The 70,521-nt window shown below is 39.4% G+C and overlaps 1 protein-coding gene across 2 annotated transcripts; it reads right to left on the bottom strand.

Annotated features, from left to right (window-relative positions):
• Positions 1-41,931: 41,931 nt before the first annotated feature.
• HACD1 (3-hydroxyacyl-CoA dehydratase 1) lies at positions 41,932-64,069 on the bottom strand. 2 transcript variants are annotated; one of them, XM_072825661.1, is made up of 7 exons: positions 63,758-64,069; positions 54,622-54,739; positions 54,420-54,438; positions 54,255-54,343; positions 50,989-51,110; positions 46,846-47,024; positions 41,932-43,753 (listed from the first exon to the last, which is right to left on the bottom strand). In XM_072825661.1, the coding sequence occupies exons 1-7, from the start codon at positions 64,018-64,020 to the stop codon at positions 43,671-43,673; spliced, it is 873 nt and encodes a 290-aa protein (XP_072681762.1). In that variant the 5' UTR covers positions 64,021-64,069; the 3' UTR covers positions 41,932-43,670. The 2 variants fall into 2 exon arrangements, with proteins under 2 accessions (XP_072681762.1, XP_072681763.1); XM_072825662.1 differs by lacking the exons at positions 54,255-54,343; positions 54,420-54,438.
• Between the last annotated feature and the right edge of the window lie 6,452 nt (positions 64,070-70,521).

Genomic DNA, 70,521 nt, shown 5'->3' with positions numbered 1-70,521 from the left:
GAAAGAGATGTGGGGAGGGAGGAAGGAAGATTTTACTAACACAAATAAGCACTATGGATGGCTTTATCTTTGCACTAAAAGACTGATGACATTTGGTTAAATTAGTGCTGATGTTCTGTGAATGCCCCCAAATATTTTACATATTGTAATGAAAATATTTTTTTTCGAGAGTTCATCAGACAAGAAGTGCAAGGAAACAAGGAAGATGAATAAGGTACAATGTCTGTTGTTCTTTGGTTAAGAAATCCTGATTCAATTCATTTCATTCATATCATTTTCTGTAATCTCCCAACCAAGTGAATTAGACACTACTTATGAATTCTATTGAAAGCTACATCAAATATCCTTGAGAAGCAGGAAACAAATAGTGTCTAAATAATAATTTAAAAAATCCTTACCTAAGGATTGAGTTCTCTTGTTGCTCTCTAAATACCAAGACTTACTTTTAAAATATAATGCCACGGTACCTGGGTGGCTCAGTCAGTTAAGTGTCCAACTCTTGATTTTGGCTCAGGTCACAAACTCGAGGTCCTGCGATCAAGCCCCGTGTTGTGCTCCACACTCAGCAAGGAGTCTACCTGAGGATTCTCTTTCTTCCTCTCCCTCCCACCTCCCCCTATACTCTTGCTTTCGAATAAATAAATATTTTGAAAAATAAAAATAAAATATACCAAATTCCCTGATATATATATATAGTCTAGACTATTTATGTATAATAGCCTAATATATTACTACTATATTATTATTACTACTAGTACATTTTATTATATATTATTATACTATTATTATTTAATTATTATAGTATTATTACATTGCTATCATACTATTACATTACTATTATAATATCATTATTAACTCATCCAGTGGGATAAAAGAGAATATCCCATTCATGCTAAATATTGATCTCTGAAAATACAAATTTTTAAAATTAAATAGCTTATTGAGTTCTTATTATTACCTTTAATTTTCCATCTTTAAAATTTGGGAGGAGTTATTTAAAATGTAGTATCTTTTTTCATATGTTTCTGGTTAGATTTAAAAGAAATGCTCTAAACACGATAGTAATGAAACAGTATGCAAAATTAACCTAAATCCACAAAAATCTTTTTTTTTTCCTGTTTCCCCACCTCCTTTCTTTCCTCTCATTTGGATATTCTGCTACATGTGTATTAGCTACTTAAAGTTTTTCTGCAGCTCATTAATAATCTTTTCATGTTTACAGTTTCTTCTTCTGTGTCATTTTGGATAGTTCTATTGCCGTGTCTTCAGTTCATGACTCTTTTCTCCTACAATGTCTAATCTGCCAGTCATCCCATTCAGTTTTGTTTTTCATTTTTTAATCTCAGACATTATATTTTTCACTTCTAGAAACTTTATTTATGTCTTTTTTTGTATCTCCTGTGTCTCTATTTAACCTTTGACCATAGGGACTATATTAATAATCAAAGCTTTAATGTTCTTGTACACTGATTTTAACTCTGTATTGATTCTGTGTCAGTTTTTGATGAGTTGATTTTTCTCTTTAGTGGTTGTATTTTCCTTCTTTATCTATCTGGTAAATTTTTTGAAGATTTATTTATTTATTTATTTGAGAGAGAAAAAGAGAGAGACACAGCAGCAGTGGGGGGGGCAAGGGAGAGAAAAAAATCTCAAGAACTCTCCTCCCTGAGCATGGAGCCCCACCCAACCCAGGGCTCGATCTCATGACCCTGAGATCATGACCTCAGCCAAACCAAGGGTCAGATGCTCGACTAACTGAGCCACCCAGGTGCCCCCTGTCTGGTAATTTTTTATCGACTTTGACTTTGTGGGTGCTGAATATTTTTGTATTCCTATACACAACCTTGAGCTTGTTTCTGGGACATAGTTAAGGTTACTTGTAAATACTTTAATCTTCTCAAGTCTTGCTCTTAATATTTGTTATTCAGGACCAATGTGGTGCATAGTCTAGAGCCCTCTATTCCTCATTATTGAGACAAGACTTTTCTGAGCATTCTACTCTGTGCTTTTTGGGTTATATTTACATTATTCCTGTCCCCAAGTAAGTGCCAGGTGCTTTTAATTCTTCCCCCTGATTTTGGCAGCTCTCTTACCTGTATCGGCTATTGGGTCCACTGATGGAACTCAAGGGGGACACTCGGCAGGTCTGTAAAGTCCATCCCCTGTGCAGCACTCTTTCCTCCAGTATCAGTCCTGCAAACTCTTCCTGGACTTTGGTTTCTGTCTTTTCAAATCAAGGAATCTGATTTGCCTGTGTTTTCCCTCCCTCTGCTGGAAACTCTCTCAAAATAGCAAGCAGAAGGGCAAGCTGGGTGGCTCAGGCAGTTCAGCATCCAACTCTTGGTCTCAGCTTAGGTCTCAATGTCCTGGTTTTGAGTTCAAGCCTCACTCTGGGCATGGAGTGTCTTTTTTAAGAAAAGATTTATTTATTTAGGAGAATGAGAGAGAGAGAGAGAGAGAGAGAGAGAGAGAGCGCACAGGGGAAGGGAGGGCAGAGGGAGAGAGAATCTCAAGCAGAATCCCCACTGAGTGTGGAGCCTGACACAGGGCTCGATCTCACAACCCTAAGATCATGACTTGAGCTGAAATCAAGAGTTTGATGCTTAACCAAGGGAGCCACCCAGGTGCCCCATGATCTCCAGTCTCTATTAAAAATTCAATTAATTATCATATAGAATATTATTAGTTTCAGAGGTGGAGTTCAGTGATACATCGGCTGCATATAACATCCAGTGCTCATCACATCACATGTCCTTACATATCACTCAGTTACCCCATCCCTCTACCTATCCCCCTCCAGCAACCCTCAGTTTGTTCCCTAGAGTTAAGAGTTTCCTCTTGTTTGCAGTGTCTTTTAAACTATGATGACACAGCTATGCAGAATCAAATAAACCCAAAAAAATATATGTTAAAATCAGAAAGCAAGAAATTTGACTAGTGGTTTAAAATGGTGTCTGTCTGGTAGTTTCTGATTCAGCTTTCTGAATTCCCCTTAAAATATACTGCACAACAATAAAAGAGATTAAAAACCAACACCACCACAGAATCCTCATATTGGAGATAATTGCCACTTAATATACATCCAATGGAATTGCAAACAAAATGAGAATAGCCTTACTGAATAGAATAAAGAAAGACTATTTCTGCCTTAAGATCATTTCCCAGGCCCAGTATACAAGACCTAAGCCACTGGAGAAGTTGGCAGCTGTTGTTACACTTCTGTGTGAGTATAATTTTGAGACACTCAGAATTCTTTTGATCTTTCCTCACCTTTAACGTATCCCTGATCCAGTGTCATCAGTTCCTGTCTCCCAAAATCCACTGGGAGATTGAGATCACCATGAACTCAACTGGGCAGAAAAGAAGGTGGAGGTCTGGAAGCATTACTTTTCATTCTAGAAAATTCTACTCTTCCCAGATTGGGTCAAAACCAAAGTATCTATATGCCAATATGCTGGATCTCTCCCTTCCTTATAAACTGTCTACTTGATATTACTACACTTGGAAGTCCCACAGACATTCTGAGTCCAAAGGAGTTCAAAATCATCCCCCTCAAGGTTGATATCCTCCCAATATAACTTCTCCCTATAAGAGGCAACACCATTCACCCCATTAGTTATCCTAGAAAATTGGTGGCTTTGGATACCTCTCTCTCCCTCTTTTGCATCCAAGTCTATAAGTCTGTCTCTTCAAAATTTCTTGGAGATACGTTCTGTTCCTCATCACCACCGCCACGCTGTGTCTAGCCGTCATGGCTTCCCCCTTCCGCAGTAACCTCCAAACCATCTCCTCGCTGCCCCTCCCCCAGCCCTCACTATTCCAGCTCCTCTTGGGGTGATCTTCTCCAACTCCAGTCACAGCACCAAAAACGTTTAGAGGCCTCTTATTAATCTTAGGAAAACATCCCAAGACCTCAGCAGGGGTTGCATAGTCTGCACTGGCTCTTGCACTTGGCTTCAGCCACCCCAGACTTCTTTTAGTCCAAATGCTCTGAGCTCCCTTCTGCCTCGGAAGCTTTGCACATTCCATTTCCTCTGCCTGAAATAGTTTTATTTCCACCTGATGCGAAGCTAGCTTTAAATCACCCTTTATTGCTTCAGCTTAGAGAAATTTCCACAACTTCATAACCCCTCAATTCTAGGAAGGAGGATTCATTATGCGTCACATCCTGCATTTAATTCTTTTTTATTTTATTTAAATTCAATTAATTAATGTATGGTGTGTTATTAGCTTCAGAGGTAGAGTTCAGTGATTCATCAGTTGCATGGAATACCCAGTGCACATGCCATCATGTGTCCTCTTTCGTGCCTGTCACCCAGTTACCCCATCTCCCCACCCACTTACATCCTGTGTTTTCCTTTGACACCCCAAGTAATCCTAGAAGTTACTTATGTGATAATTTGCTTATTCATCTCTGACTCTGCTGTTCCATGCCTCTCATAAAGAGCATCTCCACTGCTTATAGTGACTGCACAGCAGAAGCCCTCAGTAAATATTTGATAACAAAATTAATGAATATGCTTTTTCTTTGAGAAACCCATATAAAAATAATACAGGTAAGTAATAAAAGAATTGGCAAAGACAGAATTTTTTGTCAAGATAAAGGAAAGTCCTTTACATGCCAGAACATGAGGCCAACTACAGTACTTCTCCATTAGTATTAGACTTAGTTATTGTACTTAAATTTAGCTTGTGAAAGCATAATGCTTTGTTTTAAAAATCTGAATTAGCATTTTAATAGATAATGATATATGATCTCTAATAAGTAGGTGTAATATAAAAGTATTTAATTTATTTATATAATACCATGTGTACCATCTGGATTGAATAAAGGAGAAACAATGTGCGGTGCCTGCGTGGCTTAGCGGTTGAGCGCCTGCCTTCAGCCCAGGTGTGATCCTGGAATCCTGGGATCGAGTCCCACATCAGGCTCCTCACAGGGAGCCTGCTTCTCCCTCTGCCTGTGTCTCTGCCTCTGCCTTTCTGGGTCTCTTATGAATAAAGAAATAAAATCTTTTTTAAAAAAAGGAAAAACAATGTGATGATTAATTTTATACATCAGTGTGACTGGGCCATGGGGTGCCTAGATATTTGGTTAAACATTACTCTGGTTGTTTCTCTGAGGGTATTTTTGGATGAGACAGACATTTAAATTGATAGACTGAGTAAAGCAGGTTGCTCTCCCCAATGTGAGTGGGCCCCGTCCAATCAGTTGAAGACCTGAATAGAACAAAAAAGCTGACTTTCCCCCAAGTAAGGGAGACTTCCTTCTGCCCTATGGAGCAGTCTCCAAACTAAAACATTAGCTTCCTTCCTGCCTTTGGATTCAAACTGAAACTCTTCCTGGGTCTAAGTCTGCCAGCCTTCAGACCAGAGACATACCTTTGCTTCTCCTGGTTCTCGGGCCTTTGGACTCAGCCTGGAACTTCACCTGGACTTTGAGTGTGCTGACTCACCCGGCAGGTCTTGGGACTTGCCAGCCTTCATAATCACATAAACCAATTCCTTATAATAAATCCCTTTTTATATATACACACATCTTTTTGTCCTCTTTCTCTGGAGAATCTTCATCCATAGAGGTACCAGTGAAACTAGTAAGGCTGGAGATACAGCAAATATGGGTGATAATAGTGCACCTAGTTGCTTCTAGGCAACACAGAGGCGTCACGAACACAGGGGAGGGTTTGGAGAGGGACCAGACTGCTTTATGCAATTTAAAAGCACAAACCAATGGGGGGGAAAAATCTCTAATGTAACTTAATTCATTAAGTGTCCTAGGGAAGTTTGGGTTCCCTCCGTAAAATACATCCTAGCTTAATAAATTTTAGTTATCTCACTTTTGACTATAACCTCAGTGACTCAATTATTTTAATTGGAAAAGGTTAACAGACCAGAGATTTGTGACTAAATTCCTGCTTATATTGTCTCCCCTCAAGGTCACATTTTCAAACTTGACTGTAAGAAATAGCTGAGGAGCTATAAATGCTGACTCCTGGATTCATCCCCTGGTGATCCTAATTCAATAGGCCTGAGGTGGGGCCAGGAGTTTCGGGTGCTGATGCCCACGGAGCCCAGCCTGGAAAACACTGAAGCAGGCTGGTGGTAACTATTCTTTAAAACTGCCACACATAGGATATTGGGATACTTGATGGTAAATAAAATAGCCTTCTGGAAAATACATAAAGCTGAGTGATGGAGTTCGTAGCATTCTTAATTTACTTTTATACTTTTCTGGACTTCCTGACATTTGTGTAGAGGTGCAGGATATTAAAGTCAGGAAGCCGCATTTGAAAAACCATCGGTATGTGCTGTCTTGTTTTTAGCATCTGGGTTTCATTGTGGGTCCACTCACACAAAAAACGAAACACTGCAACTTTTTTGAAGGCAAAGGCACTAAAATGTCAGAAGTGGCTCTAGCCCTTGGGGGACAATAACATTTTTTGGTTCTTCCTTCACCTTTTGGCACTCCATTCACTTTTTGGTGGCAGAGCATTAACTTTATTATTTTTTAAAGATTTTACTTATTTATTCATAAGAGATACACACAGAGAAAGGCAGAGATGCAGGCAGAGGAAGAAGCAGGCTCCTCGAGGGGAGCCTGACGCAGGACTCGATCCCAGGACCCCGGGATCACACCCTGAGCCAAAGGCAGACGCTCAACCACTGAGCCACCCAAGTGTCCCTAACTTTATTTTTAAGATACAATAAAGCTGTTTTCTATTCCAAGAGTTCTCTTCTCTTCTCAAACCACTTCACAAAGCAGTTGACAGTTTGGACAAAAATAAAAGCATGTCTCCATCATAGTTCCCGCTCATTGGAAATAAAGTGAGGAAAACCATGAAGTGAGGAAAACCATGAAGGCTGCAAAATCGTTTATTTTTGTGCATCTCCAATCTTTCCCTCTGTTATTTTCTCTCTCTTACTCTGGTATTAGTTCCACCACTAGATCCCAGATATTCAAGCCCATGGTGTCTCCCCACTTTTAAATCTCCTACTCCTATCCAAGCAGAGTAATGATGAGCATGCTCTCCTTGTCACCTTGAACTTATTCACACTCTCAGGAGCCCCTTGGGCCCAGAGAAAACTTACCTGTCCTGCCCCCTTACCTCCTCACGGCCTTGCTTCCTTAGGTAGAAATAATGAGGGGCCCCGAATGTCACCCCTCTGATCCCCAGCACTCAGAGCCTGGCCACAATGTTAGCCCTGAGACCACAGTGTTAATCCCATTTTACCTTTGTCTCTAGTTTAAACTGAGAGTAATTCCAGGCTCCCCGGTCACACTTTACTTTTTTTTTTTTTTTAAACGATTTTATTCATTTATTCATGAGAAAGGCAGAGACAGGCAGAGACAGGCAGAGGGAGAAGCAGGCTCCCCAAGGGAGCCAGATGCAGGACTCGATCCCAGGATCCCAGGAACGACCTGAGCCAAAGGCAGACAGACGTTCAACCACTGAGCCACCCATGTGCCCCTACTCTGTATTTTAATAATCCTACAGTTCTGCATAGCCCTCCGCTGACCTCCTCTCCTGCTCCATGTTCTCTCCTAAAACCCCTGCCACTGTGCTCTTCAGAACTTATGGTCCATTCATGGTGATCTGCAGTTAGTTTCTTTGATGTTACTATCATAACTGTTTTGGGGAGCCCCAAACTATGCCCATAGAAGACGGTGAATTTAATTGACAAATGTGTATGTTGTGACTGCTCTACCAACTGGCTGTTCCCCCATCAAAATATGAGCAGACTATGCAATTAACTCAGTGGATGAAGGAAAGGGTCAACACAGGGTCATATGTAAACACTACCAGCAAACCAGTAATACAAGGGAATTTTCTGAATTTGATAAAATGTCTATAAAAAAACCTTGCAGCTACTATCACCTTCAGTGATGGACTATTGAATGCTCTCCTCCTATGCTGGAAACACAATAATGGTGTCCCCTCTTATCACTTCTACTCAGTCTTGTACTAGTGGTACTAGCCGGTGCAATAAGGCACAAAAAAACGAAATAAAAGCCATTAACAATTGGAAAGGAAGAATTAAACTGTTATTCACAGATAAAATGGTTTTGTACATGGAAACTATCCAAAGGAACAAACAAATTGCTAGAATTAATTGAGTTAACGTGATTGTGGGATACAAGGTCAACACACGAAAATCAATTGTATCAATAAACAATTGGAAAATTAAATATTTTTAAGTTACCGTTTACAATAGCATCAAATGACATTAACTACTTTTGAATAAATTTAATAAGAGATGTGTAAGACCTCAAAACTGGAAACTACAGAACATTACCAAAATAAATTACAAAAGATAAATGAAGAGATATACAATTTTCATGGAATGGAAGCCTCGCTATCATTAAGACGTCAATTCTCCCTAAATCAATCTATAGATTCAATGTGATGCCAGGAGACTGGGAAGTGGGAGAAGGAGGAATTATATTGCTGAGAGTTTAAAAAAGCACAGTCTCTTTGAAAAATCCGGTAATTTCTAATAAAGTTAAACATAGGACTACCCCATGACCTAGGAATTCTCCTCTTTGGTAAATACCCCAAAGAAACAACTAAATAGATCCACTAAAAGTCTTGTCCAGAAATTTTCCTTAAAGCTTTATTCACAGAAGTTCAAAACTGGAAGCAACTCAGTTGCTCATTAACAAGAGAATGCATAAGCCAAGTATGGTAAATTCACACAATGGGATACTACACAACAATAAAAAGAATAATCAATTGAAATACGTTAGAAAATCAATGAATTTCAAAAACATTATCTATTGTGACATTAAAAAAGTACATGCTGTAAGATTTCATTTAGATGGAGTTCAAGAAGAAGCAATTCTATCTGTGCTGTTAGAAACCAGACCAGTAGTTGCATCTGAATAAGTGAGCTCTGACTAGAAAGAGGCATGAGAGAATTTTCTGGAATAATGGAACTGATGTATATGTGATGTTTTATATATAATGGTCTTATATATAAATATGGTATATTATAATGTATATACACATATATATATTATGTATATAAAATTTTAAGCTGTTCACTGAAGATTTGTCCATTTATTGTATATAAATTACTAAAGTATAAAATATATATGTTGCCCACACTCATCTCCCTCCCTGCTTTATTTTTCTTTATGACATCTATCCCATTTTAACTTACTACATAATCTTTTATTTAGCTTTAGTTTTCACATTGTTTATCTCCCCTAGTAGTATGTAAGTTCTAGAAGGGCAGAGCTTTATTTGGTTCATTGCTGGATCTCAACAATGAGAACATTAGTGTATAACAAGCAGTCAAAAATGTTTGTATCAGATACCTTATATCTCTCCTACTTTTATTTTTCCTGTAATATGGTTTTTCCTCTCTTCTTTTTAGCACTAGACTCTCAGACACTGGGACTCCTCACAGTGCTATACCTATGTGATACCAAGAGCATACGATTTTTTTAACACAGCCCCCATGACAAAATTATCTTTAAGAATATCCTGTAATGAAACAAATAATAATAATGGCCAGAAAAAAATACAGTGAAAATCTTCTTTGGAAAATCATTGTTAATAAAAGTTGAAGCAAATATTATAATTCCAACAAGGAAAAATGTAATGGATCGATCCTTTTTTTTTTTCTTTTTTTTTTAAAGAGGGAGAGAGAGGTGATGGAAGAGGGGCAGAAGGGGAGGGAAAGTGAGAATCTTAGGCAGGTTCCACGCTCAGTGCCAAACCAGAAGCAGAGCTTGATCTCACAACCCTGAGATCCTGTTCTGAGCTGAAATCAGGGGTCGGACACTTAGGTCTGACGCTTAACTGACTCAGGCGCCCGGATTGATACTTTTAAATTAGATCTTCATCTTGAAAAATAGAGGAAAACATATTCACATATTGTTCAATCTTAGTAATGAATAATAAATAACATTATAGTTTCTGTCTTAGAGTCTAACTGACTCCACCCAGACAGATCTTTTCTGCATTTTCATGCAGTAAACAGTATAGCTACATTTGCCAACCTATTTGTGCCTATAGGTGATCAAAGCACACTTTATTAGTTTCAATTTCAAGAGCTTATTTCACAACAAACAAGCTTATTTCACAACAAACAGAAGTAGAAAAAGTCTGAAAGGCAAGCATAATTTTGACAGAAAATTTTAAAAATCCTTTTAAAATCTAGAAATTGCAATGCTGTCTGCCTATTGACTTCTTTGGGATAGATTCGGGCAGCTTCCAAATGTGCCTGCAGTCCAGAAATTTAAAACAAAATTAAATCTCCAAATGGTTACATGGAATGATAGATCGAAGCAATTTGATTTCTACGTCTTTGTCTTTACAATCGCGGCACTACAGTTTTTTAATTTTCAACCCACTGTGTAAACACAAAAATTTATAGTTTTATAGGGTTTGGACACACAGACCACCGCTGAGATGGGCTGATCTGATGTATGACATGGTTACTCTCAACACAAACAGAGAGCTAAGTCCATGTGTGCCTGGGGTGATTATATAACCAGGCCTTCTCTGAATTAGTATTTGTCCAGAATCCGATATATTTTACAAAATAAGAAGTTAAACTTTTCTTCTTTGAAGATTGCATATATATACCTTTAAAATTCCACAGTAAACCACAGCAGTGGTTTAGGACTTAGACCAACAAACGATTTTGTCCCACCCACCAGTGCAAGTGGAAAGCAGTCCAAACCTCTCATCACAAAGGTTCACTGCCCAGAACATGCAGTGCAGGAAATGGAGCAGTCCTGGGAAGGAGAATAGAATCCTAAAAGGAAGCGTCAGGAGCCTCAAGTCTGCTCAGGATGATAGTGCAGGGCAAATCCTGGTGAGACTCTGGACCTTTGCTTTGTGGAGTGCTCTGTGCGATGATTTGGCTAGAGAACATAGCATGGAATTGGAGGGAATAGTGCTTCTGATCGAGTCCAGATACTGGAGAACTCCGAAAATAAAAAAGAAGAAAACAAGTGTTGAAAATGCCTCTGTGTGCAAATAATACTAATTACCGTCATTCATGCGAGCTAATTGCCATTTTCCCTAATCCTCATACAGCATATTAACCTTGGTCCCTATCCCCACATATGTGTCAGATTAAGTTTAATTGGACAATGTGTACTTGGTCATCACAGTTTATAGCTCCCGTAGCCTAACCTAGCCTATCTGCCCATAGTTTGTTTTTGTTTTTTTTTTAAAGATTATATTTATTTATTCATGAGAGACACAGAGGCAGAGACACAGGCAGAGGGAGAAGCAGGCTCCATGCAGGGAGCCCGCCGTGGGACTCGATTCTGGGTCTCCAGGATCATGACCTGAGCTGAAGGCAGGTGCTAAACCGCTGAGCCACCCAGGGATGCCCTGCCCATAGGTTTAAAGAAGTCAATGGAACATTTGTCGCCTGATTTTGTTTTCCCCCATAAAAGCTGAATTCTAGGACGCTTTGGGCTGTCCACGGTCGGGAGTCCACCGGGGCTCTCCGGGTGGCCATCCTCGCCCCTGCTGCTGAGCCTCCACCTGCTGACCCCGGCTGGCCACTTCAGGGATTCGGGAGACACCGGGTGCCGTCGTTGCGTGGCAGTCACTGAGAAGGCAAAGCCAAGGAGCTCCGCCCTCTGCATGCCTGCATTGCTGTGCACCAACTGAGATGACCGCTTCTCCCTCGCTGGGCCCTGTGTATGATACCCGGAGGTTCCAGCTTGCCCCAAAGTCCCGATTGCAATTATTCTGTCCCCCAATTTTTGGTTCAGAAAATGTGGTTTTTCAGCCCAGGCCCATGTGACTGTGCAGCTCACATCACTCGAGTGGTGTGACCTGGGACACAGGGAAGGGGGCCTGGGGTGCTGGTGCCAAGCGCCCTGCGGTGCTGTTCGGTGTCCAACCTGCCCTGGAGGGACAAGCGGGATGGCAGGGACAGAGGCCACGCTGCCAGGCTGTCCTGGAAGCTGGCCGCCCTCCACAGCCACGGCCCAAACCTCCGCAGGCGGACGGGGCTGCGTTCAGTCAAGTGCTGCTTCCAAACAAGGACACGGGCTGGGAAACGGGCCCCCTGGGACCACAAGCGGTGCTTCTGGTGATGCCTGTGTTAGGCCCCGTGGCCGCTGTGACCAGTGGCCGCAGGCTGGGCATCCGAAAACATGCTATATTTATCATATTCAATTCCGAAGGTCAGACGTCCACAGTGGATCAGCAAGAGGCAGGAGAGAACCTGTTTCCTCGCCTTTTCCCGCTTTTAGGGGCTGCTCCATTCCTCGTCCTTGACATCAATGAAACAAACTTTGTAGGCCTCGCTTCCAATGGCGATTATATAGCTTGTGGAAGTGAGAACAACTCTCTCTACTTATACAATAAAGGACTTTCTAAGACTTTGCTAGCTTTTAAGTTTGATACGGTCAATAGTGTTCTGGATAAAGACCGAAAAGAAGATGATACAAATGAATTTGTTAGTGCTGTGTGCTGGAGGGCATTGCCAGATGGGGAGTCCAATGTGCTGATCGCTAACAGGGTACAATTAAGGTGCTGGAGTTGGTAGGAAGGGTTTACTCAAGTTAAATTGTTTTTGATCCTGCTGAAATACATCTGCAGCTGACAATGAGAGAAGATAGAAACTCATGTGATGTCTCTCCCCAAAGTCATCATGGGTTTTGGATTTGAGTATTTTTTCTTTTTTTTCTTTTCTTTTTCTTTTCTCCTTCACGACTTTTGGGACATTGGGAATACCCAGTGAACTCTCCACCATCAATGTAACTCTATGGACTTTGCTGCTGTTGATGTGTGGTTATCTAATTATTGTGATAGGGAAACAAATTCTTTTGAATAAAAATAAATAACAAAAAATAAAAGTTTATTGAGCCACAGTTGAAACAAAACAAAACAAAACAAAACAGACCTGACCTCTGTTTCCACCTTCACATCTTCTCAGGTCCTCCCCCCTACTTTCCTTTGGGAGGACAGTTGTAATTATAGCAGGTTCACTTGGACAACCCAGGATATTGCAGGGCAATCTCTGCATACCAAGATGCCTAAGGTAACCACACCTGCGAAGCCCCTTTTGGCCCATGGTAGGCAGGCACAGATTCCAGCATTGGGATGTGGACATCCTGAAGGACATGGGGGGGATTGCCCTGCCCTCCACAATGATCAGAAAATATCAAAGCAAGGAAAAGCATGCTTTAAAAAAAAAATTATTTATTTATTTGAGAGAGAGCATGAATGGGGGCTGGGGGTTGGGGGAGAGAGGCAGAGAGAGAAGCAGACTCCCTGCTGAGCAGGGAGCCTGATGGGAGACTCATCTCAGGACCCCAGGATCATGACGTGGGCCGAAGGGAGACACTTAGCTGACTGAGCCACCCAGGTGCCCCTAGGTAAAGCATTCTTGACACAGTGTTAATTGAAGCAAACTATCCAATAAAATAAAAATTTATGCAATAAAAATGCACATATGGAGTAGGAAATCAGGTTTAAATGTGAAGAAAGTTCCGTAAAAAGAGCAGGATTGTGTGTGTGCGCTTATCACTTGCCATCACTCCACCTCTAGTCAATCATTTCCTTTAGTGGTATACTCTGGGGTGGGGGGAAAGTTGACATTTGTCCGAACACACAAAGAGAGAGATTAAAATTTTAAAAAGCAGTCAGTCTTTCCTTTATATCAACAAATAATTAAATTAGGAGTTCCATTTTCATTCCTGATTTGTAATAAAATGGAAATAAATAAATGAAGGAAAGCAAAACCCACAAATAGCCTGGTCAGATGGAAGAGTAATTGTCACTTCAATTTCATGATTCAGTCAAGTAAACAAAGGCAGTCTAGCCATTCATAATATTGAAAGAAAGGGTATATGGGAATCTAGACACCAAACCCTGTATTGATTCTTTTATTTTATTTTATTTTTTTTAAAATTTATTTTTTATTTTTATTTATTTATGATAGTCACAGAGAGAGAAAGGGAGAGAGGCAGAGACACAGGCAGAGGGAGAAGCAGGCTCCATGCACCGGGAGCCTGATGTGGGACTCGATCTCGGGTCTCCAGGATCGCGCCCTGGGCCAAAGGCAGGCGCCAAACCGCTGCGCCACCCAGGGATCCCCTGATTCTTTTATTTTTTAAAGATTTTATTTATCCATTTGACAGAGAGAGAGAGAGAGAGAGCACAAGCAGGGGGAGCTGCAGAGGGAGAGGGAGAAGCAGACTCCCCGCTGAGCAGGGAGCCTAGTGTGGGGGCTCCATCTCAGGCCCTGGGGATCTTAACCTGAGCCAAAGGCAGATGCCCAACAACTAAGGCACCCAGGCACCCCTCACCATATTGATTTTTTAGAAATTCCGTTTATAGTCTAAATTTGTTATCAACTTTTATAACAGCTTTCTTGAGCTATATTTCACATACCATAAAAAATCATATTTTTGAAGTATACAATTTGGGTTTTTGAGTCCACAAGAATAAAAGTGCAAAAATAACTACTAATTTTAGAACATTTTAATCACCCTCAAAGAAACCCCATTCTCATTAGCAGTCACTCCTCATTCCTCCCAGCCCCTGGCAATCAATCACTAGTCCACTTTCTGTCTCTATTAATTATCTATTCTGGACATTTCGCATAAGTGGAATATGTGTCTTTTGTGACTGACTTCTCTTAGTATATTTTCAAGGTTCATCCATGTAACATGGATCAGTATTTCATTAATTTTCATGTCTTAATAATAGCCCATTGTATGGATATCCCTCATTTTATTATCCATTCACCAATTGAAGAACATTTGGAGCATTTCCATTTTTGGGGTATTATGCATAATGCTGTTATGAACATTCATGTACAAGATTTTGTATAGACATAGTTTTCATTCTCTTCAGTATACACCTAGGAGTGAAACTGCTGGGTCATATGATAATGTCACGTTTAACATTCTGAGAAACTGCCAAGCTGTTTTCCAAAGTGGCTGCACCATTATACAACCTTACCAGCAGTGTTCAATTTCTAGACATCCTCGTCAATACTTGTTATGATTAGACTTGTTTTTAAAATTCTATCAACCTTAGTGGGTCTGAACTGGCATCTCATTGTGGTTTTGATTTTCATTTTCCCTAATCATAATGCTACTGAAACATCTCTGCATGTACTTATTGGCCATTTGGACGGCCTCTTGGGAGAAATGTCTAATCAAATCCTCTCCATTATTGTGAGTTCTTTGTCCTTTTATTGTTGAGTTGTAAGAATTCTTTATATATTCTGGACACAAGTGCTTCATCAGATGTATTGCAAATATTTTTCCCATTCTGTGAGCATGTTAATTTTTCAAAACTAAACACACTTTAGGCACACTTATTGAAGACTATAACAATGCCAGAAAACTTACTCTGGATGTTATTCTTTTTACATTGATATTTTTCTCTCTATTCCTTTCTTTCCTGTCTAAAGTTCAATGTTAGCATTCTGAAGTTATTTAACATGTAATTGTCAAAGACAAATATTACCTTGACATGGAATCGTGGAGCTCCTTTCTGAGACACTTGTTCTTTTTATCTTGCACTGCAGTTTTTATTTCTTTGTATCTGTAACCATCCAAAGAGAGAGAGAGAGAGAGAGAAAGAGAGAGAGAGAATGAGGGAGAGAAAGATCTTTATTTAATAAATGCTCTCATCTTGTCTGTTACTCATAAAATCGAAGATTATGCCCCATCTTGGAGCTCTAGGTAGTCTCCAAGGGTTGCTCTGTCAAAATTCCGAACACTAAGGATGAACTTCTTGCTCTATTAGGGCTGCTTTTTCTTCTTCTGCCGCTGTCAGTATCTGCTGCTGTGCTTTGTAAACATGAAAGTCTTTTTAGGAGCCGTAATCCTTCACCGAGCAAGTGATAATCTCTGTCTAGGCCATCTCAAAATTTTAATAACCCAAAAGTTTGTATTACAAGGAACATTAACCAAAATACTTGTCCTGGAATAGAATTATCCCAGTTACTACTTTCTTTTTTTTCTTTTCTTTCTTTCTTTTTTTTTTTTTTTTGGCTTCGCCCATTATATGTCTGTCTATCTTCAGACATGGTATCAAATCAGGTCACTTGTTTTTTTCATGGGCTTTTCCTATGACAAGATAACTATAATATGACCTGAGATCTTTATTCTACTGTTAGTGCTTTTTCAGTCTCTGGGTCTTTGTTCAAACCTAAACTGTTAGCATTTAAGGTCCTCTCTCAATACTCTTAAAAGACATTTCGATAAAATGGTTTCCATAGCAAGATATATCCTCCCTGCCAGGTGGGAGTTATGTTCATCCTTTGGTGATCATGCAGCATGAAGTGTAGTATTTGATAAGGCCAAGGAAGAGTCTTCTCTGTTGCAAAATTACTGCAAAAGCCTTAAGTTAAATTTCTCATTTGTTATTAGGAATTGTAAGGGCATATATTTGTTTTTAGGAAAAAAATACCCTGACAGCCTACATAGTTGATTCCATTGTCATTTCTTTATACTCAACTCTAATTCACATAAAATTATCAGGAAGTTCTATTCTGGCTTGTGAATTTGGTTAGCTAAATTATTATTATTATTTTTAAAGATTTTATTTATTTATTCATGAAGACACAGAGAGAGAGAGAGAGAGGGGGGAGGGGGGCAGAGACACAGGCAGAAGGAGAAGCAAGCTCCATGCAGGGAGCCCAACGTGGCACTCGATCCTGGGACTCCAGGATCACGCCCTGGGCCAAAAGGCAGGCACCAAACTACTGAGCCACCCAGGGATCCCAGTTAGCTAAATTATTAATGAGATAACTAAGTGGATTATTGGACATCTACATAGTGAATACTATATACCTAGTATATGTCAGAACCATTACTAACATGAAATTATGCTCATTAAGAAAGCAGGATTTAGTAGGTTCGTTTTGATAGCCATTATATAAATGAAGAAGCTTTTCAGGCATTGAAAGGATATACATGAAACTAATATAACATTGTAGGTTAACTATTCTGGAATTAGAATGTGATAAAACAAAAAAACATTGAAAGGAAATACACCAAAGTATTAATGTCCTTGAGAGTATCTGTGAGTGTTTTCTTTGTTTGTCAGTAATTTCCAAGTGTTCAGCAAAAGCAGTTTTCATTGATTCAAAGATGCCTCCTTTCACACGTTAACAGCTCCAGGATTGGGATGCACTTTACAATCACTCTCCACCAGGCAGCACTTGTGACATAATTGTCATGGTCTGTGCATAAATATCCAAACTATAGACTACTCAGTGCCTGCAGTTTGGAAGACCATCCCAGAGTCAAGAACACTCATTTAAGCAATGTGGCATTGATAACACTCTTGTTCTCACAGAGGACGATATCACGTGGAAAACACAAACTTTGATGATCTTGTGTCAAAAATCATTTAGAGGAATTGCACTATAAGTGAAGAAGTTTTAGTATTATCTTAACCAATTTATTTTGCTTATATTTCTTTGTTCATTCTTAGGTATGCACAAGAGGGATATATGATTTTTTAAAAAATCTGCAAAAAGTAGCCTAGAAGAATCTATTATAAAAGTCTTTTTGTTTTATTTTTTTAATATTTTATTTTATTTGAGAGAGTGAGCAAGAGAGTGACAGCATGAGTGGGGGGGAGGGGCAGAGGGAAAGGGAGAAGCAGACTCCCCACTGAGCAGGAAGCCCCATGGGGGGGCTCCATCTCAGGATCCCTGGGACCATGACCTGAGCGGAAGGCAGACATTTAACCAATTGACCCACCCAGGCATCCCCCCAAAATGCCATTCATTCATTCATTCATTTATGAGAGACACAGAGAGAGAGAGAGGGAGGCAGAGACACAGGCAGAGGGAGAAGCAGGCTCCACGCAGGGAGCCTGATGTGGGACTCAATCCTGGGTCTCCAGGATCACAGCCTGGGCTGAAGGCGGCGCTAAACCGCTGAGCCACCCGGGCTGCCCTAAACAGTGGTTTAATGAAATGGAAATATATTTCTCTGTAGGTAACTATCTGTAGGTAAGTGATCTGGGGCTGCTACAGTCACTGTGTGATAAGGTCACCTACAGATTTTGGCTATTTTAATCTTGTTACCTCTCCGCCCCTAGGGTGTTCCTCTCTACATGGCTCACTATCACCTTCATGTGCCAGGAAGCAGGAGAAAGGAAGGTGAGCAAAGAAGTATGCCCTCCAACGAGCAAAGATAGAGTCCAGGTACATAGGCCTGAATTAGGCACACAGACCCACACAGGAGCTGCAAGGGAGGCTGAGAAATGTCTATTTTCTATATTAAGGATTAGCAAACATTTTTCTGTAAAGGGCCAGGTAGTAAATATTTTAGCCACATAACATCTCCATTGCATTTTCTTCCTCCTTCTCCTCTCTCTCCACCCTCCTTCCCTCCTTCTCCTCCTCCTCCTCTTCTTCTCAACAATTCCTTTGTGATGGTTAATTTTACTTGTCAACAGGATTGAGGGTGTAAGTGATGCCCAGACAGTTGGTGAAACATGACTCCTGGGCGTGTCTGTGAGGGTGTTTGTAAAAGAGATTAGCATTTGATTCAGTAGACTGGTAAAGAAGGCTTGGGGAGCATCATCCAAACTTAGTGGCCCAAATGGAACAAAAAGGCAAAGGAAGGGCAAACTCTTCCTCTCCCTTTTTGAGCTGCAACTCCATATTTTCCTGTCCTCAAGCAACAGAGTTCCTGGTTCTTAGGTCTCTAACTCAGACTGAATTATGCTATCAGCTCTGCTGGTTCTCCAGGTTGCACGTGGCAGATGGTGGGGCTTCTCAGTCGCCATATTCATGTGAGCCAACTCATATCTGTATACTTCTCCAGAGAACCCCAACCAAAACACAACTGTGAAAACATTCTTAGCTTGTAGGACATACGAAGACAGACAACAGGCTGAATTTGGCCTATGCGGAACCCTGTTCCAGACAGTCACGTGTATAGCTGCAAACTTGAGTTCCATTACTGTGGAGTGGGGCGGGGGGGGGGGGGGGGGGGGTTGGGCGTGAAAATGTATTGCAGAATAACTAGCTATTTCTGTCATAGCATATTTTAATGTTACAATGTTTGTAAAAATTTAAGACTACCACTGATTTGAAATAATAAGGGAGCTGCTCAGAACATCAGTTTAAAAGGCAAATACAAAGTTTATTGAATATTTTAAAGCTCTACAGACAAAAATTAAACATGGAAAGAAACCTGGGAGTAAATTAACTAAAAACATTAATATTAACTCTCTTTGGTTGATTTGCTTCTGTTATTTCATATAATTTATCTTTCTATTTGTCTGAATTGTGACAATTTTATTATAATGTGTACATATGACCATTTAAGTGCAATTTTTATTTATTTATTTTTTTAATAATAAATTTATTTTTTATTGGTGTTCAATTTTAAGTGCAATTTTTTAAAGAATAAAAAGTCAATCACTTAAAACTATCCCTTCATTCATATATAAGAATAAATCCATAGTTTTCTTCTAACGTGATTCATGTCATAGCGATGTATTTAAAATGCAATATCTGGTAAAATTTCAGAGCTGGAAGCCACCATATATAATATATATTATGTATACTTATATATATTATATAAAATTTTTAAGTTTTCAACAGTTTAGTACTAGAAAAAGGTGACTTTTATTCTTTAGTTACTATGTGCAGAAATCAGATGTAATTTCTCATCACTGGTTTGAAGGCAAAATGCTCAATAATGAAGGAAAGAATATTTTAGTCAGTGGTTCTCAACAAAAATCCACTCCAAGCTTTCTGGGGGACACAGAGGGAGAACAGCTTAAATTGGCATGGAATTGGGGATCACTGCTGACACGTTATTGGTAGGAATCCGGGAGGCTGGAACTCCTCCAGTTCAGGGAGAGTCCTCTCTCATCAGGTGGGATCCTATGTTTCATGTGACTTTCATGTAGATTAAAACCCACTGATAACTACCTGAGCTTAGAACTTAACTCAGATGTATATGAAAACCAAATAATGTCTTTGCACACTTTTATACACTGAATTTCCTAGAAAAGTAATTACCATATTTGAGGGAAACTTAGAATTTGTTTGTTTTGGAACTTTGTCAAGAGTTGGTCACCATTTTAGAAAATCCTATCACTGATAGAAGCACTGCACATATAAGTTGAGTCACAAATGCAAAACTCCCGAATCCTCTACCTTTGTAGCTATCACACTCATGGTGAATTTGCCTAGCAGGGCAAGCATCTGATCTCCATGAACTTTTCTGGCATAGTCATGCCCATGCATTTATGTATGAGATGCATATTATTTAAATTATCTTTTTATTTGTTTTGATCTTCTGATCTAACATAGAAAACTTATAAACTGAGATTGGTTTTAGATAAGCTTATGGGTCCCTGATTGAAACCCTCAAAAAATTTGAAGATTATTGGCAAGGATAGCCCAAAGCTAATCATATTTATTTCTGTGGAATTTATGCCTACCAGTTTCACCTGGGCTGTTATGTTACTGCTTTCAACTGGAGGATTGTCCGAGTTGGAAGATCCAAGGTGGTTTCATTCCCCTGACTGGCAGGTGGTGCTTCCTGTGGGCTGGAGGACATTGATTCTCTACCACATAGTTTCTCACCCTCCTCCACATTCAAGCGACTTCATCACATGTCTTAGGGTACTGTTCCCAAAGAATGAAGGCAGAAACTGTAGGGCCTCTTGCGACCTATGACCCAGAACTCAGACAACATCACTTCTGCTACATTTTTCTGGTGAAAGCTAACAGGTTAGCCCAGATGCAAAGCCAGGAGGTAGAGGTAGGAAGATGGTGGATAAAAAGACTCTACTTCTGTAAAGGAGGAATGGGAACATCACAACACACAGGCAGATGCATACTAGGATGGCTCAACTGTGTAGACAATCTTTAGACAATCTTTTCAGCAGACTGCCTCTCCTCTACTGTTCTGCCCACCACCGTGTGGTGTATTCTACACCCACTGCCTCATGGCAGATGGCCTCTCCTCTGCTCCCTTGTGGCGTATTCAATACATTTCTTAATTATTCTTAATTTCTAAAAATTAATAATAAAAATTTCTTATTTAATTGCCTTAATTTTTAAAAAGATAAAAACAAAACAAACCCCCTCCCCCAATATATTCAAATATTTTTTCTTGCATCCAACTCTTCCTATTGGTTCTTGGTCTTCAATCAAACTAAATAAAATAAGAGGTTCCTGGGTGGCTCAGTTAGCTGAGTGACTAACTCTTAGTTTCAGCTCAGTTCATGATCTCAGGGTTGTGAGGTTGAGCCCATGATGGCTCTGTTCTGGGTGTAGAGTCTGCTTAAGATTCTCTCTCTCCCTTTCTGTCTGCTCTTTCCTTTCCCTCTCTTAAAAAAAAAAAAAACATACAAAATAAGGCAAATCTCTTTTTCAAATAACAGCTGTTCAACTGTTTGAAGAGAGCTATAATATGACTTCTAAGTCTTCTCTTCCTTTGTTCTTTTTGCCATTTCTCAACTTAACTTGTTCCCTTTATTCTAGAATTATAGAATAAACCAGAGCAAATATTTCTACTTTTCATTGATATCTGAATACATTCAGTAAAGAATCTTAAGTATACAACTCAGTGAAGGGTTACATCTATTTATATTTATTCAACCTTCACCCAGATCAAGATATAAAACACTTCCAGCACACTAGAGGCTCTCGCATGCTCTCCCAAGCCAATCTTCTGTTCCTAACAGTGCCAACCACAATTCTGATATCTTTCATCATGAGTGGCTTTGTCTGTTCTTGAACTTCACATAAATAAGATCATACTGTATTTATTCTTTTGTATCTGACATTGAACTCAACATAATGTCTACAAGCATCATCCATGTTGTGGGTAGCAGTAGTTCATTCTGTGATATTACCTCATTGAATTGTATATTCTATGAATACCTCACACTTTATTCATCCATTCCTGTTAATGGATACCAGGTTGTTTCCAATCTAAGACTCCTGTAAACAAAGTTGCTGGAAATATAGCTGTATGTGTTTTTTGGTAGACATATACATTCATTTCTCTTGAGTACATAGTCAAGAACCTTTAGAAAATACTGCCTGCCACTTTTACAAAGAGGTTACCAATCTAAACTCCTGCCATCAGTGGACAAAATAGAGAGCCCAGAAATAAACCCACGCCTAAGCGGTCAATTAATTTTTGACAAAGGAACCACAAAAATACAATGGAGAAAGGATAATCTCCTCAATAATGGGGCTGGGAAAACTGAACATCTACATGTAAAAGAATTAAACTAGGCCACTGTCTTATACCATATACAAACGGATTAAAGACTTGATTGTTAACACTTGAAAACATAAAACACCTAAAAGAAGACCTAGGTGGTAAGCTCATTGAAATCAGTCTTGCTATTGAATTTTTGGATCTGATTCCAAAAGCTAGGCCAACAAAAGCAAATGTAAACTAAAAAGATCCTGCACTGCAAGGAAAACCATCAAGAAAAGGAGAAGGCAACCTACTGAATGGGAGAAAATATCTGCAAACCATATACCCAATAAAGGTTTAATATCTAAAAATATATAAAGAAGCAAACAACTAAGTAGGAAAAAAACCCAAACAATCCGATTAAAAAATGGGCAGTGGGGATCCCTGGGTGGCGCAGCGGTTTGGCGCCTGCCTTTGGCCCAGGGCGTGATCCTGGAGACCCGGGATCGAGTCCCACGTCGGGCTCCCGGTGCATGGAGCCTGCTTCTCCCTCTGCCTATGTCTCTGCCTCTCTCTCTCTCTCTCTGTGTGTGACTATCATAAATAAAAAAAAATTTTTAAAAAAGGGCAGATGATCTAAATAGACATTTTTCAAAGAAAACGTACAGATGGCCCACAAGCACATGAAAAGATGCTCAACATCACTGATCCCCCAGGAGTCAATGCAAGTCAAAATCACAATGAGCTATCACCTCATACTGTCAGAATGGCTAAAATAAGAAAGACAAGAAATAATAAGTGTTGGCAAGGATGTGGAGGAAGAACAACCCTCATGCACTGTTGGTGGGAAAGTAAATAGGTGCAGTCACTGTGGAAAACAGTATGAAAGGTCCTCAAAATATCAACAATAGGACTGCCATATGATGCAACCATTCCACCTCTGGATATTTATTCAAATAAAGTGGAGACACTAATTTGAAAAGTTATATGTCCCCCATGTGCATTGCAGCATTACGTGCAAATAGCCAAGACATGGAAATAACCTAAGTGTTCATTCACAGATGATTGGATAAAGAAGATGGTGTGTGTGTGTGTGTGTGTGTGTGTGCACGCGCGCGCAGAGAGAGAGAGAGAGAGAGAATATTACTCCACTACAAAGAAGAAGGAAATCTTGCTATCATGACAACATGAATGGACCTAGAGGATATTATGCTAAGTGAACGAAGTCAGGAAGAAAAAGACAAATACTGTACGATTTCACTTATATGTCAAATTTAAGAAAAGAACTAATGAACAAACCAAAACAATCAGAAAACCAAAACTCACAGAGAACAGATTGGTAATTACCAGAAGAGAAGGGGTTGTGCGTGGGTGAAATGGGTGATTGAGGTAATTTGTATGGTGATGGATGGTAAGTAGATTTGTTGTGGTAATCACTACTTAGTGTATACGAATAATGAATTATTATGTATATACCTGAAACTAATATAGTGTTATGTTCCAGTTTTACCTCAGTTTAAAAAAAAGTGTTTTCAAATGGCCTAGAAAATGTTTGTGATTCATATAGAAGCAGTATAAGTTATGTCACATGTTAAATTAACCATTAGGGAGTATAATTCCAATTTTTTCTGTTGGTCCATATGACTTAACCTTTATCTCTATTTGTATCCTTAGATGTTCAGTAGGAATATTTGCGACCTATTAGATTTGGCCAAGAAGAAGAAAAAAAACTAAGACTATGTACTCTAAATCACAAGATGAATATAAATTATTATCTGATTAAAAATGAATGACTTGCAGCCAGGTTGCTTTCCCTGTGCTGACATTTGACATTTCTAAAACTACCTTGGAGGAGCCTTTTGGTACCTTAAAAAAAAACAGCAATCTAACTCAAAAGTGTGAAGTTGCAAACCCCATTATTTTAAGAGCATGATCCTAATATAGTAGCACAAAACCTTACCTTTCCTTTTCAGTGACACAGCTGTCATCTTAGCTTTGACCATGGCTGTTAATTTAGTCTATGACTACTTCAATTCCAGCTGAGCAAAAGAAACTGTAGTTCATTAAAATCCATTTCTCAATTCAAACCACTGCCAACCATACAAGCTGTCCCAGCAATTAAGGAAATGTAAAGTGATCCCCCACAGAGAGGAATGAAGTCAAGTCAGAAGCTAGGCCAACAAATCATTTTCTCCTTACAGCTTCCCAGAAAAGCTTTGGCAGGGGATATGACCAGACCATGAACTAGAAAAAATAGATGAAGGTTTGTTTGTATCATGCCTCTATATATTCACCACACGAAAGGATTTTTTTCCAGACTCTACTAGATTCTGGATTCTGTCCAGATTCCATATACTTCCAATAACTCTGCTGCAATCAGGTTTTATATTATCAAGAAATCTGGAGAGTCTTAAGAATGATCACAACATTGGATAGATCAAGTCCCCAGTGCTTTATTTCTGAATTCCCTTCATTATAAATGCAAATAACTCTCAAGCAGCTATAATTCTCCTTTATAATGCATTCTCATAACTGAACTATAAATTTCTTCGCACTTGAAGTAATTTTTTTGTCTTTCAGCATAAGAAAATATGAATTCTGCAAACAATTTTTGCAGTGTTTATTTTAAAAGTCATTTATTCTGTTTTCTTGAAAAAAATTCTTTTATTAAACACTACAATGCTATCATCCTGATAGCTTTTTTTTTTTTGCATTTAATTTTAATACCTCTCTAGGTTGTTTGATTGATTTGTTTTAGAAACCTTGTTTAAATCACAAGTTAATAATCAAAAACAAAGTTGTGCTCTATCAAGTCTGACCATTCAGAAACTGCTTGGAATCCATGAAGTCAATACAGAAATGTAGAATCGTGATTACATGAAACCCAAACAGTTTACCAGCTACTACATCTGTCCCAAACCCCACAGTTTCTCAATACTTCTTCCCTTTGTCCTTCCTTACCTCTCATTTTTCCTGCCACAGACACACATACATCCCTACACACTCCTCTGTTCTTTGAAAGATTTAAATCAGCCCAATAAGATTGTATGCAGAAGATTAAGTGGTTGATGTCTTCTTTCATCCTACACAACCCTATCTCTGATTATCTTTCAACTACCGACTGTGCTGAATTGCCACAAAAATAAACATGCAGACCAATGGAATAAAACACAAAGCCCAAAATAGATCCTACTCTATATGGATTTCTATGGTTCCAAATAATAGAAACATCACAAAGGAAAACGTTAAGGTTTGTGTCCACTGAAGTACTTGTGTCCCCTGGGGAGGCGGTGTAGGAAACCTATAACCACAAGACACAATGGAGAGGAAAGGAAATTGCGGTAAAACCAATTGAATGAAGATAAATATCTGTACCAGATAAACAGCTCTTTCAGATATATCAAAAAAAAAATCTCAAATTCCATAGACACAAAAATGTGCATCTCAGGAATCAATATTAAGACAGCTCTGGAGTACCATTGTATATCTATTAAATTAGTGTCAGAAAACATTTTATAAATGCTAGTGAGGCCAGAATAAAATAGTAAAGTCACTAGCACTGAATATTAGTATAAACTTCTGGAAAGGTAACATGATGAAAAAAATGCATCCAGAATTATTAAAACATTCATACCATTGAACTCAGTAATGCAATTTATCAATATTTGTTCTAAGAAAATAATTCAATAGAAGCAAAAACTATCTGCTGAAATGTGTTCACTTCAGAATTATTCTTACAATAATGCAACTGTAGAATTATTAGAAAACAGTGTAACTGATGAAAATACTATCTGCTATGAGGTAATCACTGCAGGCTTACTTACAGTGGTAGAAAAGGAAAAGCCTAGAGCCAGATTAATAGCCCAAAAGGGCAAATGATGTAAATAATCAGTTCCATGAAGTATGATACCACTATCTCAAATGATAATTATAACTGTTATGCATAGATCTAAAAATGCTATCAGTAAAAGATTATGTGATTATAAACGTATGAAATTATAGAGTGGACTTAGGGGCTTGTTCCTGCAATTTTTCTTTGGTTTTTAAAAATATCTTTTAAAAATAAAAATGGGGACCCTTTGTAAACTAGGTCCTAAGAGACTTACAGGGAAAGCAAATTTTCCTTTGAGAAGTAGGAAAGTTCTTGACCGACTTGTTTTGTCTTCTTGGGCCCCAGTGTCTTTCACAATTCGTTCTGACAATGTAACTAATGGAAACCGGTGAATAATACCACTGTCACATCTGGCCCATGAAAAGTTCCCACATGTGAATCTCTGTTCTCTGGGGCTCTAGCTTGGTACAGACAGGCACACTGACTCAGGAAAGCCACATGTGACACGTGGCACAGCCGTGAGCTAGAAGGAGCCTAGGTCCTCGAGTCACTGTTGGCAGCAAATTGCATACCGATCCATTTTTGGCTTGACAGCAAACTGCTGAGACTTTGACTATATTGGTCAGGGTAGCCAGCTTTACCACCTCCTGAGTTTCAGTGTGAGGATTTCTAATTAGTTTTAGCAAGGAATTAGTAGGAAAGTTGGAGCTCAGGCAGGCAGAAATTCCGAGTCAGAACTTTTTAGCTCCCGTGCAGATAATCCTAGTTCTATTCTCCCTCCTTCATTGAAAACTGTTTCATTTTGTCATGTGTCATCACTCTTCCTTCTGTTTAGATTTTTTTCCCCCACCTAATCAAACACTCAAAATTTTGGTGTTAACATGTCAACAAGCATTTGAAAATATCCTACCCCGTATCCTCAGGAAGAAGGAACATTAGCGCTTGGCCACTCTGAGGCCAGGGGGAGCAGGTGGGTGCTCAGCAGACAGAGGTGAGTTATCTGGCCCCGAAGCTCAAGCAGAAGAAGGGGACGTCTGAGAACATAGGGCCATGGGATGCCTCCACAGGCCAAAGTTTAGTCACTGTGTCTCTTGTGGTTCAAAGAGTTTAAATGTCAGTGTGATTATGATCAGTCAGTTGGCAGGTCAGATGAGAAACTGCCATCCTGCTCCAAAGGTTGGGAATTTCTCTAGGGATCTTGTAATTGTAGTTCAAGGCTGCTTGCCCTCAGACAGGGGGAGGGGAGGGCCTTATGCAGCTGGCAAGATGATTCAAGTGCCTTTATGGGGCGCCTGGGTGGCTCCGTCCGTTAAGCAGCCGACTCTTGACTTCCACTCAGGTCATGATCTCAGGGTCTGGGAGGGGAGTGTGCTTGAGATTCTCTCTCTCTGCCCCTCCCTCCCTCCGCTTGCTCTCACACTCTCTAAAATAATTAAAAAAAATTTTCAAAGATGATTTAAGTGCCTTTAAAAAGGAATCAACAATGAAAAATACGAACTCTTAAGCAGGAAAAAAATGTTTTTTTTAATTTTAAAAGTCAAAGGTGTACCACGAACTTTACCTGATACAAATAAAACAGAAGCATATAACTTCCAGTTCATAATTAACTTTTCAATTCAATTAATCTAATCACAGCTGATGAGTGATTAGAGCCCAAACTTGTTTATTTTTAAACTTAACCTACAATACCTGAGAGCTTTTTTGAAAAAAAAAATTATTAAACAGCACCTGAATTAAAAGTGAACTTTAATATGACAACATAGCAGCACTGTGTGGCTCTCTCCTCCCTACAAGTCCCCATTCCATCATGATGGGCCCCTCCCTATTGGAGTGACCAGCAAGCATTTGTACTCTGTCTCCTTCATAAACCCGGCTCACCTCTATCTCCATCCTCATCTTTTTTTTCATAATTTATTTATTATTTATTTATTTTTTATTTTTTTTAAAGTTTTATTTATTTATTTATTATGATAGACACAGAGGGAGAGAGAGAGAGGCAGAGACACAGGAGGAGGGAGAAGCAGGCTCCATGCCAAGAGCCCGACACGGGACTCGATCCCGGGACTCCAGGATTGTGCCCTGGGCCAAAGGCAGGCGCCAAACTGCTGAGCCACCCAGGGATCCCCAATACTCATCTTTCCTCATCTCTCAGAAGATACCTTGTGTCTGAGCCCTACAGAACTCCTCGAAGTTTCCTACCCTAAGCTCCTCCAGAACTGCGTGCCTCTGCCACTTGAATGAAATCTACATCATCCTTCAGGACTCAGCTCCAGCCTGGCCTTCTCTCGAGGCTCTCGCCTGGATTATTTGCCCCTCTTCTGTGCTCCCATGGTCTGCTCACAAAGCACTTGGCACACGCATTTTTTAAAAAGGATTTTTAAATAATCTCAACAACCAATATGGGTCTTGAACCCACAACCCCAAGGTCAAGAGTTGCTCATGCCATAAACCGAGCCAGCTGGGAGCTCCTTGGCACACCCATTTGTAATTGCAGTTTCAGTTGTTCATTCTTTCTTTCTTTCCTTTTTTTTTTTTTCAAACTGTAAGCCCCTTAAGGGAAGAAACAACTTTTCATTTTTGTGTACCCTGAGACACAGTATTGGCATATATAGATAGTTGTTTAATAAATTTGTCATATGACTGATTGAATGAATTCTGTATCTTAGAACTGTTTTAAAAAATAATGCCAAGGGGAGCCTGCATGGTTTTAGCCAGTTAAGTGCCTGCCTTCAGCTCAGATCATGATCTTGGGGTCCTGGGATCCTTGGGGTCATGATCTTGGGGTCCTAGCCCAGCGTCAGGCTCCCTGCTCAGCGTGGAGTTTGCTTTTCTTTCTCCCTCTAGCCCTCCCCTCGGCTCATGCTCCCCCCCTGCCTGTAGTCTCTGTCTCAAATAAATAAGATCTTTTAAAAAAATGATGCCACGATCACTTGTTAATCTAACCCCCTACCACAAAGTTTTTTAGTTTGCTAGCATGCAGTCAACTGGCGCAAGGTGTTGGAGTGACGAGGCTTTGTTTACCAGTTACAACTTAGCAATAGTTTACCAGGTCTTCCTAACAAGCTGCCTGTCTGCACATCAGATGCTATGTTGGTAGGTAAGTGTTGATAAAAGGAGCACCTAGTACACATTTATGGAATCCAGTCTTATGCTGACTGAACTCATTCATTCATTCATTCAAAAAGTATTTCAGTGCCTACTGTGCCATGCTATTCTAGGTGTTGGAGATGCAGCAATGAAAGAAAGTAAAAAGACTAATGTCTTCTCTCCTTAGAGTAGATACAAACTAACTAGATATGTACTTTGCTGAGTGTTATGAAAAATTAAGTTGGAGTTTAGTGGATATAGAGTGCAGTGGAGGGAAGACAGTTGCTGTTTCATAGGGAAGTTGGGGAAAATTTCTCTGATACAATGACATTATGAGCAAAAACCTGGAGGGAATGGAAGGGGTGACAGATGGCAAGTGCAAAGGCCCTGAGGCAGAAGTATGAATGGCAATTCTCCACAAATAGCAAGGTGCCAGTGTGGCTGGGGCCAAGTAGCAAAAAAATAATAATAATAATAAAAATGAGGTGGAAGGTGATTGTGGCTGTGGGAGAGAGGCAACAGATTATGCAAGGCTTCTAGGCTGGAGTTAGAACTTTGGTCTTTACTCTGAGGAAACTGGGGAATTACTAGAAGGTTTTGAGGAGAGGAATCCCAGGATTTTACTTTTTTTTCTCCCAATTTTTAATTTAAATTCTAGTTACTTAACATATATGCTTAATATTGGCTTCGAGTATAGAATTTGATTTTACTTTTGTTTTAGAGATAGCTCTAACTGCTATGTTAAGAGCAGACTACAAGTAGTAAAGGTTGCCTTGGGGGAAATAGGTTTGACACAGCGATGCAAGCAAAAGAACATGGTGACCAGACCCAGAATGGTATCGGCAGGGGAGATATGAAATGTTCATATTCTGGTTAGATTTTGAAGGTCAAGCCAACAAATGGTTAAGTTACGAGAGGAAGCAAGATCCATCAGCGATGACAGCAAGGTGAGAGGATCAGTAGAAGAGACTGGCCATCGAATGATACGTAGGGTTCTATTCATGTCTATCTTTGGGGGAAAATCTAGACGGTGTCTTCTGTATTTCCTTTTTCTTTTAGATGATAAGGTCACATTTACAACTTATCTGCTTCCAAATCCTGAGGATTATTTGAGATGTACCCTTTCCTCCACTGCTCCCCTGTCACCAACTCTGAAGCTTCTTTTTCAACAACATCTCGGATGTCTCCTCCGCCTTTACTTTTTCTCTCCCATTCTTTCAGTTTTGGCTCTCAGGACTCATTGCTAGCTAGAAGGCAGCGACTTCCCAGTTCATTTCCAGCCTTCAATACTCAACTCTTCCAGTTTCTCCCAGGATGAAGAAAGCATGGATGGAATCAAACCTACCATGTTAAAAAAAAAAAAAAAAATCTCTGACGACCTTTTTCTGCTTGCTGAATAAAGGCCATGTCTGTCCTCTGAGCACAAATCTACGCAACATGCTCTTCCAGCCTTGCATTTTCTTACATGGACCAGCACATGCCCCTTGCTTCTGTTGTATATGCTCCTGGTCTCAGCTTTATTGGTTTGCGCCAGCCCATCTTCCACACCTGCCCCTGCCCCAAACTCACTTCTAACTGTGCATGTTGGAATGTTTCCAACCCTTTTAATATCCATTATTCCAATAGCTTCGAGCTTCAGCCAGTAAGAACTAATCTTTTCCTCTTCTACATATTCACACCCCTTTGGGCCTCTGCTTAGCGCTCTGTATTGGTGATTTATGTGTGTTTCTCTGCCTTCTTTTGGATAGTGGCCAACTATATGAGAATGCAGAGCTCATTTTGTGAATCCCATTGCTACAGTTCTCCACAAAGTACTGCTCAGAATAGATCCGCAATAAATATTCGTAGTAGGCTCAAATAGCAAATTGTGACAGCAATGAGAACAGCCTTAATATTAAGAAAAGATTAGCAGAATTTTCAGCTGGTCCCTACCCACACATAAGCAGTATACACAATTATTCTGTAAGTGCATTTTCTTTTATAGGATATTATTTATTATCAGAGTCTGTTTAGAACAAAACCATCAACACAATGTAAGTATTTTAAAGGTCATATTCAGAGAATCTCAATAAATATAAGCCTCTCCGGAGTAATATTTAGAAAACATTGTAGAATAAATGAGATGTTTTGTTCCTCTGAGGACAAGTATGTTTTCATTTTTGTGCGCCAATAAAAAAATATTGATTTTTCTCTTTCTTTGCTGAAAAAAAAAAAGGTCTTTAAAACACACTGGGCAAACTGCGTATGTGTTGCAGAAAGCCAGATGTCTAAAGGACACTGAAATAGAGATCTTAAGGGAAAAGTGATGAATGTTGTGATTTGGCAACTTGAGGCTAGCTGGTTCCACTCTGTGCCGCATCAGGAGTGCCTCTGGTGTCCGCCTCACTGCTGCATGTTAACATTATTGGTATAAATGCCTCTTCTACGAGTTTGCTGCCCCACAGCTGCACTTCACTCCTGTGTATTAACGTTATTAGTATAAATATATTTTTCTTCACTAGATTATAAACTCCTTGAAGGCTATATTATCTAAAGTTATTGCTGTTTATGAATGTGTTTCTCCACTAGACCTTAAGTTCCTGGAGGGCAGGAACTGTCCTTTATTTAGTTTCCACCAACTCTCACTCTAAAACTTTGCACCTAGCATTCACTCAACCAGTGTTAAATTCACCTCGTCCCTTGGCTACCATTCTGCTTGATTTCCTTTCTTTGCTAAAGGACACTACAACTTATCCCTGATTTAGAAGCTTGTATTACTTGTTATAAAGGTTCAGAGGCTGTAACAGAAAGCCAGAAGAGTTGAAACAGTCCAGGGGGAAGCTTCCCAAGATTTACTCCTCCCGTCTGGCCTACCCACACAGGTGGCTCTGGGCTACTGGCTACTGTGTGTGGTTGTGCAGGATGTACACTGCAGCACTCTGGGGGCTTATTCACACTGTCAGCCTTGGGAATGGTGCCCACTGGGCTACTGCAAGGTATGACTGCATGGCTGTAGTTGGCAGCCCTATGGCTGCTCCAATGGTGGTAGAGATCAATGTCCCTTTTTCCCATTGCTCCACTATTCCGAGGGTGTTCCAAGATCCATCATGTTCCAAGATCCATCACTTCATCCACATTCCAGTAAGCACATGCTTACTGGAAGATGCACTCCTCACTTTTTCTACTCAACATTCCATGCTAGAACTCAGTCATACAGCCATGCTTAGCTGTAAGGGAGCCTGGGATCCATTTTCATGCTCAGTGCCAAGTTGTAACTCAAGGGTTCAATTACTATAAAAGCAGGGAGCAGATACAATGCTGCAAGGTGCAGGGGACACGTTGCAAGGGACAACTAGAAGTCTATGACACACCGGAATACTACCTTTCATTTTGTCCTTTGCATTTCTATTTCTGCAAACTTTGTTACAGCTATCACTTCTTCTTTGTTCCCAACAACCAGGAATAATTTCTGTGTTGCCTAAATTTCTGTAATATGGTTTGTGACTAATGGCAGTTTTGTTTCTTCCTTCCTTGCTCTTAGACTTTCCTCACCTCCCCCCTTGTTCCGCTAGCCGGGATTTCCAGAACAAGGCTGAACTGAAAATGTAACAATAAACACACCTGTCTTGTTATAAGAAGGCAAAAAATTCACTGGGTCATCCTTTAGTATGATGTCTGGTGTAAGCTCTTTGTAGATACTAGTCATTGGATTAAGGAAATCCTTTTTTTTCCTCTGTTGGAAGAGAGGGCATCTGTAAACAAGAATTTTTGAGAGAGGATCTTTGGCACCAACAGCAAACCCTTCCTATCTCCCTGAGACTTTGTCAGACGCTTAGGGATTCAGTATTCCCCTACTTTGGCCCCTCTATTCAGCAAACTCTTACTTTCACTCGCTGCGGTGCAAAGATGTTCTATCTTCACATAGATAACAATGCTCGCGTTATTTCATTCATTCATGCAGCCTGTTTTATATTACAAAAAATTTTAGAAGATATCTAAGCACCACACACTAAACCAGCAAAGTAGAAATAGACCGCAATGAACTTCATGGAAAATACAGCAAGTGTAAAAAATCCTCATTAAGGCATAGTTAACATGTAAATTTATGCAACTCATATCCTACAGTATTTCTAAATTCGACCTGCTAATTTTTTGATATTCTTTATAATAAGTTTTGCATTGACTATACGAAACAATCATATCAATTCCTCCCAGGAACTAAAGATTTCCTAACACTAGGATTTGAAAAAAAAATTTTTTTTAATGCTCTTCGCATATGCAGAGGATATTAAACACAAACTCTGAAAGAAATGCAGAAGCAGACTGCCTGTGACTGTTGTAATTTCCTTCAAGGTGAGCAGAGGGCATAATTCCAAAGCAAAATTCACTAAACACAATCTTTCAAGCTGTCCAAACATTTTGAATGAAGTAACCCGTTACTGCTGCTCGTTCTAGATCCTCTAGAAGTGGGGCATTCGCATTTGTTTGGAGTTACAATCTTCGTCAGATAAGCTGGTAATTTTCCCACCTAGGATTTTTTTTTTTTTAATATGAGTTGTTCAGTGGTGACTTTAGTTATAATTAATTCTGGGCAAAAGCTTATTCCCATGACTGGTTAAAGATGAACATAAATTATTTGTCACTCTTCCCATCAAGAGGTGACTTTATTTCCCCAACCTGTGAGTCTAGGCTGGCCCTGGACAACAGAATGTGTTGTAAGTGGTGCTGGGCTCAGTTCCTGGTCTCACCTTTATGGGGACCGCCTCCCTCCCCTTCCTTCCTCTGGGGACACTGCCTCCCAGAACCCACCTACCTGGAGAAGCCAAGCCATGTAGGAAGTCTGTGCAAAGGAAAGCCAGTGGAGAGCCCCAGCTCGGCTCCCTGGAGGCAGAGACAAATAAATCCCTGCCACATGTGTGCATCCTTGTGGATATTCTCTAGCTCAGCTGGGTCCCTGGCTGATTGTAGCCTTAACTGACATCACATGGAGAAAAAAAAACTCTCAGCTGAGCTCAGAGGATGTGAGAGTCACAGGACTGTTGTATAAGCCATTACACTTTGGTGTGGTTTCTTAACTCAGGAATATATATAATAAAAATACTTCTCACATTTCACTTCACTGCACACAGCCCAGCGTCTGCTGCTGCCACTCCAAAGAATGTGTTCTGTAAAGTTCCTAATTTAACAAATCACTGGGAAACGTTACAGGCAGCCTCCCATTCTCGCCTCTCTGAAATTGCTGCTGCTTTTGAGTAAAGACGTATCCTTAAAAGACTATGCGGATAATACTTTCACCTGGTTTCAAGATGAGAAAGTTTAAAACTGTCACCAGGGGGAAGTCTCCCTTCTATTCTTTCCCACCCCTGGCCACTGACACTGCCACCTCTGCCCTCAAGAGGTAAGAACGATCCTTATTTTCTTAGTGTTTCTGTATATACACACATATATGCTTCTCCTTTTCCCAATTTTTATTTATTTATAAGTAGGTGCCACCACCAGCATGGAGCCCAAGGTGGGGCTTGAACTCATGACCCTGCGATCAAGACTGAGTCCAAATCACGAGTCAGATGCTCAACCCACTGAGCCACCCAGGCACCCCCCTCTTCCGACTTTCTTAAAATTTTTTTGACTTAAATTCAATTAATTAACATATAGTGTATTATTAGTTTCAGAGGTAGACTTCAGTGATTTACCAGTTGCAAATAATACCTACCCAGTGCTCATTCCATCACATGCTTTTAATACCCATCATCCACTTTTTAAACATGCACTTATACATGCCATTCCATGTCCTTGTTTTTTTCCCCCATTAACAATTTATCTTGGAGATTTTTATATGTAGAGAATTCTACTCTGTAATTTTTTAGAGATTTTATTTATTTATCCATGAGAGACACACACAGAGAGGCAGAGACATAGGTAGAGGGAAAAGCAGGCTTCCTGCAGGGAGCCAGATGCAGGACCCGATCCCCAAACCCCGGGATCACCCCCTGAGCCGAAAGCAGGGATCAACCACTGAGCCACTCAGGTGCTCTGAGAATTCAATTTTAAAATCATATTCCTTAAAAACATTCTACCATATTGCTGGCTCTATATTAAAATGTTGTTTGTTCCACTACAGGATTTCTACACAACCCACAGAAAGGTATGAGTTTTACATTAGCGGTTCTCCTTCCCTCTAGATTCATAAATGGCCAAACATGCCACTTCTAATCGAGGCCTGCCCCTCAGAGAAGAAAAATATAATTAACAAGTAGGTCATAAATGGATTTTTCCTATTTCACTTTGTAGTTTAAGTGCCTGGCAATTATTTTTTTTATTGTGATGTAAGGGCTTGATGTTAAGCTTTTGAAGGCAGAGGGCTCCATTTCAAAGACCTCCATCTCGAATAAGCACACGGCCAGCCACACCATTAGACAAGGGACCGGGCTGCCCCAGCCCTGGAGTTCCCCTTTTAGAAAGCCCTGGGTGCCCTAGATAACTGACCACTTGAGTAACCGTGCTTCTCCCTTCCTGCCCTTTAAATCCCACACATTTTCAATTCACCAATAAAGAGTGAGTCCTCAAAACCTTAGGCCCCCTACCCTTGGACCCAATGAAGTCAGAACCCCATGCTCGCTCTCTCTCCATGACCTTGCTGTATGGCCCTTGGACTTGGATGTGCTGTGCACCCTCCAAGACCTATGAGTAATGAACCTTGTTTTTTCAAAGTTCCCTGATGGCTGTTGCTGGGGTGCATCCTGCAATCCTAATAGCCACAAGGTCTGGGTCAGTCACAAGAGCTCTGCTTGGGTAAATGTGTGTGGGGGCTCGCATTAGCAGCCTGGGCCCAGGTGAGTGCTCCAGGTATTTGCAGCCAAAGGCATTGCTATCCATAGGCTGAGACACAGAATACACCCCCCACCAAACAAATATTTCAATGTCAGAATGAAAGTAGATTCATGCTTGTATTTGAAGAGACATGGAGACAAAAACAGAATAAAGAAGGGGAACTTAAATGTGCAAATCCCGTGTGTGTGTGTGACAAGTCTAAGACTCTTCCCTCGTCCCCTAAGAGTACTGTATATTCAAGTAACCTTGAAATGAGAAGTTCCCCTGACATACGCCACAGGCAGCATTCCACTCTGGTGAGAGGAAGACAGGTCTTACTCAGTGAATGCTGTTAGAATAATGTGAGGTTCAGGCAGGGAAGAATAAAATTAGATTCCTACCCTACACCACAACACTCAACATTTCAGATGAAAATAAAGTTACGCAAGCCATTAAAGAATAAGAAAAGAAAATGTACTTAAGATTTTAAGGTGTCTAGGTCTTTTTGAACAAACATAAAATCAGACGAAAGGCTGGCAGGTTTTGTGCATAAAAAGTTAAATCTTCTGTAAAATGAAAGCCATCATAAACAAAGCTAAACATAGGCACTCAAAGGAAAGAAATGTGTATGTTAAAGAACGCATATCAATGGTGTACATGAGCCCTCACATGTCAGTAAAAATGACTAACAATTCAACATAACGGGGGCAAACAACTTGAAAGTACAATTCACAGTAAAAATACAAGTAGCCACTAAGCATATGAAAATACGTGCAATTTTAAAACTCAGGTGGTGAATATTCTATTCTAAACTCAGGTGAATATTCTATTTCATGGAAAAATATGAGGGTAGAGGTGCCCTCATACCTTGCTGTTGGGACTGAACTGATAACACCTTTTTGGAACACAATTTAGCAGTATCTACCAGAATTTAAAATGGGTGTTCCCCTTAACCTAACAATTTTACACCTAGAAATCTCTGGCATGTATGTATGTGCATAAAGATACAATGTTTTTGGGCTTGTTGCTTAACCTAAGACCAATCCTTTATTGGTAAAATGTTTATTCTAATAGTGTGTGTCTCATTTGGTTATTTTTAAATGACGTTTATTAATTAGCCCATGGCCTGGTACAAAATAAATTTCAACAAATGTTATATAGTATTATTGCCATCATTACCATTTAATTATGATAGTTATGTTTGTGTACTTATAAATTATAAATGAAATGTACATCAATGGAGAAATACAGATTATGAAATAGCATGCATGAATATGTAAATACAATACTCTAAAATGTACGATCAAAATTATATAAAATCTGTACATATTTCCATTTAACTGTGTGTGTGTGTATAAAGGGGAAGAGTGAATGTGTTTCATAAAGGTCTATAAAGATACCAAACTGTTAGTAATGCCTGAAGTATTGGAACAAAGGGAAAAAGACAAACCTACATTTTACCCTGCATCATTAAAATTAGGCATTCTAAACATTTCTAAACAGCAATCTACGCTGGCATGGCCTCTCCAAAACCAATGAACTTGACTCATCTAAAACTGTAACAACTGGACCATATGACTTCAATATGGTCATCTAGTTTTTCAGATTAGAAATGACAAGATAATTCATAATCTAGATTTTGCACACCATCTGGGATGGCAAAGATTTACATCTAATCTTTCTAAATGGGTTCCTAAGATGAGCTTAAGTCTTTTGGAAAATCATCCTATTGCTAACAATGGCAGGTTAATGAGGTATTTCTGAATAAAATTATTCTATCGTATTCTGATTAAGGAATTCTTTTGAGAAACCTATGAATCTTTTATATTCTTAAGTTAATACCATACATACAAATTATGAATGATATGCTGACATAATGGAATTCTCTAAAAGAATCTCCTGTTTTAAGGAAGGTGGTCACATGCCCTCAGCCCTGGGACTCCTGTCAGGGAATCAAAATCTCCCTCCTCCTTCCCTGGAAGTGCTGCCAGGGGCCCAGGCTGGCTGGAAAATAGCTCACCACAGCTTCTGCCTAATTTTAAATACTCACTATTGAAAGACATGCCCATCAGGAAACCTCATATACCCTAAAAGGGATCAATTTATTGGTAGCTCTCTTCCACCGTTCTATTAAATGAAACTATGCTCTTCTTTTTCTAACCCAAGATGAGAAAATTTGATAGACAGAAGTCATCTTTCAGGAGACTGAGTGGCTCAGTGGTTGGGGGCCTGCCTTTGGCTCAGGTCATGATCCTGGGGTCCTAGGATTGAGTCACACATCGGGCTCCCTGCACAGAGCCTGCTTCTCTTCTGCCTATGTCTCTGCCTCTCTCTCTGTGTCTCTCATGAATAAATAATAAATAAAACCTTTTTAAAAATATAAGTCATCTTTCAAATCGGTAAAAAAAGGAAAATATATAGAAAAAAGAAAATTTTACCAAAACAATTCTCTGTAAGTGATATGAAATTCTACAAAAGAAATGTGGGTTTGGTATGACTGCAGAAATTCACCTGGCACAAAACCCTTGTTATAGAACCATAAAAAGCAAATTGTCATTAGCACCAACATTTATTGAATATTTATATTTGCCAGATTCTGTGCTACAGTTATAGATATTCTCTCATTGGCAATTCAGACAACATCTTAACTACAAAGGAGGACTCTGACACTTTGGAAAATTAGGTACTTTCCCCCAAATCTAGCAGTCTTATTCCCATGCCCCATTCTTCACCATTCCACTCATCACTATTCCACTGCCGGACGGGGCCAATGAGAGAGACTTTTAAAATACTTGTCATCAAAACCTAATAATAATATCCTAAGGTATAGTCATTTTTTATTTGTCAAGAAATAAATCCATGTACTCTTTTTTAGCTCTACGGACATATTTACAGCTTTAAGTTAATCCACTTCATTCACTATGAGAGTGGAATTGGTGCTCAATTCAGTTTCCATTCCACAGAACTTTAAAATAAATGTGGTCATGATTTCTTTCCTTCTCTTAATGTTTACTCAACAAAGAATATATACTTCCCTCCCGTAGTGTCCCTCAGAGGTGGTGAAACAATTCAAATGCCTGCACCAGAACTGCCTCGCACCTTGCTAAAAATGCAGACTTCTCCACTCCACAGCCATTGGTGTGACCTAAGGGAGGGAGTCTGTGATCTCAGTTGACTCTTATAAAAGCTGCCATCTGAAAACCATTTTTCTGTTGTCATTATCCTCAAAGTAAAAACCACAAAGCGTTAAGTGGATTTAAGGATAATTTTTAATTTTCAAACTGTACAAACTGCATTTTAAAATATAGGGATATGGCACTACCATAAATCAAGAAATAAAATTAATTTCTACAACAGTCTCAATCTTGTGTTACTTAGCATTTTAGTTGAGCAGAATAATAGCATGAGAAGAGTATATAATAGCACAGAACAGAATGCTGTGGTTAAGAAATTTTAAGCAAAACCGAAGTACATTAATCACAGAAATTTATAGTCTAGGGGCATAAAAGTCAATATAAAGGTGAGTTAATAATGTCCCCGGAAATTGCATGTGTAAAAAAAATTAGTACTTTTTAAGTCCTTAAAAAGATATCAATCTTCATGTATCAGAGGACAAACATATTAATCAGGTAAAAAAAATCCCAGTGCCTGATTTCAAAGACAAACTCTAAAGAATTAGACCAAAAGGTCTTCTATTACTAAAATACCTGCTACCCTGTCACCAAAATATTAACAGAAACCCTAACACATCCAAGTTATCACTGATAAATGGAGCAAATCTATACTCCTGTTGAAGAGTGTATAAATTAAGTCTATAATCATGGGGAAACATCAAAGAAATCCAAATTGAGAGATTTTCTACAAAGTAACTCCCTTGTGCTATTGGAAATGTCAAAGTCAGGATGCCTGGGTAGCTCAGTCCACTAAGTGTCTGCCTTTGGCTCAGGTCATGATCCTGGGGTCCTGGGATCAAGCCCCAGTTTGGGCTCCCTGCTCAGGAAGGAGTCTGCTTCTCCCTCTCCCTCCGCCCCCTTCCCCTTGCTTGTGATCTCTCTCTCTCAAATAAATAACACTTTTTAATTTCAATAACATTCTACTATTCTCAAATAAATAAATAGCATTTTTTATGTTATTCATGAGAGACACAGAAAGTGAGACATAGGCAGAGGGAGAAGCAGGCTCCCTGCGGGGAGATCATGACCTGAGCTGAAAGCAGACACTTACCCGACTGAGCCACCCAGGAGCTCCTAAATAAATATAATGCCAAAGTTGTGAAGCATGAAGAAAAATCAAGGAGCCACTCTAGACGGGAAGAGGTGACAAGTAACTGTAACGCCTGAACTGGGACTGCACCCTGCCCGTGAACGTGGATGTGTTTGTTCGGAACACTGCTAAGGAGGTTTGTGTGAGGTCGGCTGTCATCTAGCGCAAGGTACTGTGTCAACGTGAATTTCCTGTTTTGGGTCACGGTACTGTGGCTGCGCAAGAGGATGTTCTTGTTCTTAGGAAATATTTTGTGAAGTAATCACAAGTTAATGTTTTCAACCTACTCTCAAATGGCTCACAAAATATTAATGAAGGGAGAGAGAGGGGGAGAGGGAGAGAGGTGGGGTGGGAGAGGGAGAGAGGGAACACTACACCAAATGGAGCACAGTGTTAGGTGTGGGGAATTCAAGGGAACACTTTCTAGCATCCTTGCAATTTTCCAGTTAAGTTTAAAATTATGTCCAAACCAAAAACTGATAAAAATATTTTTTAGAGTTGTCAATCAGAACACTAAAAAAAAAATCTAATATTTTTAGAATACATTTTTAAGCTTCATATCTAGAGGAAGTACTTATGTCTAAGTTTGTTTTGTAAATCTAGACTAAAAATATGAACAAATTGAATTTTCAAATCCATTCAATGACTTCATACTAGAAACTATAAAATTGTGTTGTTCTTATTTTTTCTTCTATTGGATGTGTATATATTCCAGATCACTATATAGGTTAATGGAAAATACTTCTATGTTCTACACATTCATCTGAAAAATAATTCAAATGCTGGTTTTTATAGTTATTTTTTCTTATAGTTATTTCCTTCCTTCTTTGTGCCTTAATGATTTATTTTATCCGTTTCATATCTATAATTGATTTTGAGTCTATTTGAAAGTAGTTTTAAACCAGAATGTTATTTATTTAGTGGCACCAATACACTTGTATACACGTAAGTAAAGAAAAAATCCTGCCACATCAGATTACCAATGCATGGCATTTTATAATGTTTTGCAATGGCATCTCCTAACTAATCTAACCTAACAATTGTGTGAGAGATCTTACTGTGTGCAGGGTGGAGAGAGGTATGACAGGAAAAATAAACCAATTCTCTACAACAGTAATTGGCACACAGATGGCACAAAATAACTGTTTGTGTGGGGCAGGTTACTGTATGATTCTGTATTACCTGCCACGTGTCATCAGAAACCATGAGACAGTGGCATATGAAATAGATGCTTACAAATCCAAAGATGAGAAAATAAAGCTCCTGAGAATCTACAAAGGTCAATTAATAAAAGCTTTCGGTGAAAATGACTTTATGTTTATTTTGGCATACTTCTAAAAATTAAGTTATAACAGGGACGTTGTATTAATATCAAAATAAGACTATAAAAGGAAAAGGAAAAAAAGACTTGCACACACTGTACATATTATATATCAATCTTTAAGACTACGAAAAATGAAAAGCAGCCAGAATCTTGTGGAATGTCACCAAATATAAATGAAAGTTGCTAGTATCACAGTTTCTTGATAAATGTTTTTCCAATGCTGCGGGCTACAGGATTGAATGGAAGTTCGGTTTGATTCATGTCCTGGTTTGCTTATTGAAAAAGGAAAGTGGGGAAGACTTGGGGAGAATTCTAAAAGGTGCAGGCGCAGGAAACAAGTGCAAAGGAATTTCAAATACTTTGTCTCTCAAATCAAACTCTCATTTAATCACTTTGTTTTCTACACACAGGATAGTTTAGAATTAGTTGAGTATCAAAGATACTGAAGATAAACTAAATTTAAAGTTTAGGGGTACTATGCCAACAAAGGTCACTAAATAGTTTGATGCATTTTCGTTTTTATTAATCACAATTCCTACTTCAGGATATTCTACAACTGAAGGAAATAAAGAGTTATTACAGATGCTTGAAGGGAGTACAGGTTGAATTAACACAAGTTTTGGGAACAGCATTTAAAATATTTTTCATAAGACAGGCATCTAACAGGATCAAGATGTAAATGAACTTCTTATACATACTATGGTACCAAAGGGAACAACTCTCCCCCCAAATTTCTTCCATATAAAAATTCAAGATAAAAACGGATCAAATACTGTGAGAGCAGAATGAACACTGGCATTTTAAGAATTAGTAACCTCATACAGAGAATACACAGGGCTGGTTAAAACATTCAGCTGCAGAGAAATATTAAAATGTAATAAAGGAAATAGCACCTTTTAAAAATCATGTTACCTAAAATGATAGTTTGCAAAAACTATTCTGAACTGCAAATTTTCACATGAAGAAAACTGAGGAGGTACAGTTTTGAAATGTGTAATGTACATGTTGATTGTAAACACAATACAGAACATTTAAAGCCAAAATTCTCCTCCATACCGTAATAGGGAAAAAAAAAATCCTTTTCTCTTAAAGTCACACATTTAATACTGTCTCTAAACTGGGTCCGTAAAGCAGCATACCTTACCTAAGTAAAGGGAAAAAATATTTAAAAGGCCTACTTAAGAATTAAAGCAGTATTAAAGTATCTTTGTATGTCTTTCTTTTTTTTTTTTTTTTGTAATGTCTTTCTACTAAGCACAAGGATAGGAACTTTATTATAAGACTTCTTGCTTGAAATTCAGTGGAATTCAGAATAAAGTGAGTCTGTCAGGTCATACTCCAAAACTTTTCATTACCTTAGTATCACAAGGGGATTATCATAACATGATTTTTATTAGATCATTCCAGGTGCAGAGAAGCCTTTCTCCGCCAGAGTTCTAACATTATGATCAGACCCAATGTTATTTGTTTTTTACAAGTGAGGCAAAGTATACACTTGCATTCTTTCTAATCCCTTAAAATCCTTAGAGTTGAAAAGGTTGTCCTTGAAGGTTAATCCAAATAAAAATAAATTTGCCTAGCAGTACATGTAATTTTAACAGCCTAGACACATACTCAAAGAATATTTTCCAATTGTGACATCTACTTGAATATTTTTATTATACAGCTACTTTACCTATATCAAAAGTTCTATCAAAGCAAATTATGTCCATGCTCCCAAAAATGGTTATTAATCAAAAATATTGCCTTATAACTTGTAGGAAACAGATCTGGGTTCAGGAAATATCAATATATTATTAATAAGTCATTATAATTCTGCATTTACTTTCATTTATAAATATCACATAAATACCACTGGCAAGTTAACAATGTTAAATCATTAAACTAATTTGTAAATATTGATTTAAAAACCTTGGAGCATGTGCTGCAAAAAAAAAAAAAAAAAGTAAAAATTTTTAAAAAGGTTTTTTTCCCCCCCTAGGTCATGCACCCAATTATTTTAACGATCACCTTCCCAGGAGTTGGTAATAAATACTAGTAAATACTTGCATAGTTCTTTATAGAAAATGGACCTAACACAATGTGAAGACAAATATTGGCAAATATCACGTCTCAGATTATACAGTCTAAGAAATCATACAATCTGTAATATTTCATAAAGTTGTTTATTCTTGTTATTAAAACTTGGATTCAAGTAATCCTGGTTATTCTGGAAAAAGCACCTTGTTCAGGGGGATCATTTAATCATCCTTTTCTACAATCACTTCTCCATGAAGCACCTTTCTTCTTTGGCGTAACATATGAAAGTAGAGTTGTGGGAACACTATTTGAAGAGAGAAGACAAAGGATACTGTTGAAAATTATTTATACTTGGAACCTCTTACATGTTATGTTAGCAGCTGTTGAGGGTAAGCACACCATCTCCCACCACAGCTCCCCCCTTCCCCGGACATTTATAGAGCTCAGGCCAAGAGTACAAGAGGAGGCCTGCACACCATATGCCTACACGTTTCACAGGCTTGCCTCCTTTTATTGTGTTTTTTACAAATTGAAGGTTTGTGGTAATCCTGCCTCAAGCAAGTCTACTAGCACCATTCTTCCAACAGCCATTTACTCATTTCGTCTCTTGTGTCACATTTTGGGGAATCCCCCGATATTTCAACCTTTTTCATTATTATTGTACTTGTCACGGTCATCTGTGATCAGTGGTAATGAATCACTGAAAGCTCTGATGATGGTGAGCAGTTAGCAATAAATAAAATATGTTCTAATCAAGGCGTGCACACTGATGCTATTGCACACTTAACACACTTCAGTATAATGTAAACCTAACTTTTACTTGCAGTGGAAAGTCAAAAAATTCACTTGACTCACTTTATTGCAATATTAGTTTTATTGTAGTGGTCTGGAACTGAACCTGCACTATGTCTGTAATGCCATTAACTGCTGGGGATTCTTTAGCAAAGTTAAGTATCTTGATAAATATACTTTCATAATGACCTGGAACACTGCCAGAATGTTCAGCACAAGGAAAACTGCCCCCCTCTCTCCAGCCCGTTGGCTGTCCTGCACTGTGAGGGGTCTCATGAACACATGTAGGTATCTAAGCCCACACAACCCAGCTTTGTCCATACCCTTCACAGACAGCTGCCCCTCAGCTACCCCTTGATCTCAGGGAAGCATACACTGAGGACATGGTTTACTCCTCAGGAGAACAGAAGGGGAAAGGCTTCTGTGAAGTCCCTAGACACATGGTCAGTGCCCTCGGGGTAGTAAAGTCCATGGTCCCAGGTTTCTAGAATGTGGTCTAGAAGGAGAAGGGGAGGCCTGGTGGAGGAGTGATTAGAGGAGGGCCAGAATAGGGTCCTCTAAATCAGGGTACAGAACAGGAGCCCCTCTCGGCTGGGTATACGGCTATTCTGTTAAAAACACACTTACATGTGTGTGTTAAATCAGTTAGATAAATGGTCATCTGCCCTTTTAAATTTGAAGAATTACTTCAAATTTGCTTCTATTATAGTGCTTTACTGTGTAAATGTTAGTGGATGAACAAATTAGCAGCTATAAACAATACAAACGTAAAAATGTTTCTGAGAATGATGGACAGGATTAAAACCAATTAACTTAATAACCAAAAAAGCCTCTGAATCTTGCTTAGGCAACTTTGGTGAACTATTTTTGGAACTTAGTCCAAATGGAATAAAAATTCACAACAGAGTTTATTTCTTTAAATTTAGGTACTACCAGGGACGCCTGGGTGGCTCAGTGGTTGAGGGTCTGCCTTCAGCCCAGGACGTGATCCTGGAGTCCCGGGATCGAGTCCCACATTGGGCTCCCTGCAGGGAATCTGCTTCTCCTTCTGCCTGTGTCTCTGCCTCTCTCATGAATAATGTTTAAAAAAATCTTTAAGGAAATTAGTAAATTTAGGTATACCCATTTTGATAAATGTAATCATCATACCATACTCAGAAGCCTAAACATACTCAGGTAAAACATACTTAAAGCTACGATGAACTGAGAAGCTGCTATTGACACAGGCCAGAGTCTACGTCTCCCAGGATACCTGAAAACACACAGCCAAGTTATTGGTTTGATATTTTCAAACCATGACCTGTTGGGCCCTGGGTTTCCGTGGAGATGCCTCAGTAGTCGTAAGGAAGAGGGGAATCCAATACCCAAACCTAGAGCTACAATATGAACAGAAGCCAGCCCTGCTCTGCTCCACACCTGGGGCCCCTCGCCAGATCCTGGGGAAGCAAAGGGTGCAAACAAGCCCTATGGGTGACCACCCTGGGCCCTCCTGAACTGCCCCTGGTGGATAATCTGATGAGAGTCAGGCTGAAATGACTGAAGATGAGGGAAGTGAAAACAGTGTGACCATCAGGGCAACTTTGATTTTGAAAAAGTTTAAAAGTTGGAGGCTTCAAGGGACTAGCCAAGTTTAATGCTCACTCTCTTTACATAAAATATTTTATGTACATTTTTTTTTTTTACATTTTACTTAAATATCATGTCGATGCAGATCTTAGATACTATAAACTTTTCTTATTTTCTTTCTCCCCTCACTGGTACCAGTCTCCAATTTCATTGAGAAGGGTAAATAACAGCCCTGCTTTACCCATATTCCCTGCTAGTGACTATCAAAATTTGACCTAAAAAAATACCACTATTGGCATTTATGTGAGGTGAGTAAAGCTTCATCAATTCACAGCAACTCTTAAGAGGTGATGAGAAATTAATCAATGGGTTGAGTTATTCAAAATATTTTAAGGAAAGCAGTTTCATTATTTTCTAATATGTAGAGCAACACACACGAGACTAAAAGGTATTCCTAAATAACTTTTCCAAGTATATGCTCAAGGGTTAGACAGAAATGACCTGATATTTTCTTGGACAAAATGTTTATCTTTAGATAAATAATGCTGGCAAACGGTTCACTGATGTGTGCTCATTTTTTTAAAAAAAGTCATATTCAGCTTCTCTTTAAATGATTCTGAGAAGGCAATCATTTGTGTATTTATTTACTTACTTATTTCCTTATAATTAGGAAAGAGTCCTTTCTTCCATTATTTGAAATTATGAATACATGTGGGGTTGAACAGAGGTTTTTTTTTTTTAAGATTTTATTTATTTATTCATGAGAGACACAGAGGGAGAGGCAGAGACACAGGCAGAGGGAGAAGCAGGCTCCACGCAGGGAGCCTGACATGGGACTCGATCCCAGGACTCCAGGACCACGCCCTGGGCTGAAGGCAGCACTAAACCACTGGGACACCCAGGCTGCCCCTGAACAGAGGTTTTGATGTATTTGTAAGCCATCAGGTCTCCTTGCTTATTAAACTAGTGTACCATGATATTTTTACAGACACGTTTGCAGCACACGCTAAATCAGAGTACTAATGTCCACATACTTACATGGTATATATGAGGCCATGGTTATAAGAAGAAAATAGTAGTAGTCAAAGGAGACATTGTATTTATTAGGAAGTCTTATCGAAAACATTCCTGTCTTCTTCACATATGGTAAGGCAGCATATATTGTAAGGAGTTCACCAACAACCCCGACAGGATATAAGATGATAAAAAAATTGTATCTGAAAAAAGAAAGACCCCCAGAAAATTACTCTTTTAGAATAACAAATGGAAAAAATAAATTAAAAATTAAAAAAAAAAAAGAATAATGACTGGAGTTGATATCATTCTTTGGCTACTACTGTCTTTAAACTTAAAAACACACATATTTACAGTGTCTCTCACAGAAGGTTAATTTTTTTCTACATTATCATTTGCTTATAAATTTAATTATCCTTTTTTATCATAGCAGTTTCTATTTTAGATGGTAAGATATTAATAAAATAAGACAACTTTACAGTACTGAAACAGTGGTATATGTGTTAGCAATGTATATGTAGTGTGTATTGTAAAGGATGTAAATGCTGTAAATACTATATTGTAAAGTACCTATAAGTATTATAAAGTATTGTAAAGGTAACTTCTTTAACACCTGGAATCAAAACTGAGTGGTTTGTTCTTTTTTTCCTTTCAGCATTTATTGATCAAGTGCTGTCCTTTAAAAGACCAGTTATAATCCTAATTTTATATCTAAATCTTAAAATTACCAAAGTGGTTCTTGAGGCATTTGGAAGCCTCTTTGCAGTTACCAATTAAAAGAAAATTAATTACTATTTCAGAAAACTGAAATACTACTAAATATATATTTATATATTAACATATAAATATACTAAATATATTTAGCGTATTTAATATATAAATAATACTAAATTATCAGTACTTGATGAATATATTGTCTAAAACTGCTCTCATAACAAAATAGGTAAAACAAGTTGTTTCGAAAATTCCCACAATAAAGGAACAGTCAGTTTGCTTAAAACAGAGTGGAGAAAGTTCTATTCAAAATCCAGAATCAGAGCCTGTTCATCTGGGCTGTGGCAAGGTCTCCCACATAGAGTGGACCAGCCATCATTCATGACTACAGTGAGGGGAACACTCTGCAGGCCTCTATAGGCCTCTAGCAGGAAGAGCTTCAAGGACCCAAGGCAACAACACTTCTCCATTAAAGAAAATCATTTTTCTCCAAGGCAGTTACCACAGAAAATAAAGGTGAAAATCTTGGTAGAAAAAGACAGAAATCAAATTAATCTGTATTTGATTTCATCATGTTGTTGGCATTAAGATATCGGTAAAGAAATATTAAGTTTATCATCAGTATAGCAGAAATGTGGAGGCAACTCAAAAGTCATTTTATTATTTATTTTATGTCAAGGATACACACCAGTAAGAGACGGTAGGGAAACAAAAGTAGTTGCCAAAATAAATTCAGGGGTAAAAGAAAAGATGAATGATCCTTTTACTGTCCCTTTCTATCCCCTCCTTGCCGTGGGTATATCATTACTAGTTTTGTGTAGTTTTTTGTATATTATTTAAATCACTCGTTTCTAATCTTAATTTCCTAACTCAATATAAAGATCATATAACTGAACATTTTCTAATCCCTTCTCAAGTAAAACTTTTAAACTTAGTTACATAGTTTTCCAACTTTGTGTGACTCTCCGATGATTTTTCTGGAAGCACTATTCTTCAACAGAAAAAAATATATCTCTCCTAGAATAAACTAGTTTAAAGCCTTCAGCCACTGATTATTCTTAATGCACTAAGAACAAAGTATATAATTCACTTTCTTTTCACTTTAAAAAGATTGTTTTAATACTGCGAAGAGAAAAAAAAAACTGCAAGTTTTGATGGCAGCATGAGCAATTTAACTACCTATTCAGAAAAAGAATTCCTCCTTAAAGATTCCTAATTGCTGTCTAAAAATTTTTTAAGGGAATGCATTTTTGAAATTAAAACATAAATTAACATAAAACATAACAACATATAAGTGCCTATTCAGTGGACTTTTCTAGGAACATTTCTAACACATAAATGGAATTGAAGTATATTCAAACTAGTCATAGTAAGCCAGCTATTTATAAATAAGAAGTCATTCTTATTGTAAAGTTCTATTTGAGAATGACAGCTTCAACATTTGAATATAAATACAAATATTATTTTGGGTTTTTTAATAAGGTTGGCAAATATATATAAATGGTCGGGATCTTTTAAGATTTTTGACATGAAATACAATTACTCATGATTATGATGAACTGACATGTATTACGCTAACATGTGCATTTCAAAGTTGAAAGATCTTACAGTACTTGGTTTAACACTAATGCAATTGACAAAGGATTTCTAAACAGCAAATTTAAACATGTTTTGAACTTTTTCAGAAATTCAAGACATGCAAAATGCATTCCAAAAGGCAGACAGACAAAACATTGAAGATCATTATCTTCTGCAAATAAATTTTTTTTATATGGCAAATGAGATTATATCATGAATTAGTATTTTCAAAGGTGCTAGAGATCCAGAAGACTGAGGTCATGCAAGACACGAGATGCACTGAGATGCATTCTAGGATTAGTCCGGCGATACTCCAAACTGCCAACTGTGTGAAAGGCCCAACTACTCAAAGTGAAAAAGTGTTCAGTTACAGTAAGAATAAAATCAACCTAAAATATATAAACAGTAGCGCAGTAAAAACAAATCTGACACTGGTTGTATGTTACCTTCAAACAAATTAGGAATGTGTTAATCTAAATATCAGAGTTTTAAAAACTAGAAATATGGATATAGTATTGTTTATAATATCTCAAAACAGGATTTATAATATTAGCAAACTGGAAATGATCTAAATTCTGGCAACAGAGAAGTGGTATGTCATACTATAGAACATTGGGCAGCATTAGGTTATAGATAGATCTAAATATTCCTGCTTTGATTAAAAAAATAAAAGCTCCAAGATATAAACAAAAAGCAAATATAATGTCATTCTGCTTATGTTTTTAGAAACTCATGTTTGTGTGTTCAGTTTTGTCAATACGAAAAAGCCTGGATGGTTAAACTCTAAACTTTTTCCCTCCAAGAAAGGGAGTAGGTGAGGGAGGAGTATAAATAGGAAATTTCCATATTGATTCTATATATTTCTGTACTTTTTTGAGCTTCTTACAGTGAAAACATATTACTTATGTAGTTTAACAAAACAATTTAAAGAATGAAAATATCCTCAAACCCTTTTACCTTACCCATGTGGAACAGACATGTAGGAGACAGACACAGACGGGATACAGCCCTCTTACCCAAATTGTCTCCTTGCAACTTCCCACTATCTGGCATCTCACATGTCTGTTAGTGGTTTTATTTTTTGGTCTCTTACGTCTTGAGAGGACAGAGCTTTTCTTGTGTTCAAACTTGCATCTCAGATATGCCGTCGTTACACAACACGTATTGTTGTGAATGTGAGTATAACACCGAGAACAAAAGGAACAAATCTATGCTGGCTTATGATCTGTTCTTCAAAGAACAGTCTTGCTTTTATAACTGTAAAATATCAGCTGCTCAAGGACTTCAAACTTTAAAAAAAAATCTTTTTGCCTTAAAAATTGTTTCTTTAGGATATATACATTTAGAACCCTTGAAATACATATTTTGTCCACATTCCAAAAAATACAGCTTAAGTGTGACTTTTAAAAATGTCTGTCTCTGCTACTTAAGACACCAAAGAAGCTGACACTGTATACATAAGATACTAAAAACTGTGGATACTAATTATTAAAATAATTTAAGTCATTCAGACAAAATGCCATATTTTGGCACAGAATTTACCTAATATGATTAAAAAATATTGTATATTTTGCTTTCAGAGAAAAATGAATGACCAATTCAGGTTGGGTAAGGATACTGATCTAACTTGTCTGGCACTGATTTTACTCAAAATCAAAATACATTAATATGATTTCTCTCTGGTCATTAAATTAAGACTTTAGAATTCAAGTTTTAATACTATTAAGAGCAAAAAAAAACCCAAAAAAACAAAAACCAAAACACCCAGCATCCTGGCATCATGGAGCTAAGACACAAATTTTCCTTCTCTGGTGTTAGCTCAGCACAGAAAACACGCATGCACTAGTCAGAAACTAAACTGCAAGACATCGCCACCTGGCCCATTTAATGAAGTATGGCAAGTGGTCGAGAAGACTGAATGTGTAGAAGGAATAGCGAGTGATCTCTGTCACAGTCCACGCGACCAGAAAAAGCACCACGCTCTCCTCATTCTGGATCTGCAGAATCACAGAGAAATCCACAGTGTCGTTCAACCTTGAACATTTTTCTCCACGAAGAATATACTTTAATTATTTACTATGTGTCTTTGATTACACTGGAATGTCAGGGGTGGACAGAGGCAAGACAGAAACCTCAACACAGTCACCGTTACGTAATTCATGACACGCACAAATATGTCCTAGACACAGAAATGGTCAAATTTCTAATGGTTTCTCCTTCTCAGCCTTCTCTCCAGCCGCTGACGTAACCATCCTAGGACATCAGCCCCTCAAAACCAGAGTGGGAACAATCCGATGCCCCAACTTTCTATGGCTTGTCTGGCTGTACCCATCCTACTGGAGCACCAGCTACTGCACCTGCCCATTCGCCTTTTGTCCTATTACCACCATCTGAATTCAGGGCCTCATGGTCTCTCACCCAGACTACTCTAACAGCCTTCTAAATAAATAGTCTCTCCACTCGTTATTCTCTTCATGGATGAAAGTCTTCTCTTAAAAGCAAAACAAACAAAAATGCATTTGGAAGCAGTGGTCCTGTGATTTAAAAGCTTCTTTGGCAGTCCTGCTGCCTAACAGGAGAAAAGGATTGTATTCAAGGTTCTCGACGATCAATCTGAGCTCAGAAATCTCTCCAACTTCATCTGTTCAACTTCCCACTACCGCCTCTCTCTCTAGTGACACCAACTTTGTATTATTTCCAGAATACGCTCTTCCCCCCAGTTAGAACGCTACTTACTCCCTTATTAGTTACCACCCTATTTCTCACCCTGTAAGATCCAGTTAAAGCATCACGCCCTCTGGAAACCTTTTCCCATATCCCACCTTTTGCCCTGACCATTTACTTGCTCACTTTCCTTTTTCATGTCCATATTCTAACACTTGCCAATTTGTATTAAAGTCTACCTGCCTGACTTGTGTATCCACTGGTGCTCTCAACTCTCCTTACACATCTCTTCCACAGGGAAGCCTTCCTTCCCTCCTAGGCCAGGCTAAGTCCCCAGATACACTTTGAAACATATTCATTTCTTTTTTTTTTTTTTTTTAAAGATTTATTTATTCATGAGAGACACAGAGAGAGAGAGAGAGGCAGAGACACAGGCAGAGGGAGAAGCAGGCTCCATGCAAGGAGCCCGATGTGGGCCTCGATCCCAGGTTTCCAGAATCACACCCTGGGCTGCAGGCGGCGCTAAACCGCTGCGCCACCGGGGCTGCCTGAAACATATTCATTTCTTATTTCAAAGCTCTAAAACTAATATAATGAAATTATTATAGTTGACCCCTGAACAACATGAGGGTTAGGAGCACCAACCCCTGCTGCGTAGTCAAAAAACCTGTACATAAGTTTTGACTCCCCAAAAACTTAACAGAAGATAACCTACTGTTGACCAGAGGCCTTATCAATAACATAGAAACAGTTGACACATGTTTACATGTGAACACATATTTACATGTTATATGTATTACATGTTATATTCTTATAATAAAGCAAGCTAGAGAAAAGAAAATTTTATCTAAAAATCAAGAGAAAATACACTTATCGTATTGTACCGTATCAGAAAAAATCTATAAAAAGAAAAATCTATGAGCGAACACATGCAGTTCAAACACATGGTGTTCACGGTCAACTGTATTTGTGCAACTACTCGCTTACTGTCTCTCCCAATTACAGGATCCACGAGGCAGGAACTGTATTTCTATTATTAACTGTCAGATCCTTAGCATAGTCTCAGGCATAGAACAGTTGTGCAGTTAGTGTTTGCTGAATGATTCAACATCTGACTGCCCCCCCCAACCAGTACCCACCATAGCTGGAAGTGCCCTATCCATTTCAAATAAATCCAGACATAAGCACAGTGTCAGGTGTATAGAAGGCACTGAATAAATGTTGGCTGAATTAATAACGAGGAGCGGAATGGTGCCAGAAACAAACTGTTGTTTGAGAAAACTGAGTAGTAATACTAAGACAGAGATCCTTTGGAGGATAAAAAAGAGCAGGTGGGTCTTTTTTTCTCCTGGGCACTGGCAACCCATTAGAATCTCTTTGACTTCTTTTCTGCAGCTGACGCTGGCCATCCTGTCTGGTCTTTCTTCTTCCTCAGTCTTCAGACTCTTTGTAGTCCTGGCCCAGCTATTACAGTCACTCACTGTCTGGAACAGTCTTTCTTTGATTCTGTTTATGTCCGACTCCTGCTTGTAAAGCACGCGGCGATCTGAATGAGTCTGGTTCTGCACGTGGCATGCGCTCACTGCTAAGTGCATGGCAGTCACTCGTGAGGGGCCAGGTGGGCCGAGGAAGCCCAGTGAGAGACGCTAGTCAGGACGGCTAACGTGCAGAGTGGAAAGAGGGCACAAGGGCAGGGATCTGTCCCCACACAGACAGGGGCCAGGACGTCCAGCAGGCAGGGGAAGGGAGTGAGGTATCATGTCAAGCAGACTAAGGACAAGAAAGGCATCTCAGGAATGGAAAGGAGGCCAGAGATCTGTCCTCAAGTAGACAGGAGACGCTGGAGGCTGTCAGAAGGTCAGAAGGGCCCATCTGGGAAATGTTTCTGTCATGGGTTTAAAAGGCCCAGTGTCTTCACATAGCGAGCATGGTGTTTGTTTGTCTAGAAGGGTTTAAGCCATTAATTAGATTCAGGTCTGTCTCCTGTCATGCCTGTTATAATATAAATAATATGCTAATTTCCCCTAAGTTCCTCAGCCCTTCCAACTTTTCATTTAGTCTTTCCCGTTTGCTCAGATCTATGAAACTACATTTGCTTTTTATGCCTGTTGCTACAATACTCCATGGCGAATGAGGAAAAATATACTGTTTATGCCGGCGACTTCAATACATAATCAAAGAGAATATACATCCATATAAAATTTTCCACCGTTTGACAGAATATGAATATTAATTTTTAAAACTGGGAAACATCAGAGGAGAATAGAATATAGATATGAATATTTAGTTTTGCTTGTGTTTCAAAGTCATTCTACTAATGTGCTAAGTCAATGTACAGTCACACCTAAATCCAAACTCAGCCCTTTTTTGTCTAGTGGTTCTGCTTCCTGAATTATAGCAACATTGGTATTTTAGATTCCTATTAATAAAAAAGCTTTCCTGCAGGCTCACAAAGAGAAAGTGTTAGTGTCACTTACTGGTTTTATACTGTGAGTAATGAGCCACACCATAAAGATTCTTGAGCTCACTTGGACCCCAGCCACAATCACAGAAGTAGGTACAATCCCTTAAAGAGAAAAACAAGTCAACCATTGCCCTAAAGGCAATTTATACCGACTATAAAAATTAAATCAGAAACTCACCAATTAAACAGTGGACTATCTGTAAGCAAATAAAAAAAAAATCACAAGTCAATAGCATGCAACATAAAATAAACCCGTGAATGCTGGTTTTCTACAAATTTGAAGGTGATATATGTCATCAGAAAAATAAGATTGATTTTGCTCAACAAATAATTTTTCAAAAAAATAGTACAATGGAAAAACAGCATCACTGAAAACTTACCTCAAGCAAGGCAAATGTCTGGAAAAATTTAAGTGTCTTCTGAATACTTTTATATAAACCTTTGTGTGTTCCTTTTTCCATATAAAAACGTACCATGGCAATAGCTAGAACCAACCACCTAGAAAAAATAAAAGTGTTTTGTAAAGTTCTATAAAAATGAATACCAGTGATCTTCCTGAAAGGAAACGGCATAATTCATAGTAATAATATGTATGTTTTATTACATTCTCAGTTCATTATTCTTTTTAACAAAACCCACTGGAAAAAATGACATGGTTTTTACACTGACCCTTCTTCGAGGGGATGAATAGAACATATTGGAGATCAACTGGATTCAAATGTCAATGTCCATTTCATGTTTGGTTTCAGCAGGTGAACTGACAGACTGAAGAAATTATATACCCAATTGAGGTCATTATAAAGCGTTCCATAATTATATATTTCTTATGGTAAAAAGCTGTGTGTGTGTACATACAGAAATATATAGTATAGGGCACCTGGGTGGTTGAGCATCTGCCTTCGGCTCAGGTTGTGATCCCAGGGTCCTGGGATCAAGTCCCGCATTGGGCTCCCCACAGGGAGCCTGCTTCTCCCTCTGCCTATGTCTTGCCTCTCTCTCTGGGTCTTTCATGAATAAATAAAGAAAATATTTTTAAAAATCTAAATATATAGTATATATTTACATGTAAGTATAAATAAAGATCTTTCATATTTTTTATTTTTTTAATTTTTTTACAATTTGCACAAAATAATAACAATTGTTATTACCACAATTGTATCACCACAGAAGGTGTACATATAGAAGGTCTGATCTGGGCCTGCTTTCAAAGAGTTTGTTTTACAAAAGGACAAAATACAAAATACATATGCCTTCCCTTTTCAACTTCTATTTCTACATGACAGAGGTTCTATGCTGTGAATTACCGGCACTTCATACACAAGCTACACCTGTGGAGATCGAGTTTCTCACCTTATATTCAATCCGCTAAAGACAAATTGAATTTGTCACAATTTTAAGAGCACTTTCAAGTTTTAAAAAGTTGCGCCATCTGTAACTTTTTAAAATCTTTAGTAACACAACCATGGAAATGAGTACCTAACCCAGGCTTTTAATTTGGTGGTCTCCAAAGTGTCTACTTACATGGGTTTATGAAATACATTATTATACGGTTTTAACTTTTTTTTAAAGATTTTATTTATTTAATTAATGAGAGACACAGAGAGAGAGAGAGAGAGAGGCGGAGACACAGGCAGAGGGAGAAGCGGGCTCCGTGCGGGGAGCCCGATGTGGGACTCGATCCCGGGTCTCCAGGATCAGGCCCTGGGCTGAAGGCGGCGCTAAACTGCTGAGCCACCTGGGCTGCCACGGTTTTAACTTTTTAATTAAAGATCACTCATAAAATGGACAAACGGCTTAAGATTCCCCACAAAGGAACTAGTGATTGAATATGATAAATGTGATCAACAAGGTCAACAGAAGAAGATGGCAGCGGGCACTTCTGCTCTGGGCACTTCCACTCCTCCTCAGCACACACTGAGAGGAAAGCAGGGGTGTTCCTATGAGGTGTGACAAGAAGTCAGGTAAAATCTGAAATTATCAAGACCTCTGAAAGATGGAAAAGTTAGTGATAACAACAATGCTGATAATAACATATTTTCAGAACGCTTCCAATATTCTACACAAGGTTCTAAATGCACATTTAACATATTAATATTTCACGCTCAAGAAAGCCCTGTGAGGTAGAGATTGCTATTATCCTATTTTACTGTAGAGGAAACAGGCAGAAAAGGTCACATGGCTGGGGTATAAACCTACCAGTGAGCTCTTGCTTAGAATCTATACTCTTGTACCATGATGCTGTACTGGTCTGGCTCTAGGTATATACATGCCTTGGGATATTAGTTAATCATAGTATTTGGTATATTTGAATTACAAGTAAATTTAAAAAGTTATAAAGAGGGGGGCATGCATGGCTCAGTCAGTTAAGCATTTGCCTTTGGCTCAGGTTGTGATCTCAGGCTCCTGGGATCAAGCCCCTAGTAGGGCTCTGTGCTCAGCAGGGAATCTACTTCTCCTTCTCCCCCCAGCTCATGCCCATGCATGCTCTCTCAAATAAATAAATAAATAAAATCTTTAAAATAAATAAGTAAATAAGTAAAAGTTATAAAAATTGTGCTCAAATATTTTAACTGATAGTAGTATGCTATCAAAAAGGTTTGAGGGCCACTGTTGTAGATGAGACAGTCACCATGCAGAGATGTCAAGTGACTTACCCTAAGTCTTAAAGTCAATGGGGCTGGGGAAAAAAAGACCCTCTGAGGTCTCTTAACCCCCATGCTATTCTCTCTCCATGATACCCTGGCTTTACTGGATTCAACTGATGGCTTCATCCCATATGAGGGCCACGGGTGAATTCTGTGCTGGGCCAATCTGATTTAGATGCCTCCCAGGTTTAAAGTGTTATGATTTCACCATCTTCAATTCTAAGTCCCTATACTAACAATAAGAAAAAGTGTATTAAGCTGTTTAAATTCACATTTTTCATACATTTGTCTCTTTTTTTAAAAAAAGGAAAACGCCAAAAAGATCATTTTGAGAGGTAATTATTAACCTACCAAAGAGTTCATTAAAGGATTCATTTAGACAGCAAGTTTTCTTTTGAAATAGCAAGATATAAAAATCCATGTGTTATAACATGGTCACAAATTTTACTGCTGTTCCATAGGTGGCAGTATTGTACCACCTAGTATACTATTTTAACACCAATAACAAACTTGTTCAAAATAAAAGAAATTAACAGGGTGAGGTTAGAAAGGACCACGGAGACATCTATCCTAACTTCTCATCTATTTTCAGTCAATATGGCCAGGAGCTAATCTGAACTAATCAGTGGTCACTAAGCCCACCATCACAACAGGATGACAGTCAAGTCTCCCACAAGGACCCTCCATTTAACTAACTTCAGACTTCCTACATTCATCAGTTTAGCAATTGTAATTTTAAAAAATGCAAAAGCGATGAGAGCTTCTGCAATTGGGAATTCTTTTTTTAGAAATACTGTTTTTAAAAAATAGGCCAGAGCGACTGATAATCCAAATATGAACCGAGATAGCTATGCTCAGTCCTTGAGAAAGTACTGTCTTTGGAAAATATATAAACGTGTGCTTTATACTTAAAAGACTGCTTGCTTGCTTAACTCATTCATCTTCACGTTCAACATTTATTGCTAAGCCAGAAAGTGTGCTACATGTTGAGAAATGAGAAATAAGTAAAACCTAGTCCTTGCCTCAAAGAACTATTAAATTAGTAAGTGGATAAAACTAAATAGTGCTACAACAGGAGGTATGTGCCACAATTCACTAAACACCAGGCCTTCCTTACCATGTCACTACGCTATGATGACCCTGAAAAATCTTATCAGAGAAGTGCTTTCTTCTAGCTGTCTCTGGTGCTTCTTTCACTCCTGAAGTTTCTTGGAGACAAACTGCTCCATAAGGAACTTGGTTACACCAAGTTCTACACCTGTATCTTTTTTATTCCAGCACTTCTTTTTAGATTTTAATTATGAACAACTTCGCACATACACAACAATACAGAGAATGGTACGAGGAACCCCCAAATACCCACTCCCCCGATTCAAGCATTATCATCTTAATGGACAATCCTGTGTCATCCAAGCCTCTATTCACTTCTCTCCTCACCATCCCTTCCCCTCATTGTTTTGAAGGAAATCTCATACATTTTGTAGTTTAATTCATAATAAAAAGCTTTTGATAAACATTACCATAATACCACCATCCCATGTAAAAAGTCAGTAACAGATCACAAAACAGAGTCAGGTTATGAATTTTCTCAATTGTTTCACAATTTTTAAAAATCATGATTGAAATAAAGTTCACATGTTGTAAGTAGTTGCTATGCCTTTCAACGACTCTTTTAATCTATAGGTTTCCCCTCCCTCCCTCTATCCATTCATCTCATCTCTCCTCCTTTCTTGTGAAATTTGTCTGTCCAGGACACTGAGTGGTTTGTCCTGCAAAGTTACCCTCAGTCTGGGTTTTGCTAATTAGATATCCAGGGTCATTTATTATGTTCTTCTGTTCCCTCTATTTCGTGTTGACAGTTCCTGGCTTGTCAGATAGAGTCACATTTGAGGCTAATTCCTAAGTTGTGTTGTGTACTTCCCTAAAGAGCACATACCTTCTGGCTGTCCCTCTCGTTTGTCTGTGATGCTAGCACTCACTGCCGATCATTGTTCAGATCCATTATTTCAGCAGTTGCTGAAAAATGGTGATATTCTAGTGTCATTTCTTCCTGATACCTTCAATAAAACTACCATTTGGAAGCTCCTACCGGAGATGGTCTTTGACATTCATAGCATCCATACTTTGTTTTTTTTTTTTAAGATTTTATTTATTTATTTATTCATAGAGACACACAGAGAGAGACTGAGAGAGAGAGAGGCAGAGACACAGGCAGAGAGAGAAGCAGGCTCCATACACCGAGCCCGACGTGGGACTCGATCCCGGGTCTCCAGAATCACACCCTGGGCTGCAGGCGGCACCAAACCACTGCGCCCCACATCCATACTTTCATGTATTGTTCACTGACACCTGTAAACCTCCTTTCCTAAATTAAAATTTTTATTTAGCAGCCAATATGTGTTTCAAGGTAATGCACATAGACATTCGAGACAATGGAGTTAAACTGAAAGGTTCACCAAAAAAAAAAAAGATAAACTGAATTCCATTTAGAATAAAACCTCCTGCTCTTTGAAGAGAATAAAAAGCAAGCCACAACTAAGAGAAAATATTTACAAATTACATATCTGATTAAAGACCTATATCCATACCATGTAAAAAACTCTCAGAACTCAGTAATAGAAAATCAAACAGCTTCATTCTTTAAAAAAAAAAAAAAAAGAAAGGGCAAAGAAGATTTGAAAAGACACTATGCCAGAAAAGACACACAATTGGTAAGTAAATGCATAAACAGATGTTCAGCGTCATCAGTCATCAGGGAAATGCAAAATAAAATCACAATAGAGATAACACAATACACCTCTTAGATGTCTAAAATTACAATGACTGATCAATATCAAGTGTGGGTAGGATGTATAGCAGCTCTCATTCGTTGCCCACAGGGCTGTAAAATGGTATAATCATTCTGGCAAAGCTGGGCAGTTTCTTAAGAAATCAAGAATGTGACTACTGTTGACCCAGCCATTCCACTCAAAGATATTCACCCAAGAAAAATGAAAGCATACGTCCAAAGCATACGTCCAAAGACTTGGACGTGAACGCTCACAGCTTTGTCACAGCCAAAAATTGGGAAGAACCGAACCGTCTATCAACAGATGAATGGATAAACAAGTTGGATAAACAAGGTCCATAAAACAGAACTACCCTCCTCAGGGATTAAACATGTCTATTTAACATTTTGGGAAAAGTATATGTCTGAACCCCAGGTTTGGTGCTCTAATAACCCACACTATGTATACTCTGAAAACATCTTAAATAGTTTCTCTTTGTCTATCAACCACCTTACTGATCACTTCATATCCATGATCTTTTTATTCTTTGTAATAATCTAGCAAAGTAGTGTTTTAATTTACAGATAAGAAAACTCAAGGTCAGAGAGGTTAAGTAACTTCTCTGAGGTTACTAGTCCTCTGAGCTAAAAAGGAGTAAAATACTGCCTTTAACCAACACCTCATTGTGGTATTTACAGACTAAAACCCAAACATGTTGGCCAGGCGTTTAAGGCCCTGTGCAATGGTCCAGGCTTCCCATTCAGCTTCACCCCCACACACACACTTCAGGCCCAATTGCGATCACCTCAGCAACATGTCTAGGAATGTCACATCTCTGTACCTTAAGTCACGCTGTTTCCTCATTCATGCCTATCAAATCCTACTCATCCTTCAAAGCTCAGTTGAAACGCTATGATCTTCACCACAAAGCTCTCTCTGATTCCCTCTACCTGTCTGACCTGTCACCTCTGTCACCTCTGTCGAGCACTTATCTCATTCTTTCACTGCAATATACAAATGCCCCTGGGTTACACTTCTTCAAGGACAGAGCCTAAAATATTTATCTTATGTCTCTCATTTGACCAAGGATGATGCACTTGACACATACAGGCTCAAAAGTCTTAAAAAAAAAAAAAAATAAGAGACGGAGAAAGAGAGAGAGAGAGAAATACTTCTCTGGTCAAGTACCTGTTATGAACAAGTACCATAAAAATCCTCACATCCTTTAAAGGTGTAATTCCACTCCTGGGAATTTATCCTAAGCAACTAATTTAAAAGAAACAAGTAAAAGCAAATGTCATTGAGGGAATGATCTAATCTGTTATTGTGCATTAACTCTATACACTCTTCTATAGCCATGAAATAATACATTTATGAAAACTATGCAGAAATATTTGGTAGAATATTAGGTGAAAGTAGAATATGTAATAGGGCAGACACCCTAACTACAATGCTTTATAAGTACATTTAGGAGGTGACACTCTAATGGGGGACATGAGGACAATAAGCAACAAGACAAATTACTACGTTTATGACAATAAGCGCAATGAGAAAAACAAAGCAGGCAGGAGGAATGATAGCATAATGGGGTATATGCTTTCTGCATGAAGAGAGCTAGGAAGGCCGCCCTAAAAATGGAGATTTGAGTGAAAGCCTGAAGGAAGTTAGATACATTAAAGATAACAAAAAACAAAAGGTCATGCTAAGCTTATAGAATTAGGCAAGTTCTTTTTCTACATTTATGTAAAGACTTCTCACCTATTATTGTTTTCAAAACTATTATAAAAATTTAACATACTTCAGAGTTCTGCTAAAAGAGAAAAACAAAATAAGCAAGGTAAATGAACAAAAAGCACCTCAGCTAACCTTCTGCTATCCATACTATTCAATGTATACCTCGGTGTCCCACTTTACACACCACAACCTTATTTACCACTGTTCTCCAACATCACCCTCCAGATAGGTCAAGAGAATATACCAAGCTTTCTTGCATCTCATGCCTATTTCTAGAATTTATCTCACTTGAAATATCTACCCTCCACATATGCCAATCCTATTCCTTCTTCAAATCTCAAGGACTCTAGAAAGCCTCCAAAAGGTTACATGGATTATTCCATTTTGGTTACCTTGCTTTTAAACAGAGATGAAAATGAAAAGTGACCTTCCCAAAATAGGCAGGGAGACAGATAAGTTTCAGACACGCAGTAATTTGCTGGGCAGGTAGGAAAGATAGGAAGTGTGAGAACACAAAGGAGGGAGCATTTAATTCTGTTCCAGATAGGGTGGGAGACCTAGAAACCTTCAGAGGATGGCTTGATTTAGATATCATACGAGGAACAAGGAGGATATTATATGAAGAGTGAACAGCTTGAGCAAGAACAGAGAGAGTGGTGAAAATAAAAATGTGTGGTGCTTTGCCCACATTATGAGTTACAGCTGATTTCAAACGCGGTAAAACTGGAATGGGAAATAGGGGAGCAAATTGCAAAGGGCCCTGAATGACATATAGCCTAATCCCTTGGATTACAGCAGAGGTAATGGGGAGTCACTGAAGGCTTTTAACTAGAGTTATGCACTGATTTTCACTTTTAAAAGGTTAACCTGGTTTTCAGAAGGGAGAGTGCACTGGGTAGAAAGGGACAGCAGACCAGTTAAAGGCAGGTCTCCCAGAAATATTAACCGCGTAAGACTATCACGGGAGAGAAAATTCTATCAGTTCGCACTGTCCCTAAAGACAGTAGCGCACGGTGGGTACTCAACTATTCCCCAGTTTTTCTCAGTATATTATTTTTCTGTTTCAAGATTATAAAATTCAGTAAAGCATAAAGGCAAAGAAGTAGCAGGTCTCTGGAGTCAGACTGTCTAGGCTGAAATCCAAGTCTGACACCTGCTGGCTGCATGATCTTGAGCAACATACTTAACCTCTTTGTGCCTCAGTTTCCTGACCTGTCAAATGTAGTATCATGCACCCCGTCACGGGATGGTAGAGAACTAAAATTGAGATAGCACAATTAAAGTAATCAACCCAGTACCTGGCACATGGTAAATCCTCGTATTGTTCGTGAACCGTATGTGGTATTCTGGGTTACACCGAACGCCTAATAGGGACTCGGTACTGGGTCAAACTATTTATTCTTTCTCTACAAGCCCCGGGGAGAGTGTAAGATACCAGACATTCCCCCACACTTCTATGGATTAATACTCCATGTGACCATGAGACAGTAAGTTCTTAAAAAGACCATGCGTTTTAGAAACAGAGCATTTTCCCAACAGGTCCCGCAAAGCGATCGACACAAAAGTGTCACTTTGACAGCTCTCTGAAGAGCGCTAGTCGTGGCGTAACCTCAACTTGTAAGGCCTCCTCAAAGTCAGAAATAAGAGTTCGGGGACTCGGGAAGCACCGGCCCACAGAGATGCTGGGCTCGAGGGCCACGCTCCGATGCGGCAGGGTTTCGAGAATACTGTCCCCAGGAAGAAGTTCTGGGGCTCAGGGGAAAAAGCAAACAAACACCCAACCCAAAGCCACTCGTGCCGGCACTGGCGGTTCAGAGCGCTCTGCGCTGCGCGGTGCGGCGCAAGGCAGCGGGCACCGGGACAGCTCCGGGCGCGGGGCCGCCGCACACAGGCGTTTCTTCAACAGCAGCAGCAGCAGGCGGCGGCGCCCGGGGCGGCCGGGCCGAAGCCGCCTCCCCCGCCTCCCCCGCCGGTCGGCCCCGCATTCCTGCCCGGGTCTATACTTAACCTCCGGCCCGCGCCCCGGGCCGCCGCGCCACGCCGTGCACCGTATTAGGCAATGCCGGGCGAGCAGGGCCCGGCCCCCGCCCCCCCCGCCCCGCTCCGCTCCATTCAACGCCGCCGGCCGCCGCGGCGCCCAAGCCCCTCCCCCGCGCCGCCGGCCGCGCCCCCTCCCCGCTCCGCGCCCCACCCCGGGCCCCCCGCGCCCCCAGGCCCCCTCCCCGCTCCGCACTCCGCGCCCCCCCCGGCCCCCTCCGCGCCGCCGCGAGCGCCCGCAGCCCAGCCGGCGCCCCGAGCGCTGAGTGTCGGGGGGCAGCCGCGCGGGGCCGCGGACGGAGGCAGGCCAGGGCCCCCGGCGGCGCACGTACCCCGCGGTCATGGCGATGTTGTAGAAGGTGAGCCAGACGGTGGCCAACAAGCCGAGGCGCCTCCGCCTGCCGGGGGCCTCCTTCTCCTCGCCGGCCTCCGAGGCGCCGCCGTTGGTGCCGTCCTCCTCGCTGGACGCCATGGTGGCCGTGCACCCGGGGGAGGTGGAAGCCGGGGGAAGGGGAGCGGGAGGGGGCCCCGCCGAGCGCGCAGCCGAAGCGCCGCCGCCGCCCGCCGCCGCCGCCGCCTCGGTCAGGCGCCCCATGTGCCGCGCGCAGGGGGCTCGGCGCCGCCAGCCCGGCCGCCCCAGGGGGAGGAGCGGGAGCCCCCGGCCGCCCCGCCCCGCCCCCGGCCCTCGGGAGCGCGCGCGGCGCGGGGATCTGGCCGCCCGGCGGGGGCGCGGGGGCGCGGGGGCGCGGGGGCGCGGGGGCGCGGGGGCGCGGGGGCGCGGGGGCGCGGGGGCGCGGGGCTGCCGCGGGCCCCCGCAGAAAGCCGTCCGCGTCTCCGGCCGGGGCGTCCCGCGCGCTGGCGCCCTGTGCCCGGCTGGGGCGTGTGTTCGGGGCGGACGGCGCGCACCTGGAGCCGGGAGGCCCTGCCCCGCCCAGCCCGTGGGAAGGCACCGTGGGCAGGGGGACGGGCAGGGCGACCTTCCCGCCAAGCACGCCTCAACACCTTCGGGGGAGGAGTCGCCCACTTGCGTCTGTTTCACTTTTGCCGGCCGGTGGGGCGTGTACAGGGGGGAACACGCAGAATCGCCTCCCTCGGGTGGGTTCCCCGGGGCCGGGGCCCTAAAGCCGTCGCGGCGCCGTGGCGGAGGCGAGAGGGGAGCTGGAGCGGGAGGGCCTGGCGAGAGACCCAAGGGGACGCGCTGGGGCCCCTGCGGGCAAGCTGCAGCTGCGCCGCCACCACCGCTGCTCTCCACTCCATCCCTTTCCTTTCCGTATCTTCCCTCAAACGCCCGTGCGTTCTCCCAGTAGCTCTCTGCTCTTTCCCCTTAAAGCGCACAGTTGGGAAAGCCGGCTCTGGAGTCGGGTTACTGAAATTCAAACCCCAGATTCCTGGCTCCCCCAGTCTTACAAGCTTGTGAACGGGGGCACCTAAACTTCTCTGTGCCTCAGTTTCCTTAGTGGGAATGATTTATAAACCTGTGTCGTGGGTTATTGTGAGATGCAAGTCTCACACTTAGGAATCACCCACACTTAAATCACCCACATAAATCACTTACAGGTCTGAAGCAGTTTTGCCCACCCCCCCCCCTTCCCCCAAATTAGCATGTTAGCACCATTCTGGTGACTCGGATCTCCCTTGATCCAGCAAGAGAAATTTCTGCTCAGGCCTGTGGAAGCGATCTGCTTGTTGTTAGCTGTGCTGCTGGAACCTGAGCTTGGCCCTGGGCAGGGGACCACATAGCTACGAGTCCAGTAGCTCCTCCGGGTATGGAGTAATTTCTACGCAGAAGAGAACTTGGGAGAGGTCACCATAAGGGAAAAAGAAGGACTCATTCCTTTGTTGAGATCTGGGCTCTGGGCGCCTGTCCAGGGGGGCACTACCGGCCTGCTTGGGAAATGATAATTTTGAGGAAGACATTCCAATAAGGGAGGAGGAGGCTGAGATGTTCCTGGGGAAGAAATAATGGCTGAAAATGTTCACATTTGATGAAAACAATGAGTGACTGTTTTTTAAAGACATTTAAATTGGAAAGGAAAAAATAAAACTATTTACAAATGACAACACTGTATAATTAGAAGAGCCCTAAGGAATCCACAGAAAAGCCACGGGAACTAGTTGCAGGTTACAAGGTCAATGTAACAAAAATTGTTTTCTACATACTAGAAAAGAAAACTGGAAATTGAAATTAAAAATAAAACCATTTAATGCTCAGCAAACAAAAAGATGAAATATTTAAGGGTAAGTTTAACAAAACCCGTAAGATCTGTATACTGAAAGCTATAAATCACTGCCGAGAGAAATTAAAGACTTAACTAAATGGCTATACATTGGAAACCATTGGAATTGGAAGATGAATTGGAAGATGTTATGGTTAAAATGTCAGTTCTCCCCCCAAATGCCAACAGAATATATATTGTTTTAATTTGACAAGTTATCTCTAAAATTTATACATAAGAAAAACAAAGTTGAGGCACATACCCACTGGTTTTCAGAACAGTATTAACCACAGTTTTATATAAGACTGTGGTAAGCATAAGGGTAGACAAATCAGTGAAACAGAATAGAGTCAGGCCCATATATATGGTCATATATATGGTCAACTGATTTTTCGCAAAGATGCCAAGGTATGTCTTTTCGACAAACTGTGCTGAAATAACTGGATATCCACATGAAAAAAAAAAAAAAACTTGACCCTTACCTCATACCATACACCAAGTATTAATTTGATATAGATCATTGACCTAAACATAAAAGCTAAAACTATAAAGCTTATAGAAGAAAAGAGATTCATTATGGTCTTGGAGAAGGCAAAGATTTCTTAGATCCGATAACAGAAAAAGCATTAATCATAAAGGAGAAGACAAAACTGTCAAAACATAAACTTTTGTAATTCCAAGGACAACACTTAAAAGTTGAAGATTTTCTCAATACATGTGTCTGACAAGGAACTTGTATCCAGGGTATATAGAATCTTCACAATGCAATAACACAACTTTTTAAAAATGAGCAAAAATTTGAATAGATTCTTTGCAAAGAAGATATGTAAATAACAACAGCACACGCAAAGACACCCAACCTTACGTTTTTAGAGAAATGTAAATCAAACCCACAATGAGATATCACTATACCTAATATTTTAAATGTTGTCAAGGATGTCGAGCAATTGGAATTCTCATATATGGCTAAAGAGAATAACACTTTGGAAAACAATTTGGTCATTTCTTTAAAAGATGGTCATAATGCTGGCTTACCATATGACCCAACAATTGCATTGCTAGTTATTTAGCCAAGAGAACAAAAACAGGTTCACACAGATTAGGACACAAATGTCCATAGCAGCTTTATTCATAGTAACCTCTTACTGTGAAAATAATTCACAGGTCCATCAACATGTGGAGTAAAATAAATTTGAAAACTGGATCACAAAGTGCTATGGTATTTAAAGAGCTGTCAGGAAATGTAATTTGGGAGATTAGAAAAGGCTTTGTGCGAGAAATTGCCATTGAATATTTTATTCCAACAGACAGATTGCAAGAGGCAGGCTGAGTGCTCACCAGGAACAATGAAGACAGGCCACGCCAACAAGCTTGAGGAAAAGTGAATTGTGTGGTTTGACTAAAATTTAAAATGATCAGAAGGACTGAATAGAAGTGTCAAGAACCACTCTATTTTAAAAGGTAGAATTGAACTTCTACTAAAGACTTGTGTGGAGGAGAATCATGTTAAAGAAACCTCTTTTTGAAGAAAATTAGGCGGCAGGAAATGAGATCAGTCGTCCTCCAGAAGAGAATAAGAAAGGCCAGAATTGGGTTGGTGATCAGAATGAACAAGGGAATGAATGAATGAGATCTCTTGAGACAGAACAGAATCAAAGAAAGGGTTTTGTTTATTTGCTGAAGTGAAGGTGCCATTGAATAGGGAGAGACTGTCTATGTGAAATAGGCTATTTATGGAGCAAAATCCCTCTGACTGTGGGAAGATAAGAGAGTAAGAGGATAGATGGAGGAATTAGTTTTCAAAAAGAGAAAAGACATTTCTTTCTCAGTAGGAATGAAGGAAATGGGGGTAGAACTATTTCCAGGTAGGGAACAGAAAGTTGAGGTAGGGAAACAGCTATATATGAGTTTTAGTTGCTCCTTATCCTGGCCAATACTTGGTATGGTCAGTCTTAGATTTTGCATATTTTAATAGATATGTTGTGTTATCTTATTATGGTTTTAATTTCCTTAATGGCTAATGATGCCGAACTTCTTTTCATGTGTTTGTCACTTGTATATTTTCTTTGCTTTAGGGACTTTTCAAATCTATTCCCCATTTCTTAGTGGTGCATCTGTGTTGTAAATAAATTTTGAGAGTACTCTAGATTCTGGATCTAAGTCCTTTATCAAATATATGATTGGCAAATATTTCTTCCCAGTTTGTGGGTTGCTTTTCATTCTCTTAACAATGTCTTTCCAACAGCAAATCTTAATTTCGGTAAAGTTCTATCTACCAATTTTGTCTTTGATAGACTGTGTTTTTAGTGTCATCTCTAAGAATCTTTGCCTAACCCAAGCTCACAAAAGATTTTGTGCAATTTTCTTGTGGAAGATGAATAGTTTGTAGTTCTACAGTTACGCTTATAATCCACTTTGAGTTAATTTTTGTATATAATATGAGATCCAGATTGAAGTTCATATTTTTTGCTTATAGATATCCAAGTGTTCAGCACCATTTGTTGAGAATGTATCCTTTATCCACTGAGATGCCTTTGTACTTTTGTCAAAAATTAGTTATCTGTGTATGTATAGATTTCTGAAATGTCTATTCTGTGCCAATGATCTTTTTATCTATCTTTATACCAATACTATATCTTGAGTATCATATGTTTAATAACAAATCTTGAAATCAGGGTTAATGAGAGTGTTAGTGATGTAAGTGATCTGTCATGCATGTACATTTTTGGCATATGATAAAATCTGTCTGGCCTTGGTGTGGTTATTTCAACAGGATAAGAGAAATAATATCATTAATGGGAAGAATGGAAAGTGATGTCACTAATTTAAGAAAAAAAATTTCGATTTTTTTTTAAAGATTTATTTATTTATTTATTCACGAGAGACACACACACAAGAGACAGAGACACAGGCAGAGGGAGGGAGAAGCCGGCTCTCCACAGGAGCCTGATGTGGGACTTGATCCCTGAACTCCGGGCTCACGCCCTGACTCGAAGGCAGAACTCAGCTCAACTGCTGAGGCAGCCAGGCATCCCCAAAACAATTTTTAAGCAGTTTTTCTACTTGTAAGTATCACAACAGGAATGACTATGAGAGGACAGAAAGTGGGTAGATTCAGGAGGAGAGTATTTGTAAAGTGCAGCCTAAGTGAGTAATGGAAGTATAGTTAAAAGCTGAAATGTGAAATGTGAGAAAAAATCTGAAATGTGAAGAATGATCAGAATCTTAAACACGGAGGTATTAATGTAGAAGATGATAAATTGAGCACTGTAGTTTGGAAGGATTGGGGTTAATTTGATTTTTTATTGATGTGAAAACTGAGCCACAGTGATGTCTTTAGAGCTTATCTAGAATCTCCTCTAAAACAGAATCAATCATACAAATTTGGTTTTAGGTCGTCAGCTGAAAGTCAAATCTTCTTTTTTTTGTTTTTTGTTTTTTTTTTTGAAAGTCAAATCTTCTTAAGTAAAATCCTTTAGTTCTATACATGTATTATTTTATTTTTTGTAAAGATTTTATTTGTTTATTCATAGAGACAGAGAGACAGAGACACAGGCAGAGGGAGAAGCAGGCATCATACAGAGAGCCTGACATGGGACTCGATCCAGGGTCTCCAGGATCACGCCCTGGACTGCAGGCGGCGCTAAACCGCTACGCCACCAGGGCTGCCCCACATGTATTATTTTATTTTATTTATTTATTTATTTATTTATTTATTTTTTCATGTATTATTTTAAATGAGAACTTCATTACTAAAGAGCTAGTTCATTCTTTACAAAACTGATTATGAAAATGAAATTATATATGCTATCATAAACACTAATTATGTTAGACTAAACATAATATAAAAAATAGTATTTTAATTGCTTCTTTCGGAAATATTTTCTACATGGACGCAGATATAGTACAGGGAACTTAGAATGAAAATGCGTTTTTTTTTTTCCTATCAGTGTCCCTACACAAGCGTATATGTTTTTCATTGTTGCTAGAAATGAACTACCTTAAAAACTGGCATCACCTGTTTTAAAAATTGTGGCTTATTTTTAATATGCCTGAAAGCCTCTGAAAAGTCTGAATGGTAAAACTGGGGCAGAGCAGATTCTTTGGTGCGGATCTTTTCCAAGTATATACCAGTTGCAAATTGAGTCAGCGGAATCATCATAAACCCAGACCAGCTGGTGAGTGTGGCTGATCTAGTTACCCAGTGTTTGGCACTTATTAAAGAAAATACATGATCTTTATAGGGGTAAAGGGGGAAAAAAGTGAAACTGACCAATTTATGTATACTACATTAAGGGAGTTTCTATGTTTATAAAAACTATAGTTTGTTGTGAAAAGGCTATTTATAAACCATGGCATTAGACAGATTTGTCCAGTCTGCTCAAAAAAAGATGTTACACTAAGAAGCAGCTGTTCCAAAATTATCTATTAGGAGAGGCTGGGTAATCTGGTTGGGGAACAGGCTGAGGCCTTGATTTTCAAACATTTTTACCTTTACTCATATTTTAAGTGATTTAAAATTTTTCGTCAGAACTATAAACTTGTTGTGAAGGATAAATTTCTAGTAATTTTAATTGCTTTATTGAGGTCTAATTAACATACAATAATATGTGCATATTTAAAATGTACAAATTGATAAGCATTGACATATATGTACATCAATGAAATTATCAACACTCTCAAAATAATGAAGATAACTTATCAACCCTCACCCCCCAATTTCCTCATGCACCTTTTGTAATCCCCAGAGAATTCATCTAGGCCTGCAATTAATTTTGTTGAAGGTTCTTAACAAGCAATTGCATTTCTAGGTAGTAACAGTTCTATTCAAGTTAACTATTTCTTTTTGAGCTTTAGTAATTTGTGCCTTTGAAGTAATT

The sequence above is a fragment of the Canis lupus genome, chromosome 5 (assembly GCF_048164855.1).
Source record: "Canis lupus baileyi chromosome 5, mCanLup2.hap1, whole genome shotgun sequence".
Taxonomy (NCBI): domain Eukaryota; kingdom Metazoa; phylum Chordata; class Mammalia; order Carnivora; family Canidae; genus Canis; species Canis lupus.
The sequence above is the reverse complement of the archived record's forward strand: the minus strand, read 5'-3'. Positions and strand labels throughout refer to the sequence as shown.

Coding starts and splice junctions, on each gene's coding strand:
- HACD1 (XM_072825661.1), bottom strand. CDS start 64,020: ATGGGGCGCCTGACCGAGGCGGCGGCGGCGGCGGGCGGCGGCGGCGCT. Junction 51,111..54,254: donor TTACTCACAGTATAAAACCA/GTAAGTGACACT, acceptor GTGATTCTGCAG/ATCCAGAATGAGGAGAGCGT. Junction 47,025..50,988: donor TACTTCATTAAATGGGCCAG/GTGGCGATGTCT, acceptor TTCTTTTTTCAG/ATACAATTTTTTTATCATCT.